Below are 72,089 nucleotides of genomic sequence, written 5' to 3'. Positions count from 1 at the left end.
TGAATCCTTGCATCAAGCATTGATTTTAGGATGCATTCTGCACTAAAAGATTGAGAAAAATTATGGAGATGTATTTTCTGCAGTTGTGCCTAATTTTGCATTTTTTTTTTGTAATTTCTCGTAAATATGTAAAATCGAATTGCACAAATTTCGCACACACCTACTGTTGTGCTCTCTCTATTTCACCAAGCACAGCAACTTTGTTCACTGCGCTGCATGAAAACAAAAGTGAATCTGCCCTTTTGTTTCTTCAAACCAAGCACTCTTAACATATCATGCCTACCAGTATGGGTAACATGAGACCCCCTACATCTTGTAGTCCACATAGTCTTATGTAACATTTCCTATACATTAAATCACTCATAGTCATTGAATGATATGTTTGTGATGTAAAGGGCTCTAACACTCTACATTGAAATGATTATCGCTATAAAATAAATACATTTGAGAGCAAGACCAAGGAGAGGTGAGGTGTATTATTAGAGTTTGGTAGTGAGGGAATCTCTGAAGGAGGTCATGGAGTGGGCGCTAACAAAGGTTGTCGACCTGGAAACCGCGAACGCTAAAGCCAGCTTTGCCCACACTAACCCTACCATATTTACCATCATTATTTGTTAGGGTGGCTGAGGGGTGAGCTGCTCCTGTTGTGCTTGGTCAATAAGTATAGGTGTGTAACCTAGGCTAAGGAAGAGTCTGACCCAGTGAAAATCTAACATGGTGAACTCAAGGGCAGAGATGCTCTTACACAAGAAGATCAAGCAATCCCATTCATATATGGGTTTATGGAATCCACTCTGCGTTGGAGATTGTATGACCCAAGAAAAGCAAGAGACTCTTTTCTTATATGGGCCTCAGTGCAACACAGCAGAGGGGAGGTACAGCAACCCAAAGAAATTAGGTATCTGTTCGTCTATTCAGGAGCAGAAGGTGTTGTCTCAGGAAAATCAAGAGACACCACTTTTACGTAGGTACATGATGTCCGTGTAAAAGTAACATGTGGCTTGTGACAACCATAGGAAATTGGTTGACACCACTCATACATGGGCCTCTAGGCTCCACTCAGTAACAGAAGAAGCTGCATTCCAATCTTTCCATGAGAACAGCATTGATGAATGTACTTGTTTTTTAAAGTCTCTAAAGAAGGAAAGTCCATGCTGGGACAAAACATCCCTTGAAGGGCTCTGAAGAGTATGTTGCCCTCGTTGTTTCTCCTGTTGCAGTCTCTGTTTCTTTTGTTCCCCCAGTGAGTCCAACAATACATCAGGATCACTGATGCACCTCCGTGTTGCTTAGAAGTAGACCCCAGTTTATTGCTCGAAAGTTGAGAAAGCACTCTCTGTTTGGCCTGTTGTGGAATTGGTGGTAATGGCAGCATGATTCCTGCTGAAGGCACAGATCTTTTTGCCTGTCTTCTTCAGTGGGTTTAGAGTGTCTGCCCCATATTAACATTATTGCACATCTCTCTCTACCATTTATTTACGTATGATTAGGATATGTGTGGAAAGGAATGCACACTTCAGAGGAACTGTGATTCAAGGCTAGCATCCCCCTTACTACCACCCTACTATTTGAGCCCTTTTTGTCCCTGAGCGTACTAACACTGCAGGGAAACCAGAGCCTTTCTCTTTTTGTCTCCTTTGGGTGGATCTCCTGGTCTGGAAAAATCTAACAGGTAACTAAGTCAGGACACGCTGAGTCCATAACCACATACTGTATCTAGCTCAGTTGCATAGATATATTGATTTCAGCTTCAAGTCCTTGCCTCCAGCTCTGCTTAGAGTAAAGACTGTGTGGATGGAAGTCCATTCCCCCAGTACTGTGGCCCTCCTCCAACATAGAGACAATCCAACTATGAATTGTAGCTTCGAATACATAGGGCTGAAAATGTGACAGTTCCAATATAAAATACACACTCATGCACTCACATATTCTTACTGAAGGTGGGGTACAAAGGAGCCCATGACTGCCCTCAGTGAAGGCTTATTTGAGCATCTTATGCTAGTATGTGGATAGGCCTTAACATCTTGCCTCCATCCACGGCCAAAAGAATCAGCAAAGTAACAACTGCAGAGAATGATCTTTTGTTTAGGCTGGCATACCACAAATGTGCCATAGTAATATTTCCAGAACAGTTTTTAAAGTGTTTTTCTTGGAAATGCACTTTGAACATGATATATTTCAGTTTTCTAAAGTTCATGTGTGGATTTAAAGCAACAGCAATAAAGCTAGTGAAACTAAAGGGTGAATGCTGATGCTCTGGCAAATTCATACACCTGTAGTGAGTAAGGTGCAGGTGTATTTATAATTTCAGAAATGATTGTAAAAAAAGAGCACTACAGAGAAAGAGTAAGAGAAAGATGGAAAGAAGATGTACACAGAGAAAGGCATAAGAGATGGAAAAGAACAGAAGAGAGAATGAGCACTGAGAAGGAGTGAGCGATGAACTCCGCTTCACTCGCGGAGTTTGTTTAGTTTTTCCCACTCTGTGCTCCGCTTAGATCGCAGAGTTCCATAGCAGAGCAGAGTTTTTTCCTAGCTGGTTGCTACGGCTTGCGTTTACAAACCTTCTGTTCGCATTGAGAGGCTGCTGCTCTATTAGACAATCTACTCAAGCGGCAGAAAAGAAACAGTGCCCTCTTGCGCTGTGCGTGGTGCCATTCACACTGATTTTTCAGTGCGGGACAAACGCCTGGTGCTAAAAATCAGCATGAACGGTGTGATCTAATGCACCCCGCTGCTTGTGAAATTTCGCGTAGTGCTGCAGAGTTTTTTGGACACTTCGCAAACTCCACCTATTCCTAGCACTGAGGGGTGGATAAGAGGAAAGGAGGTGAGAAGAAAGAAGTAGAGGTTAACCAGTAACAGGAAAGATAATAATGAAGAAAAAAAACCAAGGTTAGAGATGACCGTGGGTTCAACCATCAGGAATGGCACTTCTTGAAATGAAAAATGCCGAGAGCAAGTGTTTATTATCCTGCACTACTTGTTTTCTGCTTAGAAGAGACAACACGCTATCTCTGAAATCCAAATGAGTTTCGGGATTGCTGTGTTTATCTGTTCCTCACGCTTCCGTACTTGCTGCAAGACAATAAATATTTCTGGTTGTCCCGAATCTTTTTCAGTTCAGATTCTGATTTGATTTAACCCAATAAGTATTGATGGTAGTCAGTTTCATGCAGTTATCATTCTTTCTTCGAATCGAATAGTGATGAACATTTTCTCAGTCTTATTCCAGATATTTAGTTACCAACCTCAATGGTGTTCACTTTATTGACGCCAGGAGGATAAAATGTTGGTCGGGACTGCTGGAATTCAAACTGTTTACCATAGAGGCAAACACAGATCCTTGCAGGGAATACATGAGTCCACTCAACCTCACAAGAATTCCAATGAAGGGCACTTATTAGTCATCTGTAAAATGCCAACTGATATAAATTGAAGCACACTGCAATCATTGTTGCCAAGTAGTTTTTTGCAAAGTGTATTACTGTTTAACATTCTACAGATACCCGTGTTTATGGATATGTTGCACGTTTTGGCATTGATTCTACATTATTGTGGCACCTTGGCTAATCACACTTCATGCTCAGTTTCTGTTTTCCTTGAGTGTCTGTACAGTCAACATCTTTCTAAATGTGTGCACCATTTCAGATCATTGAAGTGCTTACGTATACCCTGGAAAAAGAATGTTTGCTGGTAGCTAAAACTCAGGGATACTATTTAGAATGATAGAAATACAGATTCAACATTTTAAGGGCTATTCACAGAGGTACCTTAAAATGCTGAGTAATTTACACATGTTATATACCTTTACAATGTGAGTAATTTTACCTAACACTGTGAGTAACTTCATTCTCGGATGTGAATAGTCAAAAGTAGTAAAGTTACTCAAAACTAGAAGAGTAAATTACATGTGTAAATTACTCAAAACTGTAACGTTTCTTTATGAATAACCCCTCCAGTTTATGAATAGCCCCCAGGCCATTTATTTCGATGGAGACATGTAAGTTACACTTTTGGAATAAATTTAGACCGTTATTTTGTGAGCAGCCCTAAAGGTAGTAAACTTACTCAAAAGTATTAATTACACTAAAGTTGAAGAGACATTTGTGAATACGGCCCTTTGTGTGTCACAAAGTCAGACAAAAGGAAGTCTTCCCCTTGAATGAGGGAAATTTGATTCACGTACTAAGGGCATGAGTTAGAGTTTGCCGGCCTGGGTACTCTGTTGCAAATGTGATGGAATACCCTTTCCGCCAAACCCTCCATCTGTTTGCTTTACATAGGGACGGGAGGGCTTAAGTAATCTGTCTCCCAAGCCTCCGAAGGAAAACGTTCTCCGATGGCCTTGCAAAGTATGCCCAGAAGTTCTGCACCTTAGCAGGATTAATAGCGTAATGTGTCACTCACTAAAACCACTGTACAAATTAAGTCTTCTTATGCTGAGAACAACAATACTTACTAGTGTGCCTAAAATGCTTTACTGAGTTCATATCGTTGAGAATAATGACACCCCACATCATGGTATTGTACAAGAAAAGTGAAGACAGCCTCCACAAGTAATTTTGATTCTGCTTTGAAGATGGCTCTGCCTCCAGCGTTAGCCCCCCCCCCACCAAAGTTTGAGTGTAGTTGCGCCCCTGAAGGGGACTACCAGAAGCAATTACTACCATGTGCGGCTTCTCAAGGTTTGGCCAGAGAGGTGCCATGTGAGGGTGGGTAAGTGCAACCAGAGTTGCAGACAGAGGCATTGACAGGAAGCTGCTGGGGTAACAAGTCTCAACCCCCTTACCTTGTGATGTTTTGGAGGGGGATGCGTGGCAGTTCCCCTTCACCCCCCAATGACTGCAGTGGAGATCCCCGATGGGCATGGAGCAACTCGGAGCCAAAATCACCATGGCAATAGGGGGCTGAGAAAGGGGGTTGACAAGTAATGTCCTGCATGACTCCTGCCCGCATGGGGGGTACGTGTTCTAGCCCAAGGTGACTATTGATATTTCTTCTCACTTTGGGCGTAAGAACGGGTGTAGTGTCTGATCAAGTGACAGATAAAACAGCCCTTAGGGATATACTATGGATTGGGAGCAGGTGGCAAGGGGGTGCAATAAAATAGACTGAATAAATATGCTTTGGGTGAAGTAGGGATTATGGCCCGGGCCTTCTGTACCGCTGTGGCAGAGGGGAATGCTACTGAAGATGAGCCCAGGCTAAAGGATCCCATGTTGGCTGTGAAGGACACTAAGGCTATTGTGAAATCTAAGATTGACGCCACCACAACTGAGGTGGGGCTGCTCCATATGGATCTCAGAAAGATCACTGATAGAGTGGAACAGGCAGAAACTACACTCTCCGCATTGGAGGGAGAGATGACAGCATTGCGGTTCGTGGTAATCATCCTGAAAAAGGAAAATGTGACAGTGCAGCCCAAGCTTGAAAATGCAGAGGGAAGAGCTCACTGTAATATCTTCCCCCTGTTGTTCCTCAAGGAGACAGTGGAGGTTCCAAGAGCAAACCTGTTCTTGGAGGATTGGAGGTACTTGATCAGCTTACACCCACGGAACTGTCAATTTTGTTTCCTGTGGAAAGGGCACAACGGGTGCCAGTTCCCTCGCCAAAGCCGGACTGCCACCACAAACAAAAATCACATGAATATTACATTTTTGTGATTGACATGTCACTTTGAAAATTGCCAGGAACCAGTGAGACTTAAGATATAAGAACAAAATTGTCAGCATATACATGGATTTTACATTGGCTGTTCAAAAACAGAAGCGGTACTTCAATGAAGTTAAGAGGTCCCTACAGGACCAGGAGATCAAGTATATGGTGGTATTCCCAGCCAACCCTGGAGTAATTGGGGAAGGGAGATCCTGGAAGGGATATATTGGAGTTTCCTGAGACTGGAAGACGCCTCAAAGTGGCTCAAAGGCTGGAGCCCTATAAGGCATTAGACATCCAATCGAGCAATGGAGTGTGGACAGACTTACAATGGAAACCAGACAGAGACAAAAACTGTGTGTGTCTGGGGGGCGGGTGATTCTCTGGTGGAGGAGATGGTACAGCTCGGACCCACCCAGTAAGCTAAGGACTTTGAAAGTACCAGTAAGACTAGGGAAACTTGAGACACTAATGAAAATGAGATAGCGATCTAAACCTGGTGGATTGAACCTCACTGTGTCTAAGTTTTGGTCAGGGACTCCTCTGACTGGCTTTGCTGATATTCAGGAGTGTTGTAAAAAATTATTTGGGGGGAAGTCTTGGAGCGGTGACAAGAGGACAATGAATATGTGTATGTATGTATGTTTTTTATGCTGAGAGAATAGTGCTGTTCACAGGATATCAGTGTTTTGCATGGAGCATATTGTATGGAAAGGAGTTACAAAACCTCATTGATATTCTTGATATTCATCTGACTTTTGTGTTTCAGCATGGAATGTTTCGGAAATGTGGGTCAACAGGCTCCCAGCGAATTGGGATATCAGCTAGCTTTATTCCTCCAACGCCGGAAGAAGATTGAATGAATGACAGCCTACTAATAAAGTGTGCTGCTGCTCAAAATAGAGCATCCTGGCACTATTTCAGACACGTAGCCACTCACCAATACTAGCCTATACCACATAACCTCAGCAAGAAGGAAGAAACTGAAACCCAAAGTAATTGAATCAACCAGCCACACATCTTATCCAACACAGAAAATAGTCAGGTTATCAGGAGTTTCCTGAAGACAGCTTCATTTTCCACTAATCTCAATGAGCAGTGAAGCTGGTTCCAGGCTTTTGGGCCTAAAAAGGCAAAATAATTTATATTTCTAGTCTCAAGCCTGAAATTAGGAATTTGTCAACATTTAGGGGGTCATTACGACCCTGGCGGCCGGCGGTATGTTGGCGGTAACACCGCCAACAGGCTGGCGGTGTTCCGCCAGCAATTATGACTGTGGCGGAATTGCCACGGCCATACCGCCGGCCCCTCCACTTTCCCGCCAGGATTCCGCCTGGTGGTCATAATCCCCAGGGCAGCGAGCCCCGACCGCCGGCCTGTTCATGGCGGTACACACCGCCATGGAAAGGCTGGCGGTAAGGGGACTTGGGGTGCCCCTGGGGGCCCCTGCACTGCCCATGCACTTGGCATGGGCAGTGCAGGGGCCCCCAGGCATAGCCCCGTCGCGCATTTCACTGCCTGAATTTCGGGCTGTGAAATGCGTGATCACGATTACGAGCCGGCAGCAATGTTGATGTGACATTTCCACTGGGCCAGCGGACGGTAACACTGTTACCGTCTGCTGGCCCAGCGGAAATGTCATAATAGGGAGACAGAAATACCGCCGGCAATGGCGGTATTCTGTCTCCCGCGGCCTCGGCGGTCTTTTGAAAAGACCGCAGAGGTCGTAATGACCCCCTTAGTATGGGGAGATCTAAGACAGTGCTTAATTTGTAAATAATGACGTGCCTGTGCCCATAACCCTCCTCTGAAGAACGCGGCCGCTGTAGTTAAATGTTCGAGCATGGAGTACATAGGCAGCATAATCTTGAAGCCATCTCGGGCCTCTTCAATCCATTTGAAGCCACTCCCTGCTCCTTGCAGCTTTCTGCTTTCTCCCATAGTGACGCTTTTTCGTTTTTGTCTTCCTCCGTCCTTTTCATATGTGTCTTTTGCTTGCAGTAAATGGCTGAGGCAGAACACTAAGCGCCGGCCATCAAAACCAAGTGCCGGTGCTCAGCACCGGAAACAACAAGCACAAATTAAGCACTGATTTCTAAGAGTCCCTTGAGTGCTGTAGTGCGTAAAGCACTGAGAGAGATATCTCGAGCCTGTTGAGTGGAAAGCTCTAAAGACCATAGTCAAGAAGTCGCTGGTGAACCGGTAGCCAGTTCAAGGACCTGGGCCACTAGGAAGTAGAGCTCTTGAGGAGCTTAAGCACCAGTCTGACAGCCACATTTTGGACCACTTGTAGTTTATGATTAAGTGCTTTGCAATATCTAAATAAAGACTGTTGCAGTAATCCAAACTTGAAGTAAGAAGCGCATGGGCTACAGTTTTCCTGATGCAAGTGGGAGATATTTGAAAACTGTTTTGAGGGATTTAATCACAGAAGCAAAGTGAAGATACTGCTAGGATTTGAGGCAGAAAAGAAAAAGCACAGTCAAAGTTAACTCGAATGTTCCTGACCACTTTCACGGGGCAGTGGAGTCATGAGATCATTGGGCCACCAGTCCTCTGGAGAAACGCACTGTTTTGCGGAAACAGAAGAAACTCCGTTGCATGTAAATTGTAATTCTTATAGTTTTGTTTAGAACTGAAAGAGTTCTTGTCGAGAGACATGATCAATTTGGTGGCATCTGCATAAGAAGTGGTGGAGATACCAAAAAATTCAATCAAAGAAAACAAAGGTGACATGTAAATATGAAACAATCTTGGGCAAGATTTTTCTCGAGAGACACACTGACTGATGGAAGCCACTCGTTTCCTATTGCCAAGGAATGCCAGAACCACGCCTGACCACTGATACCAATATCAGTGAGATGTTGAAAGAGGACAGTGTGTGACACCATATGGAATGCTGCTGTACAGCACTATGACTGTTGTCCAGCGTGACTTTTATCATTTTTGACACCTTGAGGAGGGCAAATTCAGTAGAGTGCCAGAGGCTGAATCCCAGGTTGATAGAGGTGTAGAATCTTACAGTTTTCAAGGAAGTCTATTATTTGCTTGTTTACTAGCTTTTCTAACATTTTAGTAAGAAGAGGAAGCAGGGAGATAGGGCTAAAATTGGAAAGGAGACTTGAATCCCCAAGACAATTTTCAAGGCTCTGGCAACACCTTAAAAGTAAGAGAGGCATTTGAAATGCAAGTGATAACAGGACTGATCACCTCAATGTCCTTTCTAAATACAACCAGAGGGCACCTATCCAAGAGTGAACCAGGTTTGTAGAGAAGAATGACAAGTCCAGATTGTTGAAGTGAAATAGGTTGGAAATCTCCCATTATAAATACAGAGATAGAAATCCTTGTGAGATGAGGAGGCGGCACTGGGTGGAGGGGCAAAGGGCTGGTTGTAGGTTGTTTATAGCGGTTCATATTTTGAAGCACAAGAATGAAATGAAGAGAGCAGATGGGGAGCATTGTGCCAAGCTGCAGCAAGAGCTGATAAAAAGAAAATGTCCGAAATTGAAGGTTGCCCCCAGAACACTGGGAGGATAAAAGTTCTCTCCTGGAACGTGAATGGACTAGATTGTAAGGTCAAGAGAGACAATACCGTAACTACCATGGTCCGAAATTGGTGTTTACTCAAGAGAGCTACCTAATGGGCAACAATTATCGAATGTTAACCAGAGGTAGATATCAGCTCGTTAACCATTCTGGGTACACTTCCTACTCCAAAGGAGTGGCCATGCTGATGAAAAAGTCTTTCCCTCTCAAGGTGAACAAGGTAGAAAGGGATCAGCAGGGTTATGAGATGTTGGTTGGATGTTAGGGTGCCATGAGTCTCATTCTTAGTTCTGTCTGTCTCCTTCCCTGTCTGCAAACTGGGAGATTGAGGGATTTAGGGAGAGAGTCTCTACAGTTGCCAAACGGAATACTGATTATGGGGGGCGTGGCAAGGGTGATTTCAGCGCCACTTTGGATGAGAGGATGGACAGGCAGCACCAGGAGTGTAGTAGTGGAGGATCACATCTCCGAAGGTTCGCAGATGCACATGGGCTTGTGGATGTCTGGAGGCAACATAAACCAACGGTACCACAGTTGTTCCTTTACTTAAGAGCCCACGAGTCTTATTCACAGTTGGACTATTTATTTACTCAGGAACCGCACGCGCCTACAGAGATTCTCGAGTGTCAGATTCTTAGCTAGGAGAGACTCTGAACATTCTTTGATTTGGTCAGAGTCTGAGAGGCAGAAAATGAGGAAGAATCAGGGTTGTAAACCAGATAAACGGATTGAGTGTCCGAAGGTAATGGAGGAGCTGAGGTTAACCATAGAAGTCTACTTATGGGAAAGCACAGGCACAGTAGATTTCAAGTTGGTCTTCTGGAAGGCTTATGTGAAGGTGCTAAAGGGTCAAGCACCCTGTTTCGCCTCAGCCAGTCGAAAGCGAAGATGGAATGAAATGCAAAAGGGGGAGACGCAATTATTGGATCTAGAGTAGCGGCACACAGGACATGCACATGAAGAGTTGCATCACCAACAGGAATCAATGAGGCATTAACTACAGAAGTGGCCCGTAGTCAATACTTAGCGACTCAGCCGAGATTATACGGTGTGGGCAATACGGTGCATAAACTGCATGCACGGGTAGGGAAGAGGTATGAAGAAACAAGATGGAGGACAGAAGTCGTAGAGCATGCGGGCCAGACAGTAGCAGGGCATGAACACATAGCAGAGGTATTCACTGAAGATTTTGGTTTCTGTATGCTTCCTGCAGCGAGTGCTCAGAGAGGAAAACTTGTGTGTTTTTTGGCAAATATCCCCATATGGAGAATGCAGGTGGAGTCCCCTTAGAAGAGCATATCTCAATAACAGACATTGAGGAGACCATATACATCTTGCAATTGGGGAGAGCCAAAAGATACAATAGCATACCGCCTAAGGTTTACAAAAGCCTGGCCAGCACGTTGCAGAATCATCTCCTGGATATGCATAAAGCGGCACAAAACGAGGGGTGCTTATTGGGTGACTGGAAGCAAGCCACGGTTGTTGCTATTCAGAAAAATGGCAAACCCCTTGAACTAATCCACTGGATCAAAGTACTCAGTTGAATGGTTATTAGTCGCAGTGTGCTCGGACATGTTATTGTTTGTATTTTACTGTACTCGCGCTTAAGAGAGTATTCTTGTGGTCGTTCTAACAGTGAGTCACTCACAGTTGGAATCGCTTGCGAGAAGGACGTCTCTGGGTGTAGGTGATAACATTTGTACTAATAAACTGGATCTAACTACTGAATTGAATGGTTTCCTACCTGTTACGTCCTCTAAGGCCTGTTCTTCTTACAGGCCTATTTCATTATCAAATATTGAAACCAAGGTACTGTCCACGGTTTTGGCGATTAGATTTACCTGGGTAATTGCCGGGCTGGTTCGCTGTCACCAATCTGGACTTATCCAGGGAGAGGTAGACGTTTGAAATAGAGGAGGCTAAATGGTTGTGTAGCACACTCTGAGGCATGTGTCATTAGATGCCTCCAATGCCTTAAATTCCCTAGAGTGGAATTCATTTTTTCAGGTTCTAGAAATTAAAACATTTGGATCCAAATATCTAGTGTGGGTAAAGATGTTGTATCCGAGCCCCGCTGCTTGCAGCAGGGTCAATGGGGCCTACTCATAACCCATAATCCTCAGGGGCCCATTAGAGGGCAGATACAAATTAATCTACAGAGTTTCCGCTATCTGGGCCTGCATGCTAGAAGAGCCCAGGACGTGTTTCTTAAAGAAAATCTATATACTATCCATAACTGGATATTTACGTCACAGGAGCAGCCATCAACGAGGCATTATAGGCCCTGGATGGGTCCGAGACGGTATCCAGTTAGCCCCATGTGGGAAATGTCCAGTGGCATAACGAAACTTGAGGAGGGGGGGCTGCAAGTACATGGAGGGCCCCCTCCTGACTTACTCAGGAGCTCTCAGGCCTAGGTACTCTGCTGAGGGGTTCTGTGGAGCTCGACACCTCCCCCTGCACTGCGGAGGCTGCAGGGGCCTTTATTACGCCACTGGAAATGGCATAGATCAGGGTGGCTGATGTATATACCGGTAGCCCGACAGATGTTAGAAAAAGTGGCTAAACAGCTCGGATGTCATAATAATTAACAAAGGGGCCACCACTCAGATTGGGCATGGCTACGTGAAACAAGCATGTTGCCTGGCTTTGGAGGAGGGAACTTAATAGGTTAAAGCAAAATAGGTGACGTGTGGGGCAAGGATGCTTTGAAAACTTTTCAGGTTCTTACAGAAGATGCTCGATGGTGTATTTTTCCCTTATATTAGACTTACACACCCACTGGAGCAATGGAAATGCCCAAGGGTACTCAAGTGGAGGACATCAGACCTCCAGAAGATAGAATACAGGCAGAACCTCTATTGCAAAAAGCAGTGTAACTTACAAAACTTGTTTTGTAATGTGGGCATGGGAGTGACCCTGTAAAATATAGTTAGCCTGTGGGGTCTGTCCCTTTTGCCCTCCCATGGGCAGTGAGACAACGACATCGACTGGTGTATGGGTGCCGAAGATTCATGCATGAGAGTCGGGTTTGTCCTCCCCATACATTTGTAAAGCTGGGGTTCATGGAAGCGTCACCAGGCCTATGGATGAATTACCAAGTCACTCTTGTTAAATGTTCTTTCCCGTGTATCCGATGGTGCATGTGAACAGTGGACTGTTCAGCCTGGCATGAGTTGCAACCTTAGACCTTCTCGATGTGTGTCTCCAAGGTACTTGTAGTCACACTATGGATATCACACAGTTTTGTGGGAACTATACGTCGTTTGGTTCGATATGCACCAATACAAATGTTTTTTTTTAAAGTAATATTACACAGAGTGTTATGCTTTCAAACTTCGTCAGTGTATTCACTTTAGCTGGGGCGAGAGAGCAGGCCTTGTGGCAACAATGCACAGTAGCTGGTTGCAAGGATTAAGCAGCGTTTCTGCACATGTACAGTTCCGCCACACTGTTGGTTGCAGAACACTTGTTATTACAGATGTTTTTTGGCTCTGTTCATCCCTTGCTGTAATTTCCGTTGACAAGTAATCAAAATAATGTGTAAAGTTCATTAATTCAAACTTAGCAGCAACAGGGCCTTGGTGAATCTCCCTTTGCCAAAACAGGCCATCAAGGCCTGAGGAAAATTCCTATAAATGTTTTTCTTTCCATGTCAACCTATTTACACATCAGCAAAAGCACATTTGCTTAACATTTCGCATAAATGAACTGGAAGGTAGGGGAGAACATTGAAGATTGTGTTATACAGAATAAGAGAGACTTTGTATGGCCGGGTCAGGTGAAAGCTGATGTGTAGGCCTCAACAACCAGATCGTCCTTTCGAACCTTCAGTCATCTACCTTGAACCGACCCTTCACTGCCGGTGTCAGTACTAACTCTACCACGACTGATCTACTCCAACCTTGTCAGCCTCTTACCAGTAACTCACTCATAAACAATATGAAACTCAACCAAATACATCAACCACCTTGACGCTGGTCAACGAGATAAAAAAAAACGTAAATGGCGTCCAAGTTCCAAAGAGCATGTAGAAATGCAAAGGTTGGGAATACCTACACCAGTGCACTTGACATGGCATGGCTGCTACTCCAGCCATACTGTTCTAGTAGGTTTTGTCATGTGAAATGGCTGGATCTTGTCCCAAACAACAAAATATCGGACTCCTTTATCGACGAAGATAATTTTGTCATTCTTTTATTGGGTCCAGTTTTCTAGAGCGCCATTAGACAAAGGTTGACAGGTCACTAAAGTTACACTCCAAAAGTAACTTATTAATGGTTCAGAATTTTCAAGCCTGGTTCCAGTTTATTTAAAAAGCTTGAATCTGTTTGCCTTTAGTGTAAAAAACAAAACAAATATATGTGCACGATGGGACTTGTTGAGAGGAGGGATTTCACTAAGCTAGAAATGTTATTTTAGGAGATACACTCACCGGTGATGTGCAGGGCCCTGTGTTACGTCCCTGCTCATATGTTAGCCACCAGCAGGTAGTTCATATACCCCCGGCGTAGTGAGTGACCAAACAACCCCTGCTCTTGAAATCATTGATTAATAATTATCAGCAATAATCGATTGCTTCTGTCTGTCCCCATCTCAACTGGTCCCAAGCCTCGGTCAGAAGTATTGATGAGGCACGGCTGACGGACATAAAGTAGGGTTAACTTTACAATTGTATAACAAGGTCAAACAAATGTGCTTCAGTCATTATGGATAACAGAGTATATCAATCGTTTTATTGACTGTCCTTCTTACCTTGTTGTCGCACCATGTTATATTATTTATATACAGGGGGCAGTTATCCAAAGCGCAAAATAGGCCTCCTGGCGCTAGCCGTTGATCGCTACACGTGTGCAGTTTCTGCTGATTTGGGGCTGTGGAGGAGACAGTATGGCACTTTGTGGAAATTGTGTCACGTTACCGGTCACCACTGGCACTGCAGACTGGTGGTAAAAAGGAGCTGACACAAGAGGGATACAACACCAGTGACTTAGCTATATAGTGAGTTTAGTTTCCAGTAGAAACTAAACACGGTGCTCATGCAGTACTATTCTGGGCCAGGTATTAGAGATGTTCCATGTTAGATTGAGTCACAAACTGGTGCTGGGGGTGGAATCTATGGCAATCGAGCGGGGGGTCACATCCAAGTTTATTATAACGAAGTTTGGTGGTATTTTAGCATAATGTAGTTACAACTGCTGGCCTCTACTGCTGTATGTAGCATCCAGTTTTAAACGAGGGCCCACGTTGTAACAGTGTTAGTTCTGGTGCAATTAACGAGGTCAAAATGAAAACGCCAGCACCTGCTTTCATCATTACCCTGCGTGCCCGGGAGTGAAGATAACGGGAGAGGTGCCACCCTGACGGACAACCAGTAGTCTTACAGTACCGGTGAATCCAGGAACAATGACCTCTTGTCGAGGTGTCCCGCCTGGCGTCCAATCTGTTGATGTCAAACGAAAGATTAGGGCTGTCTGGTCCTTTCGTAGGGTCTCGCGAGAGCCAATCGTTTCTGACCAGCTGACTTGTAACATCCGGTATTTATCACTGTAAGTGGTGTCTGGTTTTCGTGCTCCAGAGTGTGTCAGTGAAAAAAGCGTCTCTATGATATGTCTGCTCTTTGTCCTAGTTTCTGTGTAATACATGTTAAAACATGATAATTTAAGCTACAGAGGCAGGAATTATCTCACACCCAACAATCCCACCGCCCTGCGTTGAACTGAGGTTCCCAAACCGTGCTGAGACGGTGACGGTTTGCCCAGGGGTACCTGGTCAGCGAGACAACTCAAGGCCGGCTTTTGGGCGGTGCGAGCGCACCGGGCGCTCTGTTTAGCAATAGCTTCCAAAAACATGCGATTTAAAAGCACCTGCTGAAAAGTTCCTTGTACGTTTAGCCTTCAAGAAACAATTAAAATGTCAAGATACCTCTTGTGAATAATGTTCCTGCTAGAGAGAGATGTGAGTTTTTCCTAGTGGCAGCTTTGACTCAACATAAAGTAACATAGAGGGCTAATGTGCCTGCTGCAAAAAACTGAACTGTGAGGTATATTTAAGAAAAGTGGTGCTGCACACGGTGCAGCACCACTTTTCTTGCACCCCTTAGCGCCCCCCTAATGCCACCATGTGTGCATCATATTTAAAATACGGTGTACCATGGCGGTAGTTAGGGGACTAGCGTGAGAATTTTTTATGCTAGTCCAACGGTTTGCAGGAATAGCGTCAAAAATGTTGACGCTAATCCTGCAAAGTACACAGAGGCCCATTGTAACTAATGGAAGCCTCCTTTTAATGCCTGCTCTGAGCGGGCGTTAAAAGTGCCAGGAAAACATGACTCAAATAAATCTATTAGATTTCTTTGCTCCATTTATTTGGCCCCCCTAACGGGTGAGATGGCCCCTATGCATACATTATGCCTGGCAAAGGCATAATGTAGTGCAAAAGGTTACCAAGTGGCGCAATGCATGCATTGCACCACTTTGTAAAAATGGCACAGCGATTTTGGCCTTTTAACTCCACATTAGCTTAAAAAGAATGACACTAAAGGGGCGGTAGAATGGCCCTAGGGGCTCTTAAATATGCCCCTTAGGGGCATATTTGAAAAAAGTGGCACTGCGCACAGTGCTGCACCACTTTTCATGCTCCCCTTAGCTCTCCCCTAACGCCACCATGTGTGCGCTGTATTTAAAATACGGCACAACCTGGGGTTAGTTAGGGGACTAGTATCAGATTTTTTTACGCTAATCCGGCGCTTTGCAGAATTAGCGTAAAAAATGTTGATGCTAATCCTGCAAAGCACCCAGAGACCCATTGTAACCAACATATCTCCTTTTCATGCCTGCTCTGAGCAGGCGTTAAAAGTGCAGAAAAAAAATGATGCAAAGAAATCTGTCAGATTACTTTACGCCATTGTTTTGCCCCCTCGCCCCCATGGGGAAGTCCACCTTTGCATACATTATGCCTGATGAAGGTGCATGCATTACCTCTATGTAAATATGGCGCAGCATTTTTGGCCTTCCAACGCCACATTTGTGTAAAAAAAATGACATTAATGTGGCGTTAGAATGGCAGTAGAGGCTCTTAAATATGCCCCTATGGCAGTGCTTAATTTGTGCCTCTTGTTTCCGGTGCGGAGCACCAGCACTTATTTTTGAGCGCCAACGCTTATTTTTCTGCCTCAAGCATTTACTGCGAGAAAAAGACACATATGGGAAAGACGTGGGAAGAGAAAAACAAAAAAGCGGCACAATGGGAAAAAGCAGAAATCCGCAAAAGTGAGCTGAAGGGGCCTGTAAATGGATTGAAGAGGGCCGAGATGGCTTCAGGATTGCGCTGCCTCTGTATTCCGTGTTCACACATTTAATTGCAGCAGCGGCATGTTTAAAAGGAGGGCTTTGGGCACCGGCACCTTTTTATTTACAAATTAAGCACTGCCCTATGGGGAATATTTGAAAGAAGTGGCGCTGCACGCAGGGCTGTGCCACTTTTCTTGTACCCTTTAGCACCCCCCAACTCCACCATGTGTGCGTCATATGTTAAATATGGCACACCATGGCGGTAGTTAGGGGACTAGTGTCAGAATTTTTTACGCTAGTCCGGCGCTTTGCAGGATTAGCGTAAAAAATGTTGATGCTAATACTGCAAAGCACCCAAAGGCCCATTGTAACCAACAGAAGTCTCCTTGTAACATCTGCTCTGAGCAGGTGTTAAAAGTGCCGGAAAAAAATGACGCAAAGAAATCTGTCAGATTTCTTTGTGCCATTTTTTGCACCCCTCCCCCCCTAATGGGGAATGCCACCTTTGCATACATTTTGCCTGGCGCAGGCATAATGTAGTGCAAAGGGATACAAAGTAGCGCAATGCATACATTGCGCCACTTTGTAAATATGGAACGGCGTTTGTGGCCCTCTAATGCCACATTAGCATTACAAAAATGACGCTAATGTGGTGTTAGATTGGCGCTAGGGGCTCTTAAATATGCCCCTATATTTTAAGTGGCTAGCTGATTGGATTAGTAAACCCAGCCTTTACAAGTGCTTTAAAACACATGAATGTATGTGAAAGGGAAGCGATGGAGAGATGAGGGGCACATTTGTCGGGTGGTAGTGAGTGAAACCGAGGAGGAGGTCATGGGTTGGGGGGTGCCACAATAAACTGTAGCACAGGCTGCCACGAGTCCTAAAGCCGGCCCTGAGACAACTGTTACATCAGGGCTTCCACATGGCTGCTGCTAACTCGCTCGACTCTCCTTAAGGAAGCAGCAGAATCACAAAACTGGTCAAGCTCACTGTCGGATACTATAGGAAATCAGATTTTTGACTTCAATGTGGCACGCTAGGGAATTTCTCAACATGGGGTTGTTGTTCGTGATTAACATTTATGGATGCGAGGCACCAAAACGCCAGAGGTCTCCAATGTACTGTTCCTTGGTGAAAAGGGAGTATCCTCATTAATGTTAGATTAACGTCAGAGTGCAAACACATTGGAGCTGTAATATCACTGAAGCTAGATCTTGTAAGGGTCCGGGGTGTGGTTTGAGCCACAGGGACCCAGCACCAAGGGAGAAGCCTGTATGCTCCTCTCAGGCTCAGGAAAGGGTGGTGCAATCGCCCACAAATCCTTGACTGGTCAAAAGGCAGGTTAAGTTATGTAACAGGAACAGTGCTTCGATTGATCTGCCACAGGCCTAATCCTCTGGTGATGTGATGTGGTTAGTGCTCTCTTTTTCACAGGTTTGGCTTTGACTAATTGTGCGGCAGATTCTCATGACTCCTGGACATGCTCTCTTTCTTGATCCTCCATGAGTTCCGCCTAGTGCTTGTTCAATAGCTCTTCCAAGCTCGGAACAAGAGTAGTGTTTCTCTCATAATCTTGGCATTGTCCTATCCTCAAACGGCACAGTAACATGCTTGTATCCAAAGCAAATGCAGGCTGCTGGCTCCAAAGGGAAAACGTTTGACTAAAACTGGATCCCTACAGGAAGCCATGGTTAATAAGGAGGACCTCTGTGAAAAATCACATAACCCTTTCCAGCTTGCCACTCCCACTCCATGAAGGGTTAAGCATCACATGGCCAGACAGATGTTTATTGGGGAGGTACAAGCCATGTATACTGATCATGCTCTTTCTATTGCCAGGAACACTCACCACAAAGTTGGGAAAAGCAGGAAATGGTCAAAGAGATATGTGTTAGGGCAAGCCAGGCCTGACTTTCCAAGCTGAGTTGATCTGTCACTGGGCAGAGCTGGGGACAGGACTGTTTAGTCCTGTTTTGTAAGGTATGCCTGAAGCAGCAGGGAACATTCCAAAGGCCAAGGAATCCTGGATGGCCTATGTAGTGTCAGATGGAACCACTATCATGTGTACTACGTCATGTGTCCTTTTAGCACATGGTTGTCAATGGAGGTCCAGGAGAGCCAGATCTAGGACAGATTTTCTGGATATACCTGAAAACTACATTTGTATACCAATGAATTTCAGCAGAAGTCATTCACATGAGAATATTGAAAATCTAGCATGGATCTGGTCCTCCTGGACTTATGTTTGGCATCTCGTCATACAGGACATCATTTATACCACATACTGTCTCCATATATACAATATGTCAGGATAATTGCACCACATACTCTCCGTGAATAATGAAGGATCTAGTAATGTGAGTATGTACATTTGTTTACTTGAAGGGTCAGTGGACAACTCTATTGTAGATACAGGCAAAAAGGCTTGTGCCCCCAAGTACCGCTCAGGAGCTAAAACCGTAAGTCCCCCAACATTACTGACACTCCGCTACAGGTGGGAGCACAAGTTGTGCCTATTCCCCTTCAGCAGGCTCAAGTACTCTGGAAGGCGAAAAACAAAACATTGTGAGGCACCTCCAGTGGGATTGAAAACCTCAAGACCTGGAGAAATGTACCGGTCAGTTCGCAACTGTCCGCAACCTACAAAATAGTGGCAGGATGTCTGAAAAGTGTTGATGAGGGACTTTCTTCCCAACAGGAGCAAATGACATATAGTCTGTGGCATACAAAACAGCCATGGAAATTATCAACAATGACATAAAGTTCTTGTTTGCACCTGTTCTCCGAGCTAGGGAAAAAGACAACCAGGTAAGGGTAGTGGGGACGGGGAATTGTGCTATCTTTACTCCAGAAACATTAGAGGGTATCTGCGACTGCTCCTAAAAGTATTGTGGGCACCCCCACATATCTACCCCAGATACTGGACACACTATGGGCCGCATTTAAAAAGACCTATCGCCACCGGAGCGTCACTTTTTGTGACGCTCCAGTGGCGCAATGCCCTGCACCATATTTTTCTGCAGCACATATAGAAAGAGCAAATTGCCATTTAAGATTGTTTTTGTGCAGGAAGGTGATCCTTCCTGCACAAAAACAATCTCCCCCTCAGCGCAGCCGTCCTTGCACTATGGCGTAAGGGTGGCTGCGTTGGCGCACGGCAGCAAATTTAGAGCCGGCGCATGTGGAAACATAGGGGGGGCACCGCTTTCTAGTAAATACGGCGCATCCCTGCGCTTTGAAAATGACGGTGTGCGACGCTGCCAAATTTGGGGCAGCGCACCGTCATTTTCTATTAAATCTGTCCCTTTGTCTTTATGTTTCAGCTGTGTAAGATAAGCAACGAAGTCCCTGCTAGCAAATTAAGTCATAAAGCCATGACTGGAAAAAAAGAACAAGATTGCACATTTCATCTGTTTACTATCCAGCCTGCTAGAGAAGAAATGGGGAGAGATTAAGAGCCATGCAGCACCACTCTGAACAGCAGTTCATCTCCCACACCCCATTGCCGCTCAGTGCGTGGACTCGGGAGCCTGCCATCGCTCAGCTCATCACCAGGAAGCTGTAGGGATGTGCTGGACTCCGGCAGGAAGCGAGGCCTGAGCGAGAAAAGAGGGAAGCAGTAAGAGAGGTACAGAAAATATCTGCATTGATTGCTGCCAAAGGGTGTGCAGACCACCACCCATGTTTCAAACTTTACACCTGGACATGTCCATCTTTCCCTCTGTTCAACAGCAGGCATCATGGAGACCTACACTCCATATAACGCTATATAGCTCCTACGTTGAAAGAAAGATTTGCTGGAGCACTTAAGCCCATCTGTTAGGGAAAAAAGCAACACTCACTGCCACTGCTTCCAGAATCTGGGTAGACCGAGACCAGCGGCAATGAGGTCTACACCTTCACGCTGCTGCTCCTATCCTCAGTCCACCACATGCACTATGCCTCCAAGACTACACTGCACACCTTCTTGGATCATATCCTCAGTCCACCACATGCACTATGCCTCCAAGACTACACTGCACACCTTCTTGGATCACAGGAGAGGATGTCTGACCCAAGAATGTATTTTCTTGCAGCAGTGGAATTCAAATAATCAACAGGTCTAGTTATTATTAGTAATGTTATTTGTTTTATATAGTGCTTCATAAGGCACTTCTGCAGATTCTAAGAGCTGTGTATCACATGTTACCATTATGCAGGTTATTATATTCCTAATAGTTTGGAATCTAGTTTCATCTCCGCACATTTGAACTCCAGTTTAGTAACACAGTTTAATAATTAGTTTTTTTTTTATAGCATCTGCTTTTGTAGTCGTTCTCTTTAATGTCTTAATTTGGTTAGTCACTCGCCTCTAGCCCATCTGTGACACCGACTGTCATTCATTGGTGCACTATATGTAATACACTGAAGTACAGGTGTCTTCCACCGTCTAAACCCCTAATTCTCCTATTAACTCGACTACACGACAACCCAGACATTTATTTATAGCTGAGCTCTTGCATCACCCTTTAACATTTCAGTCATATTTCGGTTGTGATGTACCTGTACTGCTAAGTAAGTAATTGAACAGTATTGTGTAATTTTCAAATATAAAACATATGCAAACCTACAGTGAAAGGTGACCGTGCTGAGAATGTTGAGCATAGTTTGCAGAGGCAGAAAATGGAAGGATATGCATCGAGAGGAAGGATGAATACATTCATCAAGATGTGAGCCTACTTGAGCTGCCCCGTACTCTCAGTGTGAGCTGAGTTGACAGAGGATGGCAACGTGGAGACAGCCATGCTAATGATGTAAAACCTCAGATGCAGGTGAAGCAAGATAGCGTAAGAAGACTTGACCCTCACCTTGAGGTCCAGTCCCCGGATCCCACCGGCAACCTATAGACCGACATAAGAGCTTCCAACAACTGGATCTCAAACTGCGCCAGTGCACTATCACCCCCCGTGGTAGTCAGATAAGCAAGAACACACACTGAAGCTCACTGGTACATGGAGAACCTGAGAAACTCCAAACATCACTGCAGACAACTCAAGAGAAGCTAGATAACTAGCAATGACAGCACCACCATTGACACCTACAAAACAGCTCTCATGAAATTCCACACCCAGATCAAAGAAGCCAGGAAAGCAGCCCTTGCTAAGAGACTGGAATCCGGATACAACACTGACAGAGAGCTCTTCAACATTGTCAGAGAATCTTCTAAACCTCCTGCTGCCAGCAACACCATCACTCTATCACAGAACCTGTGCAAAACTCTCCAATTTCTTCCACAACAAAATACTCAAGATCTACAGCAACTTCAAACCACATCCCTCCACAGAAGACCACATCAAACAGCTACCACACTCCACCACCACAATACATGTTCTCACGGAATGGATCCCCTTCATGACAGAAGTCACCAACAAAATCATGAAATCCATTAACTCTGGAGCTCCCACTGACCCTTCCGCACACCACATCTACAACCTTGGAAAAACCCCACCTCACCTCACTTCCTCATCTCCATCATAAACACATATATCCACAGCAGTACCTTCCTTGACAACTGGAAACACGCCAAGGTCAAAGGCCTCCTGAAGAAACCATCAGCTAACCTAGAAGAACTCAGCAACTGCAGAACCATCTCTACTGATGACATAAACTACTGAGAGCATCAACACCATCATGGATAGAGGGGAAGCCGCTTCCTTCATCGTCTTCGACCTCTCAGCAACATTCAACACCATATCTCACGCCACCTTAATTTCATGACTCGACAACTCTGGAATCCAATGCCCTGTCCTCAGACTGATCGCCTCTTTCCTATCCAACAGAATCCAGTGAGTCAGACTCCCTCCATACACCGTTGAACCCAAACAACTCATCTCTCTTCTTCAGCCCATCCCTTTTCACCATCTACATGGCACCTCTTGCATGCATCATCAGAGCCCACAAGATCAACATGTTCTCCTACGCTGACAACACCCAGCCTCAGCTCTCCCTTATCAACCAAAACACCATCAAGACCAATTTCACAACCTGTATGATCAATGTGGCCAACTGGTGAAGGAGAACTGCCTGAAACTCAACACAGACAAGATAGAAATTCTGATATTCAGAAACAAGAGCTCCCCTTTCGGACACCTCCTAGTGGCCAGCAGGCCTAAGACCAACACCCACACCTAGAGACCTCGCAAGAAACCTTAGAATCATCCTAGACAACAAACACAAAATTACCAAGCATGTGAATGCTGTATCCTCATCCTGTTTCCTCATACTAAAAATGCTCTGTAAGATCTTCAAGTGACTACACACACACAAGAGAAACAGTCACCAATGCATTCATAACCTGCAGACTGGACTATGGCAACACACTTTAATCTGGCATCTCCAACCAACTCATTCAAAGGCTTCAGACGACACAGAATGCCGCCTCGAGACCCATCCTGGATATCCCCTGCAGCACTCACATCACCCCACACCTAAGAGAGCTCCACTGGCTATCCATAAAGCAGCTATGTCATTTCAAACTACTCACCCACATCTACAAAGCCCTAAGCAACTCAGAGCCTACATACCTGGATAACCATCATCACTTCTACCAACCTTCCAGACCACTATACTAAGCATCTCTCTCCCTTTCACAAGTTCCTCACATTCACGGAAGCCATTCTGATGGACGGTCTTTCTCCTGCAACGTTGCTAAGTCCTGGAACGACCATCCGAAACACATAAGGATGTCCCCATCCCTTCTAAACTTTTGGAGAAAGCTAAAGACCTGCTGTTAGACTAAGCACCTGAATACCCTCACGGGTGATTATCATTAACATAACAAAGAAAGATTTTTTAGGGCTAGGTTGAAAGTGCAGCTTAGTGTGGCCACATCTTCATATATTACACAGACTGTCTTTAATTTTTTCCTGATGTCCGTTGTCCATTATTGGTCTGATAACAGACAGCATTTGTATGTAATTTTGACAATGTTTAGAGCTTTCTGGCATATTAGTCAGCTGACAGCTACATGATGCAGATATTAGAATTAGCTTTCAGTGCGACCTCAAAGGTCATTGAGCATTTAATGTAACAGAGACATATTTTTAAAAGAACACAGTAACACTGTAGGGCATTTGAAAAGCTTCATCCCGTAGCTTAAACTTTTTTTTCTGGCTTTTATTATTATGGTTTTCCAATTTATTTTCTTTTTTACTTTTTCTTCTCCTATAATATCAAATATTTTTACTTACATATCAGTTTTTCATTTAACTTGAGCATCATGATGTTTTAATTATTATTGTTTGAAGTAGATAGATGTACAAATGGATAGATAAACAGAGGGATAGATGGTTGAGTAGGTGGATGGACTGATGAATGCATGGCGAGTGTGACATGAATGGAGATTATGTAACCGGGAGGATGGCTGAACAGATGGTTGAATTGGTTGGGAGGATGGATCAATGGATGGATGGATCTTGATGACTGGATGGCTATGTAGATGATGGTTTAGTAGACTAATGGATGGACACTGCTGCCTCTGTGTGTGGGTGGGTGTGGGGATGGATGGATCGACAGGATAGGTGCTTGAGCAAATAGATGATTGAATTTGGGTGACTGGATGGCTCTTGGGTGCAAAGGTGAATAGATGGAAGAATGGATGTATGGGTACTTGGATAATGGGTAGATCAGGGTGGAAGGATGGATTTTGGTGAGTGGACGGATGGATGTTGCTGGGTGCATGGATGGACGATGGGAGCTTGAATGGATTCATGGATGGATAAATAGGTTGACGGATTAATTTGTCTAAATGGATGAATCTTGGCAGGTGCATATATGGAGGATGAGGCAATTGTGCTTTTCAAATGCAGTACCAGAACCTGATCACTAATATAACATCAGAATCATCAATATTGTGTAACAGAAATATTGTGTCAAAAATATTGTTTACAAAAACATTTATTTTCTATCCTTATAAATGAGAGTACAAAATATAAAAAAATATACTTTCACACAAATATTTTTAAATAACATACAAAAATATTGTTTTTTAATATATGTATATAGTTTAAAGTAGTAAATCTTAAATATATTATTATGTACAATTAATATATTGTTAATTAAATAAATCTCACTAAAATGTAACAATATATACAAATATACACTTATATGAACACACATACATACATATATATCTATATATTGTATATATATGTGCGTATGTGTATACAGATGTACATATGTATAATATAACAGATTTATTAAAAATATATATTATACACTATAATTTTTGTTTAATTCTTTTGATTTACTACTTTAAAAGCATTAAATATATATATATATATTTTTTTTTTCAACAAAACTCCCCACAGTCATAGGAAGACACAAGTTCTCATGGATATGAAAATGCAGAAATACTTTATTCCAGCTTGCGCCTCCTCGCCCAACGCGTTTCGGTCATAGCCGTGATTACTGTAGGGGTTGGAAACCGACAAAGGCTCTTTAAACAAACAAAGTGTAAATATAAACACCGAACTAACCCTCCTTAATAATTCCTCTTTGTGTTGGGCTTGGCCGCCATACTAGCCCAGAGCAAGTTACATCAGTGGTACTGCAAAATATAAATACATATGTGTTTTCATTATTTTGTAACAAGGCCTGCATGCCATTCTGTGATAATTTTACATTTTCAATAAATGAAATAAAAACATTGACAATGCAACATGAAAACCATACCTTAGAGTCAGTGCAGTGAAGGAAATACAAGAAAAAGTAAGAAAAAGTAAGGAAAATTAATAAATCCCAGGAATCTTACATGAGCATGTTCATGACAGGCAACTGCACCTCGGTCTCCGCCCTTTGGTCTAGAGGGAAAGAGGTGGCTGCATTGTCTCCTACTCAAAATAGTGCTGTGGCAATGCTGTTGCCTGCAGGGTGCACAAGCAATGTCACAATGTTCACTGTCTGCACAGCAGACAGTGAACATTTACGATGAGGCTAGGCAAGGGCACCCATGCACTGCGAATGCCAAGTGCATGGGCAGTGCAGCGGTCCCCCTGTGGCCCGCTGCACCTGTTCTCCACCATCTGTTTCAGGCTGGTGGAGAACGAGGTCGTAATCTGCAAGGCAGCGCCGCATGCAGCGTTGCCCTGGCGGATTACAATCTCCACCCACCGTCAACCCGGAGACAGCAGAACCTTGGTGGTCTGACTGCTAGGGTCTTTATGTGGCAGTCGACCTGCCGCTGCAGGGCTGATGGTCTTAAGACTGCCAGTCTCGTAGTGAGGCCCCTTGTCTCTTTCTAGCTCAGTTTGGATGGCACTGTACTAATCTTATGCTTAAAAAGTTTGCTAGAAAAACAGATATATTAGGTGAGCAAATTCAGAGTGGTGCTGTAGTTGTAGGGTGCTCTATAAGGAGGAGGCTGCTCTCCACTTAAACTTGGGAACTACCACGAGTTCTCTGCTTCTTTTTTATGTGTATATATATATCTATATATATATGTATATATATATATCTATATATATATACATATATATATATATATACATATATATGTGTGTGTGTGTGTATATATTTATATATGTTTGTGCATATATATATATGTATATATATATATATACATGTATATATATATATATATGTGTGTGTGTGTGTTTTATATATACATACCTACACATATAAATCTATTACATGAAACAGAAAAAATAATAACAATTCAATTCCAAAACATTGACACCCTCATTATGAGTTTGACTGTCCTCGGACTGCCACAGTGGCGATGGAAGTTGCACCGCCGCCGGGCTGGTGATGAAGACTGCCATATTATGACCATGGCAGTGTTCCCAACAGAACACAACCAAAACATCGCCAGTACTGCCAGTGCGAGAGGACTGCCGCGGCCAGCGGTAGGCATCGCCAGGCCACCAGAGACCATGTTTCCACCGACCTTATTACGACCCAGCACACTGCCAGGATTTCCGGGGCGGTCTCATCGCCACAAAAATGCTGGTGGAAACGAGCAACATAAAAGGAGACACTCACCTTCAGGAACACAGACATGTCCCCAGCCCCCATGGAACCCGAACTGAAAGTCTTCCCACTGCTCCTGCTGGCCATACAACTCCAGAACCAGTGACGGCGACGAAGACAACACCCATAAGTACACACACCTAGCACACACTGGAGGGAAGGCCATTAGTACACACCTAGGCACAACACACAACCCCACCATGGCTAGCCATGCCTACACGCACAGGCAAATATACACCTGTACCAACACAAACATATCTACCTACACCACATCCAACATACACGTGTCATACACACACCACACCGCACACACACACCACCGCCACTGTCAGACACATCCACATACAACACCACTGAGTCAAACAACCACAACACCCTCGTAACCACACACAGGCATTGGCAGAGAGGCACAACGCACACCTCCACAGGAAAACACATACTGCCAGCAACAACAGCACACAACCAGTACAAACAATAACACTGCCAAACAACGTATCACATCACACGCAACATCCACCAAACACACTGAGTACATCACAGATCCATCACAACACACACACCACCCCCACACAATGCCACACAACACATCACAACAAATCCATAGCACAGCTCACCCACACAACTCATGCTGCTATACAAACACATCACATACACTGAAGACACACCAAATTGCACATATACAACATATACATCTGGAAGGAAAGGCAGGACAAGTATGTAAATCTCGTCACCAACTGGTGTCTGCTACAGATGTATTAAAATCATGCTCTCATTAAATAAATTAACTATATACAACAGAGGCCTACTGGCCAGTCCAAAAGCGTCCATTGCCCCAGACACACTCAGCAGAGTTCCTGGCCCCAACTTCACTCCTGACTGCAAAGTGGCCTTCACATGGCAGGGGCATCAATGTGGCAGTCAGGCACCTCAGGGGCAATGGGGGTGGGGGGGGCAGGTGGAGGTTTGGGAGGGGAGTCTTTTGTTTGGGTTTGGGAGGGGGGTCCTTAGGTTTGGGAGGGGGTCCTTAGGTTTGGGTTTGGGAAGGGGGATTAGATTTTAAGGGGGGGCTTTCCCCTTCATGTGGCCCTTAGGAGTAGGGCCCTTGCCTTTTGTGGTGGTGGTAGTCTCTGTGGGGGTGAGGGGCATGGGCACTACCAGCGGGGCCATGGGAGGACTGGGAGGTGAAAGGACTGGGTATGGGGAGGGCATGAGGGTGCTTTGAGGAAACAGGGACAGGCTCAGTCGGAGGGAACAGGGCAAACTTGCAGAGGAATCTTTTCTTTAAGGACACAAGGGCAGTCATGGGAAAAGCAGGCGTGAGGGGAGGGAGAGAAAGTGGTTGTGAGGTGTTTCTTGGTAGGTGCCCTGTGTGAATGTGCATGGGTGGAAGCCATGTGTGTTCTGGATGTATGTTGGGTGGGTGAGTGCAGTTTAGGTGTCTTGGGAGGAGGGGGGAGGAGATGGAGGGAGGTGACAGGGTGTATTTGTGAGTCACTGTTGGGGTGGTGCCTGCAGGTAAGGTGGATGTGCTGAATGTGGGGGTGTGGGCAGTCGTGGTGATTGCGCATGTGGTGAATGGAGTGAATGTATGTGTGTCTGCTATTGTGGTGATGGTGGACATGATGGGACTTGTGGATGGATCAGGGTGTGTTGATGTGGTGAAAGCAGGTGTGAGTGGTGTTGTGTCTGTGAGGGAGGAGGTGGGGGGTGTCTGTGTAGGGAGTGAATGTTGTTATGTGTCTGTTGGCTGTGTGCATGGCGGTGGTGGGACTTGTGGTGCCTGTGTTTGTCTTTGGGTACCATGTCTGTTGAGTGGATGAATGCTGGTCCGACTGTGTGATCTAGATGAGTGTGGAGAGAGGGGTGTGGGATTGGTCACAGGTAGCTGGAGGGGGGAACAGATGACAAAGGTACACTGGCTGATTTCAGTGAGGAGGCCAGAGCCTGAAAGGATCTCCGCAGGCCAGCCAGGGCACCGTGAATGCCTTCCAGAAAGGCATTGGTCTGCTGCATCTGTGACGCCAGACCCTGGATGGCATTCACAATGGTTGACTATCCTACAGAAATGGACTACAGGAGGTCAATAGCCTCCTCATTGGGGGCAGCAGGACTGACAGGGGCAGGACCAGAGGTGCCTGCAGCGAAGGAGATACCCACCCTCCTGGGTGAACGGGCACGGCAACTGGGTGGGGAGCTACAGGGAGGGCAGTGCTGGTAAGAGGGGTGGCGGACAAGGATGGTGTTGGGCTGGTCCAATTCGGGTCCGCCACCTACAGGGAGCGTTCATCAGAAGAGGAATCTGAAGAGGATATTGTAAATCTGGCCTACCTCATAGCATTCCCCTCACACTCTCCCCCACTCGTGCCCTCGGCCCCACTGGTATCAGCCTCCTGGGTCCTGCGGGCTGCAGCTTCCCCACTCGCTGGTGCCCCTTCTCCTTTGCCTGATGATGCTGATGCACACAAAGACAGAGGAGGAGAGGGATGGAGGTTGAGAGATAAAGAAAGGGTACAATGGGTCAATACCTACACATCATTCACACAGACCCACAACCAAATTAACTGCTGGTATGCCATGCCATTGCATACCTTAACATTGTTATGCTTAACTTTGGCAAATCAGAGGGGAAAAAGAAGCTATGCACTCTAATCTAACTAATATGGGAACATTGGCACCTATACCACATGTAGGGTCATACAATGCACAGAAGCACAGTACTTGGCACACACCCATTGTCGTTTACATAGACCTACCCTGTATTCCTTACTCTACCAATTCCTGCATGGCAAGGTAGCATGCCAACAAATCCATCAACAATGTGGCCAGTAACATTTTGTCCACTGCAACCATCTACACCTACAGTCTGAGGCAGCTGATTTAGATCACACCAATTACCTCTGTCATAGTGACAGACTATTAGTGATGGCAATGCCCTGACACCTCAGGTGTACTGATGCTGATGGAAGGAGCTGGTCACGCAAAAGATGACAAATGTCAGAAGACAATATCCAAAATGTAAGTTCCTACCCACATGAGTCACCGTCTGCATGGTTCTGGCACACATTACCGATACAATTCCTGCCAGGGTGGTTCATACCCATAGCTGATGTGCAACTACCAATGATCTACACAACATCTACCCACTAGTAGGCTACCCAAATCCATGAATGCCTACCATTAGGGAGGTGTGAGTCTGTACTTACCCCCTTGTGGCTGCTGTGCTGCCCTCAAGTGCACATCCACCTCAGGATAGGCAACCACCAAAATACGGGCACCCCTCCCTCATTGGGAGGACATCCCCAGCTGGACCTCTGCGTCTTCCTTGCCCAGCATCTCAGGTCCTCCCACCGCTTTCTGCAGTGGGTGCTCCACTGGGCATGGACCCCCAGGGTCTGCACTTGCATGGCGATGGCACGCCAAATCCCTTTCTTCTGATGGGCACTGACCTGCATGGGTGACACAGACAGAAGGAGAAAATCATGTAGAGTGGCATCATACCAACAGCAGTGGACTTCACACATCAGACACATCTCATAACCACACAAATGTGTCCTAATGGCACTTCCACACCTACTCCTTTGCCATCTCCAGGCATCCACTCCATGTGTGTTGTCTCCATGCGTTTCAATCACACAAACATCACCATCAGACAGAACAGGAACATTGGACTCACCTGCTGCTCTGGTGCCCCATACAACTGTCCATACAGGGGTAGGACCTCATCCACAAGCTTTTCCAGTTCCTACTTGGTGAAGGCAAGGGCCCTATCTCCTGCAGAAGGTGGCATAATAGCTCCCAGAGACAGAACACAGCAGCTCACCCAGTGGAGGTCTTGCTTGCACGAGTGTCAGGAGTCAAGTGAGCTGTGCAACACAAAATGGGGATCAAGGCCGCCATGTACATGACCGTCACCGCCGGCGGGGGTCATCATTGGCCCCAGTCTCCCGTAGGCAACAATGTTATCCAATGATGAGTTGCACAGCAGTTGCGACTGCCTAACGCCATGACGACTAATGCCGGTGGAATTAGGTCACTTCCATCTGTCCTGTGCTTGCAGGACAGGCAGCTGCACTTTTACATGCAGCTAGTGTATTGTAGGTGAATGATAAGTGCATCATGTATGAATTCTAGTGACGTGCATACGTTAACCATGTTCACGCATAAAAGCAAGGTTCACACGTGTGACATTCAGGGACAGTCAAGAATGTGTACTGATAACTATGACATGACACGTGCAGTCACTTGCTGCATCATAGACAGCCTAACCAAATGTGTGTGTTATGAAGCTACATGTGTAGTGTTAGGTGGCATGTGAACTGTCGACATCAACATGTGGCTTTTCCTCTCTCTTATTTCTAGATACTGTGCAATGGTGAGAATGAGACATGCAACGGTGTACCGGCCCCTAGTCGACCTTGCTACCCTGGAAGAGAGACACATCATACAGATCTATTGTCTGAACCGTCAGACCATCATAGACCTGTGTACCCAGTTGGAACTGGATCTCTTGCCAGCCATCTGTAATCCCTATGCCATCCCTCCCACAGTACAGGTCTTATCTGTTCTACACTTCCTTGCCTCAGACTCATTTCAGATGACAGCGGGCTTGACAGCAGGGATGTCACAGCCTATGTTCAGTATAGTGTTGAATGATGTACTGTGTGCTTTCCTGAATCACCTGAACAGCTTCATCAGGTTCCCTCAACGTGCGCATTTCGCCACTGTTAAATCTGACTTCTATGCTATGGGTTATGTCCCTCATGTGATAGGGGCCATAGATGGCAACCATATTGCTTTGGTTCCTCCCAGGGTGAATGAACAAGTGTACAGGAACAGGAAAAGCTTTTACTCCATCAATGTCCAGGTGGTGTGTCTCGCTGACCAGTACATCTCACAAGTGACAGCCAAGTTTCCTGGATCTGTGTATGACTCTTACATCCTGAGGAACAGCAATGTGCCACCCATGACGGCACAACTACAGAGAGAGAGGGCCTGGCTCATTCCTATGTATCCAATTGTATGTGTGCAACTGTTAAGTCACCTCTCTTTACATTCTACTCTGTGTCACTACCGGTATTGTGATCGGTCCAACCTTTGTGCACACAGGTGACTCTGGCTATCCTAACCTAACCTTCAGTGGCTGCTGACACCAGTGAGATATCCAAAACAGATGGTGAAAACTGTTTCCATGAGGCCCACAGCAGGACGAGACCTGTAATCGAGAGGACCTTTGGGCTGCTAAAGGCCAGATTTCGGTTTCTACATGTCTCAGGAGGTGCCGAGCTCTATAGACCACTGAAGGTCTGCCAGAACATAGTTGCCTGCTGCATGCTACACCATCTGGCTCTGAGATGTCACATGCCATTACTGGATATTGAGGAGGTGACAGCTGGACCTGTGGCTGATGATGGTGACATAGACATTGATGAGGATGCAGATGATGAGGATGTAGCTGACTCTAGGACAGCGTTGATCCAACAATACTTCCAATGATCTACAAGTATGTGTCAAGTGTCTTGTATGTGAACTGTACTCCTGTCTGCCTTGTGCCATAGCTCATCCTGGTGTAAGTGCAGCTATCCCTCTGTGTGTGTTTGTGGAAATGGCATTTTGCCCACCAGGGAAGGTGTCACTGTTCATATGTCAGTGCTATGTTTACTGAGCTGTTGACTGCCATCACATCTGCAAGGGAATTGCCGTGATGTATGGTCCCAGTAATATAGTGCAAACTGGTAAAGGACTGGCAACCAAGGTTGTGCCTATAGTATAGCAACTTGTCCTGACTGTACACAATAGACGGCTATGGAAGGTAACTCATATTGACAGTGGAACTCAGCTTTAGTTGGGTACTTTGAGCTGTGAGGGATGGGCCATTGGGAATGGATGTCTTGAAAATGTGGATCTGCTATGGTCATTTGTGTTCACATGCCACTTGGGTACTCACACTAGGAAGGATGACAAGGTATTGCATGTGTGTTGGCTGGGCAACAGTGACTCCTATTGTGATGGTTGTCCCTGTCTTGGTGTATTTGCAGGTAATTTGGGTGGTGCTACTCTGGTTCCTGCTTTGATGGGTGGGTCCCTTGACACAGGATTTGAGGATGAGTCTGTTCTACTACCAAAGTTGCTGCACGTGCCTCCCCGATCTGTCCATCCTACAGACTTTTGCTGGTCAATGGTTTAAGTAAGCTGACATATTGTACAACAGTTAATGCATACATGTTACAATAAAGACCGGTAAGCAGTAGATGTGCTCAGTGGTGTTTATTGTGATTTACAAGTGCAATGGGTGATGAGTGGGGTCATGGTGGTTGAAATCATCAGAGTAGTTGGCCCAACTATTGGTAGTACAGGTCTAGTATCCAGGGGCCATGGGGAAATGGACAGATGACAGTGGACAAACAACAGGATATGTCAGTTGCCCACAAGAAAGAATGTTCAGGAGAATCTCACTTCCTGGCACTGGTCTTGGTCTTGGCATCAGCTCCTGCAGGATGTCTGGATGGAAGACCTCATTTGCGGGGGGTTCCTCAGCTACAGAGGGAGGGGTGCTAGTGTCCTGTCGGTCCTCTGGATGGGCATCCATTTCACTAGTTGAGGTGAAAGTGGATGGCACAGATGGTATGTGGCTAGTGGAAGGGGCCTGCTGGTGGGAGGAGGACACACGCTGGATGGATGTGAGTTCCTTTAGCACCCCTGCAGTGGTGGCCATGGTGGCATTGTGAGCCTGCCACTGCTTGTAGGAAAGTACCCTCTTTCTTGGCATGGTTACCCCCTTTTTATGCCTGATGTCAGTGTGTTTGACTGTGTTCACTGAGATCCTGCAAACCAGGACCCCAATGATTATGCTCTCCCTCCCAAAACTCTGTATTTCACCCACAATTGGCACAGTGGTGCCCCATTATAAGTCCCTAGTATATGGTATCTAGGTACCTAGGGCATTGGGGTTCCAGGGGATCCCTATGGGCTGCAGCATATATTTTGCCACACATAGCGAGCCCAAGCAGAGGGTTTTGCAAGACCGCCATTGCAGCCTGCGTGAAAAAGGTGCACGCTTTTCACTACAGCAGGTCACTTATAAGTCATCCCTATGGCAGGCCTTCCAGCCCAGAGGGCAGGGTGCCAAGTACCTGTGTGTGAGTGCACCCCTGCACTAGCAGAGGTGCCCCCACAAACTCCAGGCCCATTTTCCTGGACTTCCTGAGTGCGGGGATGCCATTTTATGCGTGTACTGTACATAGGTCACTACCTATGTCCAGCTACATAATAGTAACTCTGAACCTAGGCATGTTAACAAACATGTTGGAATCATACCCCAAAGCTTTTGCAAGCATTGGTTGTATGATTCCATGCACTCTGGGGGCTCCTTAGAGGACCCCCAGTATTGCCATTACAGCCTTCTGAGGGTTTCCAGGCAGCCCAAGCTGATGCCAACTCTCAGACAGGTTTCTGCCCTCCTGTTGCTTGAAAATCGCGAGCCCAGGAGGACAGAGCAAAGGATTTCCTTTGGCAGAGGGGTGTTACACTCTCTCCCTTTGGAAATAGGTGTTACAGGCTTTGAAGGGCACATTTGGTGCTCTCCTTGCATAAACCAGTCTACACCAGTTCAGGGACCCCCAGTCCCCGCACTGGCATGAAACTGGACAAAGGAATGGGGAGTGACTACTCCCCTGTTCATCACTACCCCAGGGGTGGTGATCAGAGCTCCTCCAGAGTGTCCCTGGGTTTTGCCATCTTGGATTCCAGTTTGGCAGGGAACTCTGGGAGCATCTGAGTGGCCAGTGCCAGTAGGTGACATCAGAGCCCCCTCCTGATAGGTGGTCACTCAGCTAGGTGACCAATCCTCCTGTTAAGGCTATTTAGGGTCTCTCTTTTGGGTGGTTCTTCAGATTCAGATTGCAAGACTCCAGCAGGAATCCTCAGGAATCCTCTGCACCCTCCAATTTGACTTCTGACTGAAGAGCCTGCATCTGGACTCTTCAGGCCCCTGCAAGCTGCAACAAAGAAGCAAGGCGCCTTCTGCAACATTGTATCTCCGGCTGCTTCCAGCAACTGCAACATTTCTTGAGTCATGCATCCTCTGAGGACAGCCCGTCTTCAGCCTGTATCAGAAGAAAGAAGGAATCTCCCTTGGAGTGAAGGAGTCATTCTCCTGCTTCTGCAGGCACCACCTGGATCCCCTCTCCTGCTGAGCTGTGTGGATCCTGCACCACGGGTGGTAGATATAAGCAGTCCTGACGGTCCTCTCTTCCAACTATTTAGGTGGCGGTAAGCCCTTGCCTGCCCACGCAGTACAGTACTCCTGTGCACCACGCCCTTTGCAGCTGCCAAGGCTTGTTGGCATCCTTTCTCCAAGATCTTCAGGCATCTCGAAGCTCCAACCCCGCACTCCTTCCTGTGAAGCACAGCTTCCTGAGTGATTCTCCTGTGGCGTGGGAGACTTTCTCATAGTGATGCATGGGCCTCTTCTGTGACTATCCTGTCCCCATCCCGTGGGACTCTGAGGGCCCCCTCTGCCTCGCCTTCCTGGGTAGAATCCACCTGGTCCTTCCTGGTCCCCGGCAGCTCCACTTTCCTCTAACTGCAATTTTTGCACGTGCCAAGGCTTGTTGGCAGAACACAAAGATGCAAACCAGACTGCAAACCTCCATCTGGTGTGGGACATCACCTGCATTCTCCAGAAACCCGACTTTGTCTTCTCGGATGTATTGTTGACGTTTCTTATTCACAGGTGGTTCACTTCTTGCACCTTCATCCTTGTGGGCAGGGGTTCCTGCCCCTCCTGGACTCTGCTGTACTTCTTGGTGTCTTGCAGTCTTTTCTGGGTTTTGCAATATTCTTCTTTACTTCTCGGTGTGTGTTCTGGGAAACTTACTGTGATGTACTCTTGATTTCCTGGTCGTTGTGGTGGGTTGTGGTCCTTACCTTTGTGCTTCCCTAATACTCCCAGCTCCCCTCTACACACCGACTTTCGCATTCCATTTTTTTAGTATATGGTTTGTTCTCCCCCTAGGCCTATTTTTTCCTATTGTGATTTTCACAAATTGCACTGTTTTCTAACTGTTTTTATGAGTATTTCTGCATACTAGTGTATATAATGTGTGTATTACTTACCTCCTAAGGGAGTATAGCCTCTATGGTATTTTTGGTATTTGTGTCACCAAAATAAAGTACCTTTATTTTGTAACACTGAGGGGGTCATTATGACCTCGGTGGTCTTTTCACAAGACCGCCGAGGTACCGCCGTGCTGAAGACCGCCAGTGGTGGCGGTCTTCCACCCCGCGTATTATGACCGCTGGCAGCCAGTATGGCTGCTGGCGGCTTTCCGTCCAAAAAAGGATGTCGGGAAAGTGGAGGTTGCTCAACCTCCACCGCCACGTCAACAGAACACGGCCCACTGGATCACGTCCCATGATTTGGTGTGGCGGTGTTCTGGTGACGGTGTGCTGGTGGCAGAGCTGCCCCCATGGATCCCGTCCCCTCCCGGAGGATCAACAGACAAGGTAAGTTGATCGTCCATTAGGGAAGGGGAGGTGGGGTGTTGTGTGTTGTGTGCGTGGATGGGGGTGTGCGTGTGAGAGTGTAGATGGGGTGAGTGAGTGAGGGTATGCGTGCGGGGGGGTGTTGTGTGTATGGGAAATGTGTGCGGGTCGGACAGTGTGCATGTCTGTTTGTATGTGTGCGGGTATGTGTTGTCGGGGTGTATGTGTGCATGTAGGGGTGTGTATATGCGCATATTGGGGGTGTGTGCGTGTAGGGGTGTGTCTATGTGCATGTTCGGGGTGGGCAGGGGGGTTGTACCACCTTTGGGGGGTGGCAGGGGGGTGGGGGGTGTGGGGGGAGGATTCGTGGGGGGGAGCGGGGTGGGGGAGACCCCTTTCAGTGCCAGGGAAGGAATTGCCTGGCACTGATAGTGCCTACCGCCATGGATCTCATGGCGGTTCCCAACCACCCATGATCCATGGCGGTATGCAGGGTCCTGATACCGTTGGCGGTCTAGTGACGACCGCCGGGCTGGAGACCGCAATCTCCAGCCCAGCGGTCTTCACCGCCATGGCGGTCGGAATGGTGAAGTGGCAGATGACCGCGGCGGTTCCATTTATTTTCCGCCGGCCTGTTTGCAGTCTTACCGCCGCTTTACCACCGACCGCCAGGGTTGTAATGAGGGCCTGAGTGTTTTCTTTCATGTGTGTAAGTACTACATGCGACTACAGTGATATTGCATGAGCTTTGCATGTCTCCTAGATAAGCCTTGGCTGCTCATCCACAGCTACCTCTAGAGAGCCTGGCTTCTAGACACTGGATACACTACACTAATAAGGGATACCTGGACCTGGTATAAGGTGTAAGTACCATAGGTACCCACCACACACCAGGCCAGCCTCCTACACTCCTGATGGTATTTCCTCTGCAGCTTTTGGTTCTCATGCAAGGTGGAGAGTATCTGGCCCATCTTGTCCTGGGATTGCTGGTATGCTCCTAGGACTTGGGAGATGGCCTCCTGGCCAGTCGTTCCCCTTGGGGACCCCATCTCTTGGCCCACAGGTGCCATCCCACTGGCCCTGGCCCCCAGTTCCTGTGCCCCTGGCACGATGTGCCCACTCCGAGCTACACCAGGACCATCATCGTCTCGGGTGTGAGGGGTAGACTCAGGTCCCTGTACTGTGGGGCACACTGCTGTTTGAACAGTCCTTGGGACACAGGTGTGGGGATGAGGGGTTGCCTTTGTTGTTGTTATCACAGGGGTGGGGGGCTCAGATGTGGGCAGGGTGAGGCTGGTGGTGTGGTGTGACCAGATGTCCCAGATGAGCCAGGTAACTCATCAATGTCCAGACATCCAGAGCTGTAGTCCTCACTGGGGCCTTCATCCTGGGAAAGGGCTGTCTGTCTCTGTCATCCTGTGCAGGGTGGCAGTGGCAGGGGTACCTGTGGATGGAGAGGTACCCCTGTCCTGCCATTGTGGAAGTGTACTTGTTTGTATCATTGTATGATGCATACAGTGGCTTGACTTGCTTCCCCATGATGGCAATGGCAGATGTGGCACTGCAGACATTGTTAGTGGGTGATGGATTGTGGAACTGGTTCCATACTCCATGGAGGGTTGTGGATTGTGGATGGCATAGCTGTCATTGCCATGTACTGGTACGCAGTCGAAGCATCTAGTTCTTATAGCTTGTGTAATGGTTGTGCGTGCAGGTGTTCCACTGTTACGTGGGACTGGCAGCTTTTCATGTGTGGGGAGTAATGCATTGTGGGAGTTGTAGTGCTTGCCATTGTGAGTGCTATCCGTGCAATAGGGGTGGACTGTGTGGGGATGTGGCAGTGGGGTGGTGCAGCATGTAGGGGAGGGGCACTGGGTGATTGGGTGGGGGGAGGAAGTGTGAGGTGGGTTGAATTAGGGAATGATAGGGTGGTGGGGACGGATGCTGTACAGGAGCCGTTGGTGGCAGGGGAGTGTTAGTAATTTACCGGACTCCTGCCCTCTGATTATTCCAGTCAGGTCCTCTGGATGCAGTATGTCCAAGACCTTCTCATCCCACGATGTGATCTCTGGTGGAGGAGGTGGGGGCCCACCACCAGTCTTGTTGATGGCAGTGGGGCGTTGTGATGCCATGGTATGCACCTTCCCCTCTTCCTGATATCCTCCCTTGTGCATGGATGGTTGCCCACTGAATTGACCCTGTTGACAATCTTCTGCCATAACTCAATTTGCCTGGCTATGGATGTATGCTGTAACTGTGCTCCGAACAATTGTGGCTCTACCCTGACAATTTCATCAACCATGACTCTCAACTCTTAATCTGTGATTTGTGGGTGCTTTTGAGGGGACATTGTGGTAGTGAAGTGAATTGTGGAGGGGGGGTGTTGTGCGCAAAGGTGATGTGTTTGGTGCTTGATGGGGTGTGTGGGGTGTTTTGGTTGGTGTGGTAGTGGGTTGTGGTGTTTGTGTGCAGTTGTGTTGTGTGTGACGTGTGTGTGCCAATGGTGTATATGTGCTATATATTGGGTATAGCAGTATCTCCGGGTCTGTGTGTATTGTTCCTTTTGAAAAGGATTTTGGGATGTGTGGGGGTGTGCTTTATGGTGGTGTGTGTGGGTTGTATGATATGTGTATGCATCTCAGATATGGGGTGTTCGTACTGTCCAATGTGGCTTTGGGTTCTTCTGGAGGTGTGTTTTTGAGTGCCTTAGGTCACACTGCCAATGGTTTACCACTGTGGAAGGACTGCTGTGCTGATTTGTGGGTCATATTTTAGAGGGTGGGATGTTGTCGGGGTGGTGGTGCTGGTGGTGGGACCGCCTTTCTCCCGCCCTTGGCCGGCCTGGTGATGTCAGATTTTTGGCTGTTTTTAGCCATTTTCTGTCTGTGACTCATAATACAGGGGTCGTGAGACTGCCAACATTGGCAGTCTTTTGGTGGCCACCACCACTGCGGTCTTCAGAAAACACCACCAAACTTGTAATGATGGCCTAAATAATCAAACAAATACAACAAAAAATTATAAAAACAAATAACCTAATTTACAAAAAAATATATAAAAATGTAAAAACAAATTAAAATATAAACAAATACTATCAAATCAAAATTGTAAAGAAATAATAATAAAAGAAATGTAACCAGTATTTGGAAATGTATTGGAGTCTGAGAATGATTGATATACTATGCCCACTCCAGTTTATGCAACAGTAAAGACATTTTAGGACTTCAGAGTTGTTAAATATATTATTACTATTTCAAACAGTGCAACTGTAAAGACAGGGGTTATATTTCCTATTCTTACTCCAGTCTGTCCATCAGTAGGGAAAGTGTTGGACTTCGTAGAGGTTAAATTTACTATTCCACTCCAGTCTGTGCAACAGTAGTCAAGTCAAGTCAAAAATTATTTTATTTGGCATAAGCCTTAAAAGTGTAAAAACAATTACATATTACATTAACACACAGAGTTATTAAATCATTCTAATTCTTATTAACCAACTCTAATTGCATAGTTCATTTGATTAAAAATCAAGTTCTTACAGTTCCTGAAAGTGCAGCGTGCCAACTTAAATTATCCCACATACAGTTCTGATCAGACTCTGGTCCTTGCGATCTCCTAAGTGCAATTTCGCATTTTGGAATACTCCATTTTTTATTTCTTGCCTTGTTATGCGTAGCAAGGTTATCTGGAATACCATCAACCCATACCATTTTTAGAATAAACAAGCTCTTTTTTCCTTTTACTTGCTCCATAATTCAAGTTCTTGTAGTTTCATAAGGTGCAACATGCCGACCAGTTTATCCCCTATACAGCTCTGAAAGAGCTCCATCCTTACTTTATCATAAAGTGCTTTTTTTTCAATAAAAAGTAGTCTCCATATTATTTCTTGCCTTCTCCTAGCATAAAAAAATAAAATAAAATACCATCAACCAATATGATAATAATCAGTTATAACATTAAAAACTCTACATTCAGCATTATACCCTACCTTCTATCAACCCCTATAAATCTGAATATTTCCCTTCTTAAGTCGTTTAGAAATAAGCCCAGTGCACAGGTTACGTTTAAAAATCTCATATCAATAAGTAGCCTTAGCGCTTGGTCCCGATTAGTAATATTATATTTCTTAAAAATTGGTTTTAAAAACTTCTTGCGCACTCCTAAAAACCATTGACAATCCCCAAGTAAGTGTTGCATGGTATATTTCTGTTGTAAGCCACATGTACATAGACCCTGGCTATCCTTAAAAAATGCTTTTGCTTTGGGATCCATATATCCAGGGTTCAGCCCAATTCGGAACTGTAACACTAAATTTCTTAATCTTTAATTAGGGAGAGCCTCTATATACGGGAAGTTTTCCGGATTCCTCCATCCAGCTATCATAGCCTGGGTTGATATTTTATTTACTAAGTACTTCAGGTCTAATTTTCTTTCTCTTTTCTTTACTATTATTCTTAAATTATACTTCGAGATTTGCACACCACACCATTGGTTATCAGGTAAACCTAGGAGGACGCAGATCTTTTTTAACCGTCCTCTCACTTGTGATGCCCAATTTAACTCACTTATTATAATTTCTTTCTTACAAAATCTCGCGTTCTTACAGAACCCTTCATCTGTTATACTTAACCAAAACTTCAGTGCGGCTCATAGGCCCAGATAAGTCCACCCCGTCATTTGACATTCTGCTCTTATGGCTTGTAACATACTTGCGGGGGCAAAGAAAGCATGCGCTTTACACAAATGCTTTCTTCTATTTCCCAATTTAGCTTCCCTGAGAAGGTTAAAAGTTCCACCCCATATTGGAATTGGGGACGAACCATAGCATTAAAAGCAGGGATAACCGGCTGGAGAGAAGGTCCTCAATATTTACTATTGAATTGTTTTAATCCCCAGACTGAAGATAAGGCTTTGTTTTTTAAAGTTTCAATATGAACTTTCCATCTTAAATGTGAGTCGAACCATATGCCCAGATATTTATACTCTTTTACCTTCTCTATTGCCCCCGAGTGTAATTAAATGCGCTTTTCTCTTTCCCTATAGACATTGTTTTAATTTTCTCCATATTTACTACCAAATGTTTTCCTTTGACAGTAGGTATAAAACATCTCTAACTTCCTTTGTAGCCCTAACTCTGTCATATCCATTATCACTAAATTGTCAGCATATAGTAGGCAGGAAACATGCACACCATCCATTTTTGGGCTTAGCCCAATAACCTTCCGTAACAACCCTGGCAGATCTGACAAGAATAATGACAATAAAATTGGGGCCAACCACAACTTTGACAGAGACCATTCATTATAGGGATCCTTTTTGAAAGTGAGCCACTCATATCTAAAATTACTTGGGCCCAATTTTGTGAATGCAGGCCCTAGAGAAGAAATAGTGTATCCAAATCAATTCCTAGCTGTTTTAACATATCCCATAGCAATTTCCTGTCTACCAAATCAAATGCTGCACAAAAATCGACAAAACAGCAAAATAGGCTTCCTCGCAATTCAACTGATTTTTTTGCCAAGGCCCACAGACTAAAGCAGTGGTCAATTGTTAAATGCCCTTCCTTGAAGCCACCTTGCTCTGCTGGTATCAAATCTTTATCATCTGCCCATTCTTTAATTACCCCCAGCAATAACTTTGTAAAAACCTTTTCCCCTACGTCTAGTAAACCTATCAGCCGATAGTTTTTTGGATGAGTTGGATCCTCCTTTTTGTAAATCGGTCTTATCATGGCTCCCTTCCAACTCTCTGGAAAACGGCCATAATCAAGAATTTTACAAAACGTAACATAGAAGAATTTTGTCCACCAGTCCATATTCTTTTTTATTATTATTGCTGGGAGGTTGTCTGGGCCTGCTGCTTTAGTTAATTTCAAAGCTGCAATAGTTTATTTTATTTTCTGTGGGACAAAAGCTGATCTTATCTTCTCACCAAGCTTCCTGGGAATACCATAGCCTTCTTCATCCTCTGTACCTTTATATACAGAAGACAAGTATTTATACCAGTCTTCTCCGACCAAACACCGCATTGCTCCTACCCTTTTCCCCTCCCTTACCAACCGCCAAAAACCCCTAATATTCCGTGTTATTATCACCTCCATCATTACATCCCAATTTTTATTAACTTATTCTCGTTTCCTCTGTTTTATCAGCATCTTATAATCCTGTTTTACTTTTCGAAGCTTCTCTTCTTTAATAACGGAGGGTCTTTTCTTATAATCCCTTAGTAATCTTCGCATCATTTGCTTTCTGCACCTACATTCCTGATTAAACCATATTTTACTATTGTTCATCATATATGTTCCCCCTTCCTCTTTCCCTCTTGAAATTATTTTAATTTACTTTTAAGGCAATTGACCATTAATGCAATCCCCTTATTATAGTCTGTGCAACAGTAGAGAACATGTTGGACTTGGGAGGGGTAAGATTTGCTATTCCCACTCCAGTCTGTGCAACAGTAAGGAAAGCATTGGATTTGATTGATATACTATTCTTACTCCAGTTTATGCAACAGTAAAGAAATTGTAGGACTTCAGAGTGGTTAAATATATTATTACTTTTTCAAACAGTGCAACTTTAGAGAAAGAGTTTAAACTTACTATTCCCACTCCAGTCTCAGCAACATTAGAGAAAATGTTGGATTTCAGAGGGATTAAATTTACTACTCCCAGTCCGGTCTGTTCAACAGTAGGGAAAGCAATGGACTTCGAAGGGGTTAAATTTAATATTCCCTCTTAAGTCTCTGCAACAATAGGGAAAGCGTTGGACTTCGGAGAGGTAAAATTTACTATTTCCACTCCAGTCTGTTCAACAGTAGGAAAAGCACTGGACTTCAGAAGGGTTAAAATTACTATTCCAAGTCCATTCTAAGCAACAGTAGGTAAACTACTTCAATTCAAACACATTACTTATTTGAATAACCCTAACAATTTAGAAAAAAATATAAAAATCTAAATATAAACACTATTACTTAACATGATATATATAAATTAAAAATAAACAACTATCCAATTTACAAAATTAATAAATAATGTAATAATTATTTTCAAGAAAAAAACAATGGTTATTTACTTATTACTTAATTAACTTTCCACCCTATACACCTACAAATTCAACAACCCACACCTAAAAAATAATGAAAATAAATAAGTATAACACAATTTACATAATTGATAATCAATTACTTAATTAATTAAAAATTAATAGTTACTTGTTAATTAATGTAATACTTAGTTAAATTCCCTCCCTACTACCTTCAAACCCAGAAGCCAAAACATAAAATATAACTAAAATACATATTTATTATACAATTTACTTAATTATTACAAATTAAATATTTAATTATGCACTAATAATGTTTCATTATTATTTAGTTAACTTCTCACTACATACTCCTACAAACATAGTAGCCCACAGCCAAAATATAAATAAAATAAATCAGTGTTACCAAATATATATAAATAATAATCAATGAATTAATTAATTGTTAATTGTTTCATTAATTATTACTGAATGAACTTCCCACCCTAAAGCCCTACAAACCCAGCAACCCACACCTAAAATATAACTAAAATATATGATTATTACACTTTTCATAATAATCAAATAAATATGACTAAATGATCAATTAATTGTTAATTAATTATTACTTAATTAACTTCCCACCCTTTACCTCTGCAAAGATAACAAGTGGCACTTGCACTCTAACTGTAATACATCAATTTTACATAATATACAATATATAAATCACAACGCTTGAAAATTATCACTGAATTAACTTTTCACCCTATCTTCCTACAAACCCAACAACCAACTACAACACTATAAATTACTATTAACATTTTAAATAAAAAATCTAAATCAATTAAAATTATAAACTATATTTAAAAAAATATATACAAAAAACATTAACACATACAAGTAATAAATATACTGAAACACACTAAATTAATTTAAAAACAATATTCTTTACAATTATATTGTTGAAAATATTTACGATATTCTTAACAATGATATTACTTGCCTGAGGAACTAATTTCTTCACAACAATATTTCTGCATCACAATATTTCTGATATTGCTGTCTCCCATATTAACAACTCGATATTTTGTCCAAATACCACCTTGACTATTGCTTCCAAACTGTGGAAAACTAGGTAATGTGCAAGGAAGTGTTGGAAGTGTTGTCTGTGTCAAATGGTGCGCAGTGGCCAGGGTGTGTGGTGGACTATGCTACATATAGTGTTTCAATGTTCAGAGGGTGATGGTGGAGTGTACTGAAGGTTGGAGTGCACCATGCTGGGGGTGATTGTGCACTCTTTTGTTGTAGTAGTGCATTGTGCTGTGTGTGATGGTGTACTCAGATGCTTGGGGTTGCACCACACACGAGGGTGGTGGTGCACTTTGCTGGAGGGTGTGATACACTGTTCTGAGGATGGCAGTGGACTGTGCCTAAGATTGTAGTTGAATGTGCTTAGGGTGGTGGTGCACTGTTCTGTAAGTGTTAGTACCCTGTGCTAGGTGTGGCACATAATGTAGTGAGTAATGATGCACTGTGGAGCACATGGTGATGTGCTGTTTGGCTCATCTCTGGTTTTAATGATCAAATTGCACGTTTGAGATTTTTTAACATTTTTGTATGTGCTCCTTTTCTGCATCTCATTCATGTTCTAAGGTTTGACTTGTAATTGGTTCAGCTTTCTTCAGCCTGTAGCTTCTTTGCCTCAGGAACCTTCAGCTATTGATTCGAGACAGTGTCAGGCGTATCTTTGATCTCACTTCAGGAGCATTTTAGTCTCACCTACTTTTTATTGGCTGTTTGGGTGTAGCTGCTTCCTTCAGAATGCATGAGCGACTATTTTACATCTTAAAAGTATGCACTATCATTACACATTTAGGGCCTCATTACGAGTTTAGCGGTCTGGCGGTAAGACCACTGTGGTGGCGGCCGCCAAAAGACCGCCATGTTGGCAGTGATCCAATTTTCGTATTAAGAGTCACACAGCTCAGTCCACCAAAAAACAGTCAACATTCTGAAAACGGCAGGACACTGGAGGGTGGAAAAGAGGCAATTCCACCACCAGCAATGCCAGCCTGATGAAAAACCTCCAATCATATTACGGTCCACAAACCATGAGAGCGGTTCTTCCATGGTGAAAAACCAGTGGCGGTGCGAACCGTGGCGGTCTGAACTCACATCAGTCAGAACAACACACCACATTGGATAGTTCAAATACTCCACACCTGATACACATCCACACACCTGACACACCTACACACTGCACTATATAAGACAGCCCTACACAACCCACAGTCCTTTGCAACCGCAACACCAGGCACAGCCAGAGACAAGTCAAACATTAAAGATATAGCAAAACAAACAATAGGCACCCCTACTCAGCACTCATCCCACACCTGCACAGCATGCACAACACACAATTTAGTATCCCACACAATACACAACACCCGTCACCCACTCACCAGAAAAAATATTTTTTCACTGTTTTGCACTACCACACCATCTCTTCCACCACTACCATGTCCCCACAAAAACATCCAAGTTTTACTGATGATGAGTTGAGGATCATGGTGGACGAAATTGTCAGAGTAGAGCCATACCTTTTTGGAGCACAGGTCCAGCAAACATCAATAGCCAGGAAAATGGAGTTGTGGCAAAGGATAGTTGACAGGGTGAATTCTGTAAGTAGTTTCCCACGCACAAGGGACGACATCAGGAAGAGGTGGAAGGACATCATGGGGGAGGTACGTTCCACACCAGCTGGCGGTACTCAATACTGGCAGTGGAACCCCACCTCCTCCCCCTACTTTCACATCATGGGAGGATAAGGTCTTGGACATCCTGCATCCTGAAGGGCTGACAGGAATACCTTGGGGGTTGAAGTTGGGTAAGTCACTACACGGCTAATGTCACCAGTTTTGTCTTGCATGCTCACAGATCACCTTTCCCCACCTGAGTGATCAAACCATCCACCACCCCTGTGTTTAAATATCTAAATACCCCTCTCTGGCATCCCACGTGTCAACTAAACTCACCCAGGGGCACAGTGTCTTTGTATGGCATGGGTAGTACAGGGACTGACAGCATTATAACTCCCAGAATGCACTGTTCCACCTGTAAGAAAACCAGAACAGTGTACCACATTTTTAAATGTCTTGAATGTCAAACTAATAACCAGTGTAACCCTTCCTGAATGCACCACTGTCTAACAGTACATGGAAATATCAGCAACGCTATGGCCCACACCCAGTACTATTACAAGCAAAACACAAACTGGCCTTTGAGAAACCTTCTTAACAATGTCATATACTCACGATGATGCCATACACCTTACTAGGAGAGAAATGTACAATGTCATGTCTTTACTCAGATAAGATATGAGGGTATCAGCAGTCATCAAAACACCAACATACTCCAACAGCTTGTGGCATGCTGTATGTAATTGCAAATCTCAGTGCCTCACATTGCTCTAACCCAGAATTGGTAGCAGCTATCATTGTTATATCAGGGGATCATGTAAACAAGGTGTGTGCATGTCACATAGCATGTCTAGTTAAACATCACTTGTTGCATCACTTACAGCAACTGTATGTTCCACTTCTCATACAGGTAATGCCATTCTCAACATGGAGAGGACACCAGAGACTGCAACTACCCTTCTGGATGAAGGCCCCAGTGAGGAAAACACCCCTTGATGTTTGGACACTGAGGACAAAGCAGGCCCATCAGGGACACCTGGTCTGTCACCAACTGTGAGCCTCACCCTGCCCACATTGACTCCTTCCAGGCCTGTTGCATCCTCATTACAGGCCACCATGTGTCCCCAAACCCTTTGTCTCAAGGACAGTGTCTGCCATCGTGTCACCCCCCTCCCCCAGTACACGTACCTGAGTTTCCTGTTGCCACTCCTGACAGTGATGGTCCAGCCACCAGTGGGAGTGGGCACACTGTGCCAGGGGCACAGGTATGTGGGTGTAGGGTGCGTGGGAGGTCTGGTGTGGGAAAGAGGTTGGGGGCTCCGAGGTCCCAAGTCTTGGGAGCCTACCAACATTCCCAAGGCATGATGGGCCAGGTACTGAACATGATGTGAGGGATCAGACAGCTGCAGAGGGACAGTTACCAGGAAGCTATGCAGCAGTGGCAGGCCCAAAATGCCATCTTGGTTTCCATTGCTTGGGTGCTGAAGGACATGAATACCATCCTGAATAGGTTTTGTACCTAACATCAGGCCTCTTCCACTAGCAATGAAACATTATGCCCTTATACATCTGTGGCTGCTAGTGGAATGGAGGCCCTGCTAGGGGAAGGGAAAGCTTCAGATACGTCACCCTCTCTAGCAGAAGAACCCCTCCCCTCACAAACGTGGACGTCCACCCTGACAACCAGGAGGAGCAGATGCCAAGACCAAACCCACTGTCAGGAAGTGAACGTCTACTGATTGGTTTCACTTGTATGCCACAGATACACCCTGTTGACTGTTCTGAAACCTATCTCCATTTTCCTATAGTACAAGGACACTGGACTTGTGTTTCCAAATGGCGTAGCAGCTATAATGATGATTTTATCCACCATGACTGAACCCTTCACTATTTACTATGTGTTATTTTTTATTCTTATCACTCATTTTGCTGTGCACTCCCAAATAAATACCATGTAACCACAGATCATGTGTTAGTGTGATTTATCAACCATATACAACTGTCAGGAATGACACTTGTACCAAAATGTTCCTCTCTAATGTAAAACCTTTGTCATGGTCATTACATATGTACTGTATAACCAGGATACATACAGCATTGACAATGTATTTTATACATGACACAAATCATTGACACAAATCATTTTTATTGTACATTTCCACATATTTATTTTGGGAATGTAAATTACCACATGGAGAAGTGCTGCTGCTAACTTCAATGTTTCAGCATAGGTGTCATACACTACTAACACGCAGACTTCTGAAGTTAGGGAAATGTCAATCTTTCACTATCCCAGGAGGCAAACATATTGCTTCAATGTATCATCAGCTAAAGCCTTAGTAAATACCCATACCATAGCTCCCAAATGACAATACCCCTTGAAACAGACAGTGGTCAGTACTTATGTCCCAAGTCATGGAACCTTCCACTTACCATGGTCAGGTATCTTTAGGCTTGCCACTCACCTATGCCAGTCTTCAGACACATGCACATTGGTCTGCAGAGTGGAAGCACACTGACACCTATGTACAAGTTAGTTCACATACAACACAAACCATAATGATGTTAGAGGGTCTGGATACCACATTATGACATGTATCAGAGACATGAAAATACGCATGGCACCATTTGCCCCACCTCCAATACCAATCAGGTCTTTAGTGTGGAAAATTACACTACCATCCCACTGTCCTGACAATCTGGGCGTAGAAGTCACACACCACAAATCTCATGCCAGACAGTGCCTACTTTAATCCATGTTCACTTAACATGTCAGTCTGCAAATCCCATCTGTCTGTGACACTGTCTGATATTGCCATATGAGGATGAGCCAAACAGTCAATCTGCTATCCGTAATTGACAAACATAAGGTATACTCACATGGGGGTAAAACCCTTGATAAGTGAACGTTACACTGCCAAATCATATGTACAAATGTGACTTTGATTGTGCGATTTGAAAACATTAGACTATGGCGGTCATTCTGACCCTGGCGGTCATGGACCGCCAGGGCCGGGGACCGCGGGAGCACCGCCAACAGGCTGGCGGTGCTCCCAAGGGCATTCTGACCGCGGCGGTACAGCCGCGGTCAGAGACGGAAAACCGGCGGTCTCCCGCCGCCATGGGGATTCCGACCCCCTCACCGCCATCCTGTTCCTGGCGGTTTTGACCTGGCATGGGCACTGCAGGGGCCTCCGTAAGAGGGCCCCACAAAGTATTTCAGTGTCTGCCATGCAGACACTGAAAATCGCGACGGGTGCTACTGCACCCGTCGCACCCTTCCCACTCCGCCGGCTCCATTTGGAGCCGGCTTCCTCGTGGGAAGGGGTTTCCCGCTGGGCTGGCGGGCGGCCTTCTGGCGGTCGCCCGCCAGCCCAGCGGGAAACACAGAATAACCGCGGCGGTCTTCTGACCGCGCAGCGGTATTCTGGCGGCTCCCGCCGGCACCGCGGTTACCGCGGCCGGCGGGAGTCAGAATGACCCCCTATGTCCATAACTATTCTGTCCACAAGTCCACAAATCCAAGTAACAGGCTGCATGCATATCTGAGTCATGGGCTTTGGAGCCACTTATTACTTATCTGAGGTCCATAATAAGTACCTTATCTGGCATTCGTAATTTCACCAGTTCCCCACTGAATCACTTTTGTTACATCACATCACATACCTTGAGTCATTTGAATTACTGATTGATAAGATCAGCCCTGATGTCTCCAGCTTCATCCTCATCATGCTCATCCTCACTTGGCAAATCTGCATTAACACCCACAGGATCTGCTGGCTCCCACTCATCTGGTATGAATGGTATCTGATGTCTCAGGGCAAGGTTGTGGAGCATGCAGCAGGCAGCAATAATATGACAAACCTTGTAGGGTGAGTAGAGGAGGATTCCTCCAGACCTGTCAGTGCTGCAAAATCTTGCCTTCAGGAGCACAAAAGTCTGCTCCACAAAACACCTCGTCCTTCTGTGTGCCTCTTTGAAGCAGACTTCGCCTACCGTGGTTGGGTACCTCACTGGTGTCAATAACCATGGAAAGTTTGGGTGGCCAGAGTCCCCTTTAAGGTATAGTTACACCAATCCAAACATTAATCCTGGACATTCACATATATGGTAGCAGAAAAAAGGTAGAGATACACCTGACATATATGACTTACCAACCAGACAGGCCCCCTCTGTGTACTGAGCAGTGGGATATTGCTGTTCGGCATGATTAAGGAATCATGGACTGATCCAGAATATTTTCCACAAGCTTGTGAAATGTAGAGGTCAGTCAAACAGACAACTTGGAGGTTGATGGAATGCAGGTTTTTCCTGTTCCTATATACCGGTTCATTGGCACTTGGGGGAATCAAGGCTACATGGATGGCTTCTATGGCTCCAACCTCATGTGTCCCAAAGCATGAAAATCAGCCTTCACGTGGGCCAAAATCTAATGTTGTGGAAATATGATGCAGCTGTCCAGGTGTTTTAACAATGCAGACAGTACAGCCTTCGAAACCACACTGAACATGGGCTGAGACATCCCTGCAGTTAGGACCACTGTATTTTGAAAGGCCCCAATGGCTAGGAACTGTATCACTGACATGACTTGGACAATGGGAGGTATGCTATTTGTATTGCAAATGGCAGGCATCAGATCTGGCTCCAACTGACAACAGGGATCCATGATTGTCTGTCTAGCCAGGCGGTATATTTGGATAACATGTCACTCCTCCATGGTATGCAGGTCTGCTAGTGAACGGTACACTGGAGTTAGTCTTGCTCTTCTCATGCCAGGATAACTATGTGGGACAACACCAGAATGTATGTGATTGACTCAAGCTACACATCATAAATATGATCACACCAACGTAACACATAAATATATATTATGTCACATGAAATAGTGAAAAAGTTGTACTCAGCAAATACCTAGGCAACATTTGACTAACTACTAAACTCAGATCCCCTAACCCCTCACATGTTCTTTTAATGGAGAAACATGTCACTAACAGTAAAAGTGACATCAACTTTGTTAACATGTGATCATATTTGTTTCACCTATACTATGTTCAGATTGTCATTATTCTGCTGACAATACCGTTTCATGTACAGAACTTAGGATACATAATTTTTACATCCTCTACGTATTACATGCACATTGCTACATGTTTGCATAAAGCCAGCAGTTAACACATTATCATAAATATGATTTATAGTAAATGACGCACCTTTCGTAACCTTTACCTACATATATGAGCCTTAAAATGGCAGCTACCTGACCTACTATACTGGACATATGTAAGTGACCTAACTCCGCAGGCGGATGTCATCATGGCGGTAGGCGGTCACAACCGTGGTGGACATTGCCATTAAACACATTGCTGCCTTTGGTGGTCTGGGGCCAATGGTGGTGTTCGCCAGCAGTGATGGTCTTGTACGTGGCAGACGTGACCGCCTTCTTCTGCTGAATCCCTCACTTGACTCCTGACACTGATGCCAGCAAGACCTCCATGACCCGAGATGCTGTGTTCTGCCTCTGGGAGCAATCATGCCACGTTCTACAGGTGATAGGGCCTCTGTCTTCTCTATGGAAGAGCTGGACAAGCTTGTGGAGGAGGTCCTACCTCTGTATGAACAGCTCTATGGTGCACCAGAGGAGCAGGTAAGTGCAATGCAATAGCAATGGTTGAAATGTAGAGTGTATGATGATTTAGATGAAATGTGCTGGAATGAAGGATCGAAGTAACGTGTTGGTAGATAGACAAGTGCACATGTACATAGAAAGATTTTGAGCCCTGATATATAGTAGGCAATGTGTGATGTATGTACCCTGATCCACAAAAATACTTTACAACATCATTATTGATGGTGGTGTTAGAAATAGTTGTTTAGTTATACCATTTTAAAGACATGCTTGTGGTCTGGTCATATGTTTCTAGCCAACACCTGGTACTGGATATGCATGTTGTATGCCTGACTCCACTTCACATGTGGCCTGACCGCAGATGGTCATTCTACAAAGAAGGGAATGTTAGAGGAAGTGTATGTTTGGCTACTTGCACTTACTTTTGTTTTCACCCTACTTGTTTTGGTAAAGTACATGTGGACATGACTTTCTCCTCTTCTCTGTGTCATCAATGCAGGTCAACGCCCATCAGAAAAAGGGGATCTGGTGTGCCATCACCAAGAAAGTGCGGACCCTGGGAGTCAACAGGCAGCGGAGCATCCACTGTAGGATGCTGAGACGATGGGCCCGGAAGACTGCAGAGGCCCAGCTGGGGATGTCCTCCCAAGGAAGAAGGGGTGCACATCGGACATTGACCCTCCCTAATGGCACGCATATTGGTGGTGGCTTACCCTGTGTTGGATGAACATTTTAGGGCAGCACAGGAGCCACAAGGGGGTAAGTACTGGCTTAACACATTTTCATCCGTCTGCCAAGTCAGTGTATAATGTAAAACAATCTAAGGTGTGGCAATGTGGTAAGTGCAAATGATAAAATATTTCCTATGAAAACATAGCTGTACTGTCCTCAACATTGGTACACAGGTGTGCACATCCTGTTGTGTATAGGGACATATTACTCACCTATGTTATCCCTTCTGTACAAAAGCATATGATGATGCATTTGTGACTGTGTCATATGTGTACCACTATACTGCTTTATATACCCTTCTGGTTGCTCCTTGCCACCTAGAGATCCATACTCCCAATATCCTCATGGTAAGTTGCCCAGGTCTTTGCCCTCTGTCCATTCCAATGCCCCTTGATCCATGTTTATGTGCAACATAGTGTCTGACAAGTTTAAGACAGTCCTACTTTTCATGAGGTTTCTGGTGATTGACAACTTCATGTGAGGCTGTGATGTTCATCTGACATTTCACATGCCATACTTGCTAAATCTACTCAGAGCTGTTAGGTGGTGTGTCCATTTGGTAAGTGAGGACTGTACATTGACACCTGTAATGTCTAATCAGAGTGGACATCCTACATGTTGGAAACCATGGCGGTATTGCTAGAATCCTATTGCAACACATACGTTGATATCAGAGCTCTGAATGTTAGTACAGTGTATATAATCTTTGGATGGTAAGTGGCTACACAGCTATTTCCTTAGCCAATGAGTTGTGGGCATGTTAAATAGGTCAAGACATCTTAACAGGTAGAATCTTCACTGGGTTTTGCCAACATCATGTGTACATTGCCAGGTTCTGTCATAAATCAACATTGTGATACAACTTACACATGCTTCATTTTGCTATTTTGGATATATTTTGAATGCTTGAACTATGGAAACCTATTGTTTGCACTGACTACATTTTGATGCAGGTGTGGTAGTGCACATGAACATGTGGGTGGGATGGTATATGTAGTCAGTCATTTGGCTTGCCTCGAGGTGTATGTCTCTATTATGGTATCCTCGGATGTGGTTTGTGTCATTGACATTTTCCTATACAGATGTAAGACTACTCATGTCTGAAGTGTTGATAGTGATGTTGCCACTCAAGAATTGGGCTATTGATGTTGCTACTCATCATGATACGTTGAACTGTATGTGGCCTTCATGCACATGACAGGTGCCCATTGTATTTAAGGATTAGGTATGCTCCCTGTGGTTGTCTGTGGGTAAATGCTGTTGGCTAATTAGGCCCCTATAAGTGCACAAGGCTTTGTTTACAGGTGGAGAATGACTAAAATGAGTAGGTCTACAAAGTATGTATCATCCTTTTCTACATCACTATTGGTACATGTGTTGGTGACATATGCTTAGACTCTTTCACACTCCAATTTTTTGACATGGTGTAGGTGCATGTTTGCAATTTTCAATTGTGATGGTTGTCAACTCTGACATTAAATGGTTTAGGCTTGTATGCAACATGCTGTCTTGTGTTTGGCATACTATAAGGTCCCTCTCCTGCGACATGACATCAGGTAATGTTGTAAGTATGTGTAGATGTGGTGTATGTTATATGTGGAAATCAACGTTACCACTATTTCCCATAGCTTAGTTTTTGGTTGACTATGTTGCTGTGGATAAGGACCACGATTCATGTTGCCAAGTCAGCTTGTATTGGAATGGTTAGTGTGATAGCTCTACTGATATGATGATATTGTAGTTGTGAGATAGGTGGCTTATATGGTGTGTGACATTGTTGTTCTATAGGGGTGTGGATTGTATCTTGTTGTGGCATGATATTGTCACAAAACTGGTTCTACCTGGGAGTGTAGTACACCTAGATGTAATGTAAATGATGTGTACAGTGTGATGTAAGTGTATGAAAAGAAGGTGATGATCCTACTTCTCTTTCTGTTTATCAGCATCGGCAGGTGAAGGAGATGGGGCACAGCCAAGTGGGGAAGCTTCTAGCCACAGGACCTCAAGTCATGATACCATTGACACCCAGTGGCCTGGATGGAGAGGGGGGTGCCACGGGGAGACATGATCCACCTCATCATTTTTAGAATCCTCCTCCAGTGGACACTCCCTGTCAGTGGCAGACCCACTGGGCCCACCCCAGCACCATCTTTTCCTGAACAGAATTCACAGTGCACTGACCTGCCTACAGAGATCCTGTCAGGCTCTGGCCTCCACACTAACAGCAGCCAGTCACCCTTTGTCTACCACCAACCTCCTACACCTTCCTCTTCCCAATCCCAATCCCCTCTTCCCAGACCCAGCCAAAGCACACCAACAGAGAGGCATGCATCCACCTCAATATCCAAGGGTAGCTCAGACAAACATAAGCACCATAAGACACACCACCAGCATGCACACAAGCAACATTCAGATGCACGCACAGCCTGCCCTGATACCCTCACCATTCCCAACATCACAGACAGCACACCTGACACACCTGCCGACACTACACCAACATACACAGATCTAGCCACCACACCAATCCTAGCCACAGACAGCACCACAGCAGACCCTCAGACATCCACCCCAGTCAGCACACCTGCAGACACCACAACCACTGACACTCTTCCAAGCAGCACACCCACCATACCTGCAGTCACCACCCCAACAGACAGCCACCCACCACCCATGGCATCCCCCAGCACCTCCAAACCCCTCAGACCAAAACACATACACACTATCACTCACCCACCCAGCAGACACCCACCTCCCACAAGCATACCTCCCACAAACACGCACCTAAGACATTCACACCAACACCTCTTACGACCACCCCACTGCCTCCACACCCAAACACTTTTGCTATGATTGTCCCGTGTGTGTAAAAAATCTTTCCTTTCTGAGTTTACACTTTTCCCTACTCCTCTCCCCCTGTGAAACCCCTAAACATGCTGTTTCCCTCCCCAATTCCATCTCTTCTACCTCCAAGCCCTCCCCTCCCCCGCAAGTACCCATGCCACTCTCCTACCAAGAAGTCTACCCCTCCCAAGAAGAGCCAGCCCTCCCCAATCCTAAACCTAAGCCCCCCCTTCCCAAGCCAAATCCCAACCCCCCTCTCAAGCCTAAGCCAATCCCAGATAATCACTGAGGTGCGTGCCTGCCCCCTTGATGCCCCTACCTGTGGAGGTTACACAGCAGTCTTCAGTAAAGTTCAGGGCACCAATATGTGCCTTTGGTGCACAAACCAAACACTATGGACTGGCCTATGGCCTTTGATTTTTATCTTAATTATTCACAAAATAAATTCCAACCAACTAGTTGTTGGTTTTCTGATTACATCTTTGTCCTGCATTTCTTTCCCTAGGTTAGAGTTGTATTTGTCTATGTGTGGAGCTTGGTATTAATGTATTGTCTGAGCAGCCTGCAAGGTTGTGTGCAGTGCTTTTATCCCCCAGGGATAGGGTTTGTGTTGTGTGATGGGCATGGGTATGTTTCAAACATGTTATTGTCATGGTATTGAGTGGTGCTTGTGTTGACATGTGTTTGTTGCTATGTTGTGTGGCTTTGACTCTATGAATGTGTGTGTTTTGTGCATGGTATGTTAGGTACAATGTGCTCTGTGTGTCGATTGGTAAGTTGTATGATTGTGTGATTGTGTGTATTTGTTCCCTATTGGTTGTATGTTGTGTTGTATGTGTGATGTGTCCATGGGTAGTGTGTAATGTGAGTGATTGGCAATGTGTTGACGATGGTGTGGTTGTGGTGTTGTTGTGATGTGTTGTGATGATGTGTGGTATTGTGTGTGACTGGGCCAGTGCTGTGTTTCCATGCGTAAGTGTGTGTTTGTGACGTGTGTGTGTGGTGGCTGTAGTGTGTGTACTGTGTATGTGCGGTTGTGTGTGTGGCTGAATGTTAGTGTGCAAGTCAGTGTACTGTTATGTGTGAGTGTTGCCTTCACACCCCCTTCCCGATGGTATGTTGTGTAAGTGTACAAAAATGTACAATATACAACAGTAACAGGTAAGTGTGTGTACTTACGGTTGCTGTTGTCGTTGTCGGACAAGATTCCGGAGTCTTTCAACGAGCAGGAGCAGTGGGATGATATCTAGTTGTGGTTCCATGGTGGCTCCACATGAGTATGGCTTCCTGAAGGTGAGTGTCTCCTTTTATAGAGTTTGTTTCCGCCTGGGTTTCCATTGTGGTGTGACTGCAGCAGAAATCTTAGCCTCGTAATAGGTCCGGCAGAAACATGGAATCTGCTGGCCTTCAGACATCCATGGCAGTCTGACTGCAGTGGCAGTGCTGGTGGTGCTTTGGCTGTAGGAGATACCGCCAAAAGTATAATTTATCAGTCTTCTCTGCCAGCCTGTTGGCAGTTTGATCGCCACCGCCAACATGGCGTTCCTGAGACTGCCAAACCGGTGATGATCCCCCTTAATTCTTTATCACATCCATGTGTTGCTTAAACAAAGTCATCCTATTTTAAATCTTTTGAACTCTAGCAGGCTTGTTTATTGCTTTTGTCAGCACACACATGTCAATCCTGTTGGCTTTGCTAGTGTAGGGCAGGATAACAAAAAAATAGAGTGAGAAGTGAGCTTGCTCATCCTCCCGTTTAAATGTGTTAAAAAAAGAAAAGTGAGCATGCTACCATTCTAATTTGTCAGTCCGCTTGAGATGTCAATCACACTCAGTGTTAACAAAACGGCTTTAGGTTTTTTTGAGGCACCCCCTCACCCACCAACCTAGTCATTGGGGTCCCACCTGAGACACCTAGGGCCAGATGTAGCAATATACGAATTTGCGAATCGGAAATTGCTAGTCGGTGCGACTCGCAATTTCCGATTGGACCACTGCCTGCTCTGAAAAAATATTTTCGGCGACATTCACAAAGGGGAAGGGGTCCCATGTGGACCCCTTCCCTTTTGCAAATGAGTTAGCACCCACTTCAAGTGGGTGCTAACTGCGAATTGCTTTGCGACTGCTTTCGCGGTCACAAAGCAATTCTGCATCGCGGTGCGAGCCGCAAATAGGAAGGGAACACCCATTCCTATTTGCGAGTCGCATTCCCATTTTGCGAGTCGGTACCGACTCGCAAAATGGGAATGTGCATCGCGATGGTCGTTTTGCATGGCGCAAACTGCGATTTTTGCAGTTTGCGCCATGCAAAACGGTTCGTACATCTGGCCCCTAGTGCATTAAGGGAGTGCTTCAAAGCATGATTATTTCGGGGTGTTCTCAAGAGGTGAATTAAAATTGTCTTCAGTTACCATCCAATGTGGTATATTTTAATAGTGGTAACCTTGGACAAGGATTAAAAGCAGTGGTGGATGTGCTACAAGAAACCAATGACCTCTCCCATCCTCAGTTTAGGTTGACATGTTTCAGCCTTACTGTCTAAGAAGCCCAAAAGGTTCAATATGACTTTCTTCAGGGCTAAATTTGCGTGCATGCTAAGGCATGCAACAACTTCACAGTTCGTAACTTAGTTTGTCTGTGTTTACTCCAATTGAGTCTATGTGTTGAATATAACAAGTGAGAAAGGCATAATTTCGTAATATTGTAAATAAACATTCAAGGGAGCATGGGCATAGCACCCTCATCACGCTTACACCATGCATGTAGTTCAAAGCGTGATGGAACCTCAGTGCCCCTGAAGGAAATAGCAGTACTGGGGCACGGATATTCCATCAAACGCCATCTGAGTGGAAACCTGAAGTCCATATTATTGTACAAAAATGATAAAAGACAACTAAAAGGAAAATTTCCCAGCAAGAGAAATCAATAGCTGGAAGTGGATATAGTTGTTGTTTAATATTGCATTAGGAGAGAAAATCAAGAAATATCCCTGCCTGGTACAAGAAATAATGAACCTACACTGATACATATAAAAGTGATAAAGGATATTCAATACTATACATAAGTACCATTGATTGATAGGCACGTTCTTCAATACATTAGCTATTTGGTCTTCGTCCCTGAATTCAATGTTTTAATTGGTATTGAGAGGTTGATGTATGGCTAGTATGAATTTAGTATGACTAAGATGTGGTAAGGTGTGAGGTGCGTTTTTAATATGTGGGGTATGGCTCGTAACTGCTGAGTGAATTACTTCTCTATATTTGTATAGTTGGTTGTAAATTGTTGTACGTTGAAAATATATGTAGAGTGTATACATTTGGGAAACGTAATATGTACACGCTATTAGAAAGTATTGTCAAATAATTTAAGATTTACTGTGCAATAAATAGTTTTCAAATGAATATATTCATTTGGTTGGGTTATTGGAGTGGATGGCTCCTATTTAAATTGATGAGTTAAACCACTGCTAAAGTGTGGAGCTGGCAAGTCTTTGTGTTGTTTCAGTGAGGGAGTACCAGACCACAACACAGACCCCCAGCTATTTGTGAGTATCTAGCAATACATTGAACTGTGAAATAGATAAACTAAGGACAGATAAAAGGCACTGCCACGTGACCCTCAGATGAAGTTGGTGACAAATCAACTGTTAGATGAGACATAGATGGACGAGAATGTTGTTGAACGAAATGGCTCATAAGACAAAATGGCAAAATAATGGGTGCTATGAACATCTCGAGGGAGGAGCTAGAAAGCAAACGGGACTCTGTGGTGACCGACTTGAACCTCATACGTGATGAGCAACATACGCTAAAAGAGAGGGTCAAACTCACAGAAAGGATGATTGATGATTTTCAGCCCACCAAGGAAGAACTCAAGGGGCAGATAAAGAAATTTAGCGAGTGAATCAGGTACCTCAAATATCTTGTAGAGAATGCATAAGGCTACTCTACGCAAAAAAAAAACATTAGTGATCAGACTACCTGAAAACACAAATGCCTAGAACATGATAGCTTGCTTGGAGAAATGATGGGAGCAGCAGGTGACGCCACAGGGCCTCTTCAACTTCTATGTACTGGAAAGAGCACAAAAAGTACTGGCATGTCCTCTGCTACTGGGCGCTCCATCGAGACTGGTGGTGGCAACATTGTTGAACTACTGGAACAAGGATTTCATCCTGCAAAGAGCAAAGCATTTCATACTCGGCAACTCTAAGGTTATTATCTTTTCATACTACACCATGAGTTCGGTGGTACAACACCACATTCTTAAACATCAAACAGAAGCGCAGAGACCTAAATGTCTGATTAATACAGTGAGTGCACCTAAAGGTAACAAGTGATGGGAAATCGTTGGATATACTGTCTGCAAACCGAGGCACACCAACACATCAGTCGGAGCAAACCCTAAGAAGAAGTAGTTGCAGGTCCCTGGCCAAGTGACCTGGAAAACCTGTATTATCACACTCACGTATAAAGAAGAGATAGGCCCTCATTACAACATTGGCAGTAAATCCCGCTTACCACCGTGCAGAAGACGGTATTCCATTGGCGGTACACACCGCTGCGCTCAAAGTTCCTTGGCCCAAACTCTGGAATTACATCAACCAGACTCTAAGAGATCAACTCAGTTTCCCAGGGTTCAACGCTGTAGAAAAGATACACATTTTCAAGAAGGCCTACTACTTTATCCTTGGAGATTAAGAAGGGAGCAGTCCCTATGAAGTTTGATCAAGATCCTCACACTTTGTACTTCTATCCATGTTTGATAAACTTTGAGGTTGCAACCTAAAATGTATGTTCTTGACCAGCGTTACCTGATTCTGAGCACTGCAAAGTGACCTGAAGACGACGTGCTGATCATCACAAAACCTATACATAAATAAGTATAAAAGGAAACTAAATGGGATATCTGTCAAACTTGAGAGCTAAACCAACCCACTTGCAATGAGTACCTCTGCACAGTGTCCCAAGGTTGACCTGGAAGCTTTTAGGACTCGGGTCATTTAATGCCCAACCACCTCCCTCCTTTCCTCAGCAGAACAGAGCAAACTCCATGAGATGCTGGAGCCTGACAAATTCTAGATGGCTAGAGTGGTTCCATAGAACCTATATGTAATGCTGATGGCCATCAGAATACTCGAAAATCTAGTTACTGTAGGGTGGTTTAAAGCTCCATTCATGTAGAAATTATGTACCCTTTGACAACCCCTTGCTTTGTGAACTAGCAAAGAATTCAAAGGGTTATAGGTGTACGGAATGAGACTCTGCAATTACAGCTATGAAATATATGTATCAGCTGCCACCAGGGCATAAACCCTATGGCAGTGCTTATTTTGTAAATAAAGAGGTGCCGGTGCTCAAAGAACTTCTCTTAAACACAAGACTGCTGTAATTAAATCTGCCAGCACTGAATATTGAGGCAGCATAATCCTGAAGCCATCTCGGGCCTCTTCAATCCATTAACGGACACCCCTGCCCCTTCAGCTCATCCTGCAACTTTCTACTTTCTCCCTTTATGAAGCTTTTTAGTTTTTCCTTCTTCCGTCTTTCTCATATGTGTCTTTTGCTCGCAGCAATTGCTTGAGGCATAAGAATAAGCCCCGGCCCTCATAAATTAGTGCCGGTGCTCAGCACCGGAAACAACAAGCACAAATTAAGCACTGCCTTATAGGCAAACATACGTCTGTGACCTTTAAATGTATACCAAATTGCTCAAAGACAGTTGCGGTGCCCCCCATCGGTTCTCCACGTGCCTTTGCAGCAACCGAAGCACATGCTGAACACTGTCCTTTAGACACTGATCTAACAAGGAGAATTCGTGAACAAGAGGACTACTAGGTTGTGGAATTCAGCTGCTCTGGTTTTCCTGGGATGCCTAGCGCCACATGGAACACAGCAGAGTTTGCCTCGTGTAACTGCAGGAGTAGAACTTGTGGGCAAAACAGGAAACGGTGGTAATATTTCAACACACCACAAACCTATTTTTCTGCTCGTCAGCCTCTTGCTCGCCATCTTCCCTCTTTTCACACCCGCCCTATGTTGACTTCTGTAACACTGTTGCTCACCTCTTGCTCAAGCCAAAGTAACAAGAAGGCCGCCCATGGTAGGCCGAAGATATTTGAAAGTAAGGAGCACGCAGAGGTTAGGTGTAGAACTGTAAACATTTCACCCGTGCTGCCAAACCAGGAACGAGGAAGAGGTCCGGTGGCAGACGTAAAGAGGGCTCCATCGAATCCCCGCGCGAGGCTGCTGCAGTCCGAGGAATGCAAGCAGTCCCTTTGGATAAAAATAACGTTTCAAATTCTAACTTTGACAGACGAGTTAAAAAAAAGACAAAATTATAGCTTTGGGGACGCGGAGTGGTCGCGATTTAGCTTTCTGTACTAAATCTGAAGTGAAGATGGTTTGGTGGTGAAGCAGCGGGTTGCCCGGGGTGTGTAAGCATTGCCAGTGGCAGCTGTTTTCCATTGTGGTCACTAAGGGATGCCAGTTTATAAGGCATCCATGGACACTACACCAGGGAGCCTACATTCACCAATCATAGAGACCAAAACATGCAGATATCAAGAACAGTCACTTCACAGGTATAGGAAACCTCCTGAAGCTGTGCTGGGGCCCCTCACACTGCAGGGTCACAGAGGGTGCGCCATGAAACAGCAAGGGGCAATCTCCATTCCTTTCTTTATGTATCACATACCACACCTTGAACAACATGGCGACCTTAAACAGCAGAGAATATGATTCCGTAAGGAAACTTTGTCCAGCTCTTAGTAGTGAATCTATTAGTCATGAGCCCCTGTGGCAACTAGGCCTTCTCAAGTAGCTTTAGCCATTTTAAGGGGTGTGGAGTTAGTAAAGTAGGAAGGCTTTGAGCCATTGCAGATTGTCAAGGGTTTAAGGGGCTCTTGCTACACGTGAAAGAGTGCGATGCTACGAAACGAAAGAATACATTCTTCATTCCGAGCTGTATGCTTCATGCCTACTTTAGAGGACCTACAAATACGATGTTGACCCACGCTTTGTACTTATATCCTCACTTGGAGTACCTAAAAACGTTCAAATATGCGGTACTTAACAGACGTTTAACGCATTCGTTTTCAGAGAAATGCGGTGTGAGTGCTTACTGTAATGTGTTCACATCACATTGTATCTTGGAAAAACTATGCACAAGTGAAAAGGTAGTGCTACCCCCTCTACACCTAAATGTAGCAAGCTGGGGGTAACGGGATTGTTGCAAATTACACTCATTCATGGGTGGAAAACTCTAAGAGGCTCATTATGAGTTTGTCGGTCCCACCACAAGACTGTCAAACTCACGGGGAGGACGCCACCGCCATGGTGGTGACACCCCTGCCCCGAGTATATTACAATGTTCCTGTCGGGAACATTGTAATACACATTCCTGCCGGGCTGACCAGGAACCCTCGGAATGTGCATTGTCTGTAGTGCAGACATTGCACATTTCGTCGGTGCTAGGCAGGGGGCCCTTGCACTCCCCATGCCTATGGCTTTCCGCCACCCTTTCATGGCGGGGTCCCCGCCATGAAAAGGCTGGCGGCAAGTGGGGTTGTAATCAGCCAGGCATCGTTCACTTCAGCGCCACCATGGCTGGTTACAAGCCCAAATGCCATCACCCCGTCGGGAGCTATGATCCTGGCGGGGACAGCGGTCTTTAGGTGGGTCACCTGCTTAAGTTGTGATTGGGCATTCCGACCGCCTGAATCGCGGTGGTCCAACCGTCAATGCAAGTGTGACAGTCCTCGGATCGCCACACTCGTAAAGAAGCCCTAAATGTGGAGTCATAATACACCTGCCTGCAGTAATGCAATTAAATCATGTCACAATACATATTTTAGCACAGAACGTTAATGAAGGCCTTTGTGCATTACGGAGATGTGGTGACCTTGAATGGTGATGGATGGTTTGTTGTGGGTGAACAGCCTAGCAGTTGCTTGAAGGCAACCAGTCAGAGGAGCATCTTTGGCATCCTTTAGCTCATGAAGTTGTCATTCACTCAGCTGGTAATGGTGTTGAGGAGGGTACCGAAGTGTTCAATTCTCACCTAATAATATTAACGGTCTAAATGTATCCGTACACTGCAAATCAAGTACTTGCATTGAGGGATTACTTTACAGCTATTGCCCTTTCTGTTCAGCCCTGCTGACTCACTCCATGTGTCTCGCTCTAATGTGCTAATGCTGCACAGTATCACAATATACCCAAACCCTGGGTCAGATTTGCTAGGAGCTTGCATTGCCTTTGCATCATACAAGGTGATGCAAGCCAACGCAAACCTTTAATTAGGATTTACTAAGCCACACAAAGCCACCTTGCATATCTCTGCATGGTTTCGTAAATCCATGGCTGCACATTTTGTTGCCTTGCATTACCTTGCAGCTGGAAGGCATTACATGGATGGAGTGTAGGTGTTCCCACGCATCCACCCAAGGATTTTGATGCATTCCCAGTTGACAAAGAGTTGTAAACCTGAGGTGCGCCAAAATGGTATCCCTCCCAGACCCAGGAGCAACAAGAGAAATATTTTTGTATGTGTGATGCATTCTGCATCGCACACAGAAAAAAGAAAATGCCTTTAGGGATTGTTTTTGTGCAGCGAGGTGTCCCTTCCTACACAAAAATCATCCTGCTCGTCACGCAGGCACCCTTGAACCACGGTTCAAGGGTGCCTGCTTTTGCCCTAGGCTGCATACAGTGCACCAGAACAAGGAGGCAGCAGAAATGCATCACATCTTTGTAAATAATGGTTCCCCTTCAAATAATGCAGAACAGCAAGTTGCCATGGTGCACTGCGTTACATTTATTTATACAGCATTTACTACCACTGACAAGGCGTGGAATGTTAGTAAATCTGCCTACCCAAAATACTTTGCCAGTGCTTGTGAATATTTTCAGATTCAAGAGTAGGTTTAGAGTCCAGGTCGGCAGTGAGGATCAGTGTGAGGTTTTTTCATCGGTAGCGTGATGCGTGCGTTTTCTAGATTCTATTTCTGTGTTAAACGAGGCTTCAACATTCGCAGCAATCAGTCGTTCACAGCAATGGACATCACACAGAATCAAACTCCACAGAAGGCAAGCTGGCAGCGCAATTTCGTTTTTTTCAGATTTCTGCATTACCTACATTCGCAAAACATTTCAGGTTCAGTGGTATTAGAATTAAAAGGAGATTTTTTTTCTTTCAGTAGCAATACCATATTATAATATCTGTAAAATGACATCAAAAGATTCCATTGTCGAATCATAGACATTCATTGCTCCTGTTGATTTTGTTGTGGCCGCTAGTGTTTGTTTTATGGCATTGTTTTCACTTCCAAATGTTTCGCCTGTATTATTATCAACAGTATTGCATAATGTTTCAAGATCATAGTCTCAGTGTGTCATCACATTCCTCCCACATTTCATCATTCATATTAGGCAGCAGCATCTTCATTAAGCTTCTATCAAGGTCGTATGTAAAAATGGGCGCTGTACAATCACCACAAACGTCTGCGACTTCACTCGTGTTTTCCCCGTCCCCACCACACCCAGCAGTATTTTACTCCACTCTCCTCTCAAAATCCCCACTCCCACTTTCCGTGACAGTACACAAACATGACGTGGTCAGGCGCTGGGTGTATCAGGCCTGAGGCAGAGTCCATCATTTTGTTGTAGTACGCCATATCCTCCTTCTAGGGACAGAATTTTAAAAGAAAGGAGTGGGTGATTTTTCTCTCATATTTCTACAAGCAAAATCAGAGCCGGCTACATTCTGAGTACCTATTCATCACTGATGTCAAAGGTGAATAATAATTATTGATGCACATATTACTTATGTTGATTCTTCTGTAGCTTTTAATGCCACTTTATGGTCACCTCAAAGCACACAGGCCCGTTCTATTGCTGGAAATTGCGGCTTATAATTGCAAATTTTTGCAACTCGAAATTAGGAAGCCACAAAATGCGATGTACAACAGTGTCTGAGACACTTGACGAACCCCCAAAGAGGTTGCAAGGGACCTGCGTCATTAATATGCACGAGGCAGGTCGCAATTTGAAACCCATTGGGAGTGGCCTGCACTCACAGGGATAGTGGCCTGCTGGGGTCAACAGACCACCATATCTGTAACTGCTTTTTAAATAAAACATTTTTTTTTAAAATGCAGCCCTTTCCCTTAAAAGAAAACGAGATGCATTTCAAAAACAAAAATAAAAAGTTGTATTTTCATTTTTTAAGAGTAAGCAATGTGCCTGCTCTGAAAAAATGTTGGCACCCTATTCACAAAGGGGAATGGGTCCCTTTGGAACCCCTTCCCATTTGCAAATGGGTTACCACCAATTTGACATTGGTGGTAAACAGCTAATGTTTTGCAACTGCATTCGGGTCGCACAACATTCATTCACACATACCACTGCGAGTCACTATTAGGAAGTGGCATCCTGTAGGAGGCTGGACTGGCTTGTAGTGAGTATCAAGGGGTACTTGCACCTTGCACCAGGCCCAGTTATCCCTTATTAGTGTATAGGGTGTCTAGCAGCTTAGGCTGATAGATAATGGTAGCTTAGCAGAGCAGCTTAGGCTGAACTAGGAGACGAGTGAAGCTCCTACAGTACCACTTAGTGTCATATGCACAATATCATAAGAAAACACAATACACAGTTATACTAAAAATAAAGGTACTTTATTTTTATGACAATATGCCAAAGTATCTCAGAGTGTACCCTCAGTGAGAGGATAGGAAATATACACAAGATATATATACACAATACCAAAAATATGCAGTATAGTCTTAGAAAACAGTGCAAACAATGTATAGTTACAATAGGATGCAAAGGGGACACATAGGGATAGGGGCAACATAAACCATATACTCCAAAAGTGGAATGCGAACCACGAATGGACCCCAAACCTATGTGACCTTGTAGAGGGTCGCTGGGACTATTAGAAAATAGTAAGGGTTAGAAAAATAGCCCACCCCAAGACCCTGAAAAGTGAGTGCAAAGTGCACTAAAGTTCCCCTAAGGACAAAGAAGTTGTGTTAGAGGAATAATGCAGGAAAGACACAAACCAACAATGCAACAACGATGGATTTCCAATCTAGGGTACCTGTGGAACAAGGGGACCAAGTCCAAAAGTCACAAGCAAGTCAGAGATGGGCATATGCCCAGGAAATGCCAGCTGTGGGTGCAAAGAAGCTTCTACTGGACAGAAGAAGCTGAGGTTTCTGCAGGAACGAAAAGGGCTAGAGACTTCCCCTTTGGTGGACGGATCCCTCTCGCCATGGAGAGTCGTGCAGAAGTCTTTTCCTGCCAAAAGAACGCCAACAAGCCTTGCTAGCTGCAAATTGTGCGGTTAGCGTTTTTGGACGCTGCTGTGGCCCAGGAGTGACCAGGAGGTCGCAAATTGGACCAGGAGGTAGAGGGGACGTCGAGCAAGACAAGGAACCCTCTTAGCAGCAGGTAGCACCCGGAGAAGTGCCAGAAACAGGCACTACGAGGATGCGTGAAACAGTGCTCACCCGAAGTTACACAAAGGAGTCCCACGTCGCCGGAGAACAACTTAGGAGGTCGTGCAATGCAGGTTAGAGTGCCGTGGACCCAGGCTGGACTGTGCACAAATGATTTCCGCCAGAAGTGCACAGAGGCCGGAGTAGCTGTAAAAGTTGCAGTTCCCAGCAATGCAGTCCAGCGAGGTGAGGCAAGGACTTACCTCCACCAAACTTGGACTGAAGAGTCACTGGACTGTGGGAGTCACTTGGACAGAGTTGCTGGATTCGAGGGACCTCGCTCGTCGTGCTGAGAGGAGACCCAAGGGACCGGTAATGCAGCTTTTTGGTGCCTGCGGTTGCAGGGGGAAGATTCCGTCGACCCACGGGAGATTTCTTCGGAGCTTCTAGTGCAGAGAGGAGGCAGACTACCCCCACAGCATGCACCACCAGGAAAACAGTCGAGAAGGCGGCAGGATCAGCGTTACAGAGTTGCAGTAGTCGTCTTTGCTACTATGTTGCAGTTTTGCAGGCTTCCAGTGTGGTCAGCAGTCGATTCCTTGGCAGAAGGTGAAGAGAGAGATGCAGAGGAACTCGGATGAGCTCTTGCATTCGTTATCTAAAGTTTCCCCAGAGACAGAGACCCTAAATAGCCAGAAAAGAGGGTTTGGCTACCTGGGAGAGAGGATAGGCTACTAACACCTGAAGGAGCCTATCCGAAGGAGTCTCTGACGTCACCTGGTGGCACTGGCCACTCAGAGCAGTCCAGTGTGCCAGCAGCACCTCTGTTTCCAAGATGGCAGAGGTCTGGAGCACACTGGAGGAGCTCTGGACACCTCCCAGGGGAGGTGCAGGTCAGGGGAGTGGTCACTCCCCTTTCCTTTGTCCAGTTTCACACCAGAGCAGGGCTAAGGGGTCCCCTGAACCGGTGTAGACTAGACATCTGTGCCCAAGAAAGCATTTCCAGAGGCTGGGGGAGGCTACTCCTCCCCTGCCTTCACACCATTTTCCAAAGGGAGAGGGTGTAACACCCTCTCTCAGAGGAAGTTCTTTGTTCTGCCATCCTGGGCCAGGCCTGGCTGGACCCCAGGAGGGCAGATGCCTGTCTGAGGGGTTGGCAGCAGCAGCAGCTGCAGTGAAACCCCAGGAAAGGCAGTTTGGCAGTACCAGGGTCTGTGCTACAGACCACTGGGATCATGGGATTGTGCCAACTATGCCAGGATGGTATAGAGGGGGCAATACCATGATCATAGACATGTTAGATGGCCATATTCGGAGTTACCATTGTGAAGCTACATATAGGTAGTGACCTATATGTAGTGCACGCGTGTAATGGTGTCCCCGCACTCACAAAGTCCGGGGAATTGGCCCTGAACAATGTGGGGGCACCTTGGCTAGTGCCAGGGTGCTCTCACACTAAGTAACTTTGCACCTAACCTTTACCAGGTAAAGGTTAGACATATAGGTGACTTATAAGTTACTTAAGTGCAGTGTAAAATGCATCGTGGACGTTATTTCACTCAGGCTGCAGTGGCAGGCCTGTGTAAGAATTGTCAGAGCTCCCTATGGGTGGCAAAAGAAATGCTGCAGCCCATAGGGATCTCCTGGAACCCCAATACCCTGGGTACCTCAGTACCATATACTAGGGAATTATAAGGGTGTTCCAGTAAGCCAATGTAAATTGGTAAAATTGGTCACTAGCCTGTTAGTGACAATTTGGAAAGAAATGAGAGAGCATAACCACTGAGGTTCTGATTAGCAGAGCCTCAGTGAGACAGTTAGTCACTACACAGGTAACACATTCAGGCACACTTATGGGCACTGGGGCCCTGGGAACAGGGTCCCAGTGACACATACAACTAAAACAACATATATACAGTGAAAAATGGGGGTAACATGCCAGGCAAGATGCTACTTTCCTACACAACCCCCCCCAAACGAAGGACAATAAGACTAGCCATGACCTGATGAGTCTTCATTGTCTAAGTGGAAATATCTGGAGAGTCCATCTGCATTGGAGTGGCTACTCCCAGGTCTATGTTCCACTGTATAGTCCATTCCCTGTAGGGATATGGACCACCTCAACAATTTAGGATTTTCACCTTTCATTTGTTTTAGCCAAAGTAGAGGTTTGTGGTCTGTCTGAACAATGAAGTGAGTGCCAAACAGGTATGGCCTCAACTTCTTCAGAGCCCAGACCACAGCAAAGGCCTCCCTCTCTTATGGCAGACCAACGCTTTTCTCTAGGGGTCAACCTCCTACTAATAAAAGCAACAGGTTGATCCTGGCCCTCAGAATTAAGTTGTGATAGGACTGCCCCTACTCCTAATTCAGATGCATCAGTTTGGACATAGAATTTTTTAGAGTAACAAGGGCTTTTCAGGACAGGTGCAGAGCACATGGCCTGCTTCAGCTCCTCAAAAGCCTTCTGACAGTTTGCTGTCCATAATACCTTTTTAGGCATTTTCTTGGATGTGAGGTCATTAAGAGGGGCTGCAATGGAGCCATAGTTCTTAATGAACCTCCTGTAATACCCAGTGAGGCCTAGGAAGGCTCTCACCTGAGTTTGAGTGGTAGGGGGAATCCAATCAATAATTGTTTGGATTTTCCCCTGCAGTGGTGCAATCTGTTCCCCACCAACAAGGTGTCCCAGATAAACCACCTTACCCTGCCCTATCTGGCACTTTGAAGCCTTGATAGTGAGGCCTGCCTTTTGCAGGGCCTCCAAAACCTTCCATAGGTGGACCAGGTGATCATCCCAGCTGGAGCTAAAGACAGCTATATCGTCCAAATATGCTGCACTGAAAGCCTCCAGCCCTTGCAGGACTGTGTTCACCAACCTCTGAAAAGTGGCAGGTGCATTTTTCAAACCAAAAGGCATTACTGTAAATTGGTAATGGCCTCCAATGGTTGAAAATGCAGTTTTAGGTTTAGCATCTTCTGACAATTTGATCTGCCAATACCCTGCAGTCAAATCAAAAGTGCTTAGATACTTGGCAGATGCCAGTGTGTCTATGAGCTCATCTGCCCTGGGTATAGGGTGAGCATCAGTTTTGGTTACCAGGTTGAGACCTCTATAGTCTACACAAAACCGCATTTCCTTCTTTCCATCTTTGGAATGGGGTTTTGGTACAAGTACCACAGGAGAAGCCCATGGACTTTCATAGTGCTCAACCACTCCTAGTTCTAACATTTTCTGCACCTCTTGCTTTATGCAGTCCCTGACATGGTCAGGCTGCCTATAGATCTTACTTTTGACAGGTAAACTGTCTCCATTATCTATAGTGTGCTCACACCAAGAAGTGGTACCTGGCACAGTAGAGAAGAGTTCAGAGAATTGATCTAGGAGATTTATGCAATGGTCTTTCTGCTCAGCAGTAAGACAATCAGCCAAAACTACACCTTCCACAAGAGCATCTTGTTCTGTGGAAGAGAAGAGATCAGGTAGAGGATCCCTGTCTTCTTCCTGTCCCTCATCAGTTGCCATGAGCAGGGTGAGATCAGCCCTGTCATAGTAGGGTTTCAGGCGGTTTACATGGAGTACCCTAAGGGGACTCCTTGCAGTGCATAAGTCAACTAAATAGGTGACTTCAGCCTTTTTCTCAACAATTGTGTGGGGTCCACTCCATTTATCTTGGAGTGCTCTTGGGGCCACAGGCTCCAAGACCCACACTTTCTGCCCTGGTTTGTACTGAACCAAAACAGCCTTCTGATCATGCCATTGCTTCTGGAGCTCTTGGCTGGCCTGAAGGTTTTTACTGGCCTTTTTCATATACTCAGCCATCCTTGATCTGAGGCCAAGTACATAATCCACAATATCTTGCTTTGGAGCTTTTAAAGGTTGTTCCCAACCCTCCTTGACAAGTGTTAGTGGACCCCTAACAGGGTGACCAAAGAGGAGTTCAAAGGGGCTGAAGCCCACTCCTTTCTGGGGTACCTCCCTGTAGGCAAAAAGGAGGCATGGTAACAGGATATCCCATCTCCTGTGGAGTTTTTCAGGGAGACCCATAATCATGCCTTTGAGAGTTTTATTAAATCTCTCCACCAGTCCATTTGTTTGTGGATGATAGGGTGTAGTGAACTTGTAAGTTACACCACACTCCTTCCACATGGCCTTTAAGTATGCAGACATGAAATTGCTTCCCCTGTCTGATACTACTTCCTTTGGGAAGCCCACCCTAGAAAATATTCCCAGGAGGGCCTTTGCCACTGCAGGTGCTGTAGTGGTCCTTAAAGGAATTGCTTCAGGATATCTTGTGGCATGGTCCACTACCACCAAGATAAACCTATTGCCTGAAGCAGTAGGAGGGTCAAGGGGGCCAACTATGTCAACCCCTACCCTTTCAAAGGGAACCCCAACCACAGGCAGTGGAATAAGGGGTGCCTTTGGAGTGCCACCTGTCTTGCCACTGGCTTGACAGGTTTCACAGGACTTACAAAAATCTTTTGTGTCCTCAGACATTCTAGGCCAATGAAATAAGGGAACAAGTCTGTCCCAAGTTTTCATTTGTCCCAGATGCCCAGCCAGGGGAATGTCGTGTGCAAGAGTTAGGAGGAACTTTCTGTACTCCTAAGGAATCACTAATCTCCTGGCAGTTCCAGGTTTAGGATCCCTTGCCTCAGTGTACAAGAGGTTGTCCTCCCAGTAAACTCTGTGAGAGTCACTGACATCCCCATTAGCCTGTTTGACAGCTTACTGTCTTAGACCCACTAATGTGGGACAGGTTTGCTGTGCCACACTCAGCTCCTCCCTGGCAGGCCCCCCTTCGTCTGCTTCCAGCTCCTCTGGTGTAGGTTCTTCACAGGGAGGGAATTCTTCTTCCTCTGAAGTTGAATCCACTGTAGAGGGAGGGATAGTAGGAAGTGGTTTGCTTCTACTAGCCCTAGCTTTAGGGAGCACTTGGTCCATTGTTCCAGGATCCAAGCTTCCCTGTCCTTTTTGCTTTTTGGCCTGAGCCCTGGTTAAAGCAAAAATATGCCCTGGGATGCCCAGCATTGCTGCATGGGCCTCCAACTCCACATCTGACCAAGCTGATGTCTCCAAATCATTTCCTAGTAGACAGTCTACAGGTAAATCTGTGGCTACCACAACTTTCTTTGGACCAGTAACCCCCCCCCCCCAGTTGAGATTAACAACAGCCATGGGGTGGCTAAGTGTGTTGTTGTGAGCATCGGTTACTTGGTACTGGTGACCAAGTAGGTGTTGTTCAGGGTGGACCAGTTTCTCTATGACCATAGTCACACTGGCTCCAGTGTCCCTGTAGGCCTGAACCTCAACACCATTTATTAGGGGTAGCTGCTTGTACTTATCCATATTAAGGGGACAAGCAACTAAGGTGGCTAAATCAATAGCCCCCTCAGAGACTAGTGTAGCCTCTGTGGTCTCCCTAACCAGACCGACCCCAACTAAGTTACCAATAGTGATCCCAGCTACTCCCTTGGATTGGCTATTAGTAGGTTTGCTCCCACCACCACTGCTATTAGTAGGGACACTAGGTGTAGCAGTAGGGGTTGTAGTGGTATGAGGCTTGGTGCTTTTCTTTGGACAACTGGGATCTGTTGTCCAATGGCCTTTTACTTTACATAAATAGCACCATGGTTTATTTTCTTTGTTTTGATTAAAGGAGGATTTGGACCCACCACCCCCACCAGAGTGTTTTTGTGGGCCTGATGAAGACTCATTTTTAGATTTGTCCCCAC

This window comes from Pleurodeles waltl, chromosome 3_1, assembly GCF_031143425.1.
Source record: "Pleurodeles waltl isolate 20211129_DDA chromosome 3_1, aPleWal1.hap1.20221129, whole genome shotgun sequence".
Lineage (NCBI taxonomy): Eukaryota > Metazoa > Chordata > Amphibia > Caudata > Salamandridae > Pleurodeles > Pleurodeles waltl.
This window is presented reverse-complemented; position numbering follows the sequence as displayed.